The sequence below is a fragment of the Canis lupus genome, chromosome 4, assembly GCF_003254725.2.
Source record: "Canis lupus dingo isolate Sandy chromosome 4, ASM325472v2, whole genome shotgun sequence".
Lineage (NCBI taxonomy): Eukaryota > Metazoa > Chordata > Mammalia > Carnivora > Canidae > Canis > Canis lupus.
In genome coordinates, this window is record NC_064246.1 from 39,238,302 (window position 1) to 39,309,629 (window position 71,328).

The 71,328-nt window shown below is 46.8% G+C and overlaps 1 protein-coding gene and 2 long non-coding RNA genes across 5 annotated transcripts; 1 reads left to right on the top strand and 2 right to left on the bottom strand.

The window, feature by feature from the left end:
• Positions 1–10,610: 10,610 nt before the first annotated feature.
• On the bottom strand, positions 10,611–17,251 carry LOC118354464 (uncharacterized). Its single transcript, XR_004814984.2, has 3 exons — positions 16,935–17,251; positions 11,288–11,363; positions 10,611–10,784 (listed from the first exon to the last, which is right to left on the bottom strand). It is a non-coding gene; the product is annotated as an uncharacterized LOC118354464 (long non-coding RNA).
• A 22,744-nt stretch (positions 17,252–39,995) lies between these two features.
• On the bottom strand, positions 39,996–42,780 carry LOC112651916 (uncharacterized). Of its 2 annotated transcripts, XR_004814982.2 has the most exons (4): positions 42,766–42,780; positions 42,292–42,512; positions 41,352–41,496; positions 39,996–40,384 (listed from the first exon to the last, which is right to left on the bottom strand). It is a non-coding gene; the product is annotated as an uncharacterized LOC112651916 (long non-coding RNA). The 2 variants fall into 2 exon arrangements; XR_003131155.3 differs by lacking the exon at positions 42,766–42,780 and having other exon boundaries at positions 42,292–42,569.
• A 52-nt stretch (positions 42,781–42,832) lies between these two features.
• Positions 42,833–50,190, top strand: BOD1 (biorientation of chromosomes in cell division 1). 2 transcript variants are annotated; one of them, XR_003131154.3, is made up of 4 exons: positions 42,833–43,109; positions 46,990–47,114; positions 48,204–48,472; positions 49,447–50,190. XR_003131154.3 is itself a non-coding variant. In XM_025435265.3 (4 exons), exons 1-3 carry the CDS (start codon positions 42,873–42,875, stop codon positions 48,397–48,399), a joined length of 558 nt encoding a protein of 185 aa, XP_025291050.1. In that variant the 5' UTR covers positions 42,833–42,872; the 3' UTR covers position 48,400; positions 49,447–50,190. The 2 variants fall into 2 exon arrangements, 1 of the variants encoding a protein (XP_025291050.1); XM_025435265.3 differs by having other exon boundaries at positions 48,204–48,400.
• Positions 50,191–71,328: the final 21,138 nt, after the last annotated feature.

Sequence of the window (71,328 nt, forward strand, 5' to 3'; positions counted from 1 at the left end):
TCAAAGAGAAAGATCCATAAGTGCAGCTTCTGTCAGTAATGAGAAAATGGAAATCACAAGCAAGACCAGAAAACTCATTCTACCAGAATCTTAATGATTTCCAGAATAATTGTGCTGGTCTCTCAAATCAAGGAGTGGACAGTGACAGCTCCAGATTTTCAAATGAGGGTCAGATGGGTTCATGTTTTTTTAATTGGGCTCATTTCTAAACCATGTGCTTGTCATGATGCCTTAATCCCTTCCCTGTCCCACAGCAAAACTGCTCTCTCTCCCCTTGTCTCCCTCAAACAAATGCAGCTTCTCAAAGGGGGAAATGAGCTTCCCTCTCTCACAAACAGATTTCTTATCATATGACTGCTCTGCTGCGGGTGAACTTGCATTTCTCTTGCATAACAGAACAATTTCCTGAAGGAAAAAAAAGGCGGAAAAAATCAAACTGCTTGCTGCTCCTTGTTTTCCATATAAACATCTTTAGCCTCAGCTCCTGAAGAGAATGGGAAAGAAACAGCTTTATTTCAGAAGGATGAGTACCAATCTTTCAGAGGGCAGAGGGACATTTTCCTGCATTTGCTTTATTCAGTGGGACTCGGGAGAAGGAACAAATTTGTAGACAATTTTAAGGGCTCTCCAAGCAACAGGACACCTTCTGGTAACATCTCACAACAGGTGAAAGTTTAACAATGATTAACAAATTAGAAAATTCACCATATGGCTGAATATAAATCACGGTCTGCACTTAGGATGCTTAAAACAGGGAATGAGGGCAGCCCGGGTGGCTCAGGGGTTTGGCGCTGCCTTTGGTCCAGGGCAGGATTCTGGAGACCCAGCATCGAGTCCTGCGTCAGGCTCCCTGCATGGAGCCTGCTTCTCCCTCTGCCTGTATCTCTCCCTCTCTCTCTCTCTGTATCTCTAATAAATAAATAAAATAAAAAAAAACAGGGAATGAGATCTTTAAAAGTAATAAAAATAATAACAAGCCTTGGGATTAAAAAAAAAAGAAAGTATAATTTCTCAAGTGTGCTCAGAGGCATGAAAGGTGACAGCAGCCAGCAGTTAAATAAAGATGTGGGGATCCCTGGGTGGTGCAGCGGTTTGGCGCCTGCCTTTGGCCCAGGGCGCGATCCTGGAGACCCGGGATCGAATCCCACGTCGGGCTCCCGGTGCATGGAGCCTGCTTCTCCCTCTGCCTGTGTCTCTGCCTCTCTCTCTCTCTCTCTCTGTGACTATCATAAATAAATAAAAAATTAAAAAAAAAAAAAAAAAAAAGATGTGTCAGCTCTTGGATAGACATTCACCGCACCATGCAGTGTCAGATCTGTTTTGGCCATTTCACTTCCCTTCTAGGTTCTGGCTACCAGTTTCTTGCCACCCAGAGAGGGCCTGAGGCTCAGCTCTATCTGTAGGGGTGGGGGTGGGGCTCAAAGAAACAGGAAAGAGGAAGGGAAGAAGAGAGGGAAGAAGGAGACTACCATTCTACATTCATCCATTGATTTGATCAATGCTTGCTGCACTCCATGATGTTCTAGCTCACACTAGGTGCCAGGGAGACAATGGCAAGGAGGCAAGACACCACTCCCTATCTCTTGGAGCTCATAGAGAACCACATAAACACACAAATAAATGCAAGGCTGTCGCTTTGTTGAGTGTCACCAGGAGTGCATGAGTACATGCTCCTGTGTGCAGGAATACCAGGAGGTAAGACCTGTGTGGTAGGTCAAGGCATCGTCCCTGGGGCAAGGGGAAGGTTGGGGTGAACATTCATCATGTTTGAGTGCCTTTCATATTCCAGATCCCAGCTAAGTATTTTTACAGGCATCATCTTATTCATTCCTCAAACCAGCCCAGTGAGGCAGATACTGTTAGAATCCTAGTATAGATGAGTATTCTTAGGCTAAGAGTAGTGTTTGCCCAAGGCCACAGAGCTTATTATATGGAAGAGGCCAGACTCAAATCCAGCTGGATGTGGCTCCAGAGCCCAAGATGCCGAGCACCCGAGCACCACAGTACATTCAGTCTTCTCAGATGTGGGGGAGACAGGTGAGGCTGGCCTTCCCCTCCGCCTCCCTCAGGCCAGTGTGCACAGAGCACACAGTCTCTCGCCCATGCACACTCACATGCTGTCCATATGCACTCTCACACACACTCCCTCCTTTGTCTAGATATTCACACACACACATACACACACACACACACACACACACACACACACACACACACCCTGCCCTCCTATTCCCAGAAGCTGAGGTGGTCAGCTTCACCACCTCCCTCCTACCCAGCCAAAATGTTCCTTCAGGTCCTGTGTGTGAGGTGAGGTGTGAGTTCCCACAAGGGTGGCAGCTGAGTGGCACAGAGAAGGGGGCAGTTGACCCAGACCATTGAGCACAAACAGGTGTTTGGCCCAGAAAACAGAAAGAAATAACTTTCCAGGCAGAGAAAGCTGCATGTGGAAAAGCATGGTGCTGTGAGAAGCAGGGCACGTTTGGGAAAAGCCAGTGACATCTCTGGGCTGGCTCAGATGTCTTCTGCTCTTCACAGTGCCCCTCCCCACAGCCTGATCTCCTCTAGGGTTCCCCATCCCAGCCGAGGCACTGCCAGCCCCCCCAGGTGCACAAGCCACAAATACAGGCAGCACCCTGGCACCTGCCCACTCACTCGTCCAAACTGTCACCAAATCCTCCTAAATATAGCCCGGATCTGCCCACTTCTCCGCCCCATCTCTGCCGCCGCCACCCTCCTTCCAGCACCCACCATCTCCTCCTGGACTACTGTCACAGCCTCCTGACAGTATCCCCGCACCCACGAGGGTGCACCCACCACCCACCATCCTGTTCTCAAGGAGCAGCCTGAGTGACCTTCATTTCTGCACATTGGACTCCCTGCTTAAAACTGCTCTTTGGGACTCGGCTCAAACACTCTCCCCTGACAAAGATGCCCACCCCCAGCCTAAGTCAGATGCCCCATCTAATGCTTCATGACACACTGTTCTTTCCCTCCTTGACACTCAGCAAAGTCTGCGCTGCCACGTGGATGTCTAAGACTACGTGATCTGACACCTGGAGCTATAGGAGGGTAGGTACTGTCACCACCCCAGCGCCCGCATGAAGCAGGACTGCAGTAAATCTTTGCAGAATGGACGGGGAGATGCTAAAGTACTCGGAGGTGTGGCAGAGATGGGTTACATGAGGGGGTGGGAGGAACAGATCCTGGAAGGGTCCCAGTCACCATGCTGAGACATACAGGGGGTGGCAGTGGTCGTCTCCCTAGGATGGATGCAGGGTGCCATGGCTCGCTTCTTCCCTGATGTGGAAAATGCTCACTGCTGGGCCCCTCTCTCTACTACCACATTTGAGCTGCTGATGGAGTAAGCAGGCTGAGGGACAGTTGCTTTGTTTGGGGGTTGCTGACACCTGCCACCAAAAGCCTGCCACCCATCAGGTGGCACCTCCGTCTCTCACATGTCTTTGCTGCCCAAAGCTGCCCAGGGCTCAGTTAGGGTCCCAGAATATGGCATCGTGGGCCTGTACCTTCCTTGGGTTGCAGAAATCCCAGCAAGGCAACTAGGGGAAGACATGGGGGGAGGGTGCTCCTTCTTGATGGAGGAAGTCAGGGGAGAGTAAGCAGAGCTGTGCGATGCTCATAGCACTTCTGCCACTGCCTGAGAGGCAAAGGGATAGATGTTCTTACTCATGATGGCTCCAGGCCACTAGGCGAACCAGACACTCCTGGCAGTTTTGGCAGTGCAGCCAAGAAAGGAGGATCCTTTGGATCCTCACACACAGAAACATACCAAGAAAAACACTTGTCCACTCCTTCATTCGTTCAGCAAATACTCATACCATTCCTTCCATATCCAGGCCTAGTGTTGGTCCTGTCCTTACGGCACTCAGAGCTGGTGCAGGGCATACAGGCAGAGTGCTAGCAGCACCTGGTCCCTAGGTGTGTTTTATTTTATCTTAAAATAAAATGGCTTCCAACATTTATAGTCAGGCAATTTTATATCCAAGTGTAGGCTTCTCGCTTCTTCTTGAAAAAGAGAAGATTTCATTACTTGGCATCATTGCCTAGCACAGGCGCTGCTGCCCTCTTTGGATGGGAATGAACTCCACAGCCCATCACAGTGTCCATCATTCTGTATGGACTGATACTCATTTCATTAAGCTCCTGGTCCCTGAAGTTCCCCTGCAGCATCTGAGGGGGACAGAAAGTCATCAGATAATCCTCCAGCTGGATGATCACGCCTGTGATGGGGAGTGCAGAAGAAAAGCACAGAGAGCTCTGGAACCAGAAGAGGGTTCCAGACCTCCTGGCCTGATGGGATTGGGCTCCTTCCCTCTACAGAACGCAGGGGAGCCTCCTAATGGCTCTGGTTTATCTGGATCACCCAACCCTGTCCTCTGAGGCAGAGAACCTTTAGACTCTGTGATGTTCTGGAACCTGAGCCAGTCAGGGGAGAAATGAGTTCATGAGGGTTGCTTTCCCATGGTTCCAGGAAAAGTCCTTCAATGGCTGAGCTGGGCCACATTCTCAACCCAGAACCACTCACAGTGGCCAAGAGGGGTCAGCCCAGACCAGACCACATGTGATGAGACTAGAGAAGACATCTTTCCCCAAAGGAACAAGTTTCAAGTAGAACAAGACTTGAGTGCTGGCCATGCACATGTCAGTCTGTGTGGACGTGTTTATGTGCACATCTATAATCATTTAGCCCACTCGGCCAGCATCCATGCCCACCACCTTTGCAGGCCCTCCAGGCTATGGCATTCTGTCTTACACAAAAGCTTATAGAACTAAACAATAGTGATTGACATGACCTCTGCTAGGAAAGACCCTAACATGTCTGTTCATATTTTGTGTCTAAAAGCTCCCTGAGAGCAAGTTTGGCTTTTTGTGTGTGTGTGTGTCATCCATGGTCTACTATAGTACTAGGCACTTGGGTGCCCAGTAACTATTTCTCAGCATCTTAGAGGATGTCATGGAGAGAATTACAGACTTCCCAGATGGAGGTGGGTCTAAATTGAGGTTCCTTCCATCTCTTAGTAGCTGTGCCTTTGTCAAGCTATTAATCAAGGTTCAAGTGGGGAGAAGACTACTAAGGGGCATGGAATAAGAGCTTTATTATTGGAGTTTGGTCTTATACACCATGGGTGAAGGAAGGTCTGGATGGGGCAGTGGGAGGATTGGAGGGCTCACTGGCCACTTGATCTGGAAGCTGAGTGGGGCTGGCAATGGGATCTGTTGCCTCCGGGGGTCCGCTGCAAGGGTCTTGGGGAGGAATTGAACATGGAGCCCCAAAAAGTAAAGGCCCATGGGTACCACTGGCACCTCTGTATCTCATTCACTGCCACCACATCCAAAGAGGTCACACACCTCCACCTCTGGATTTGTATGCATGTGCCAGCTCATGGCCAGCTCACACCCAGAATCATGCAGGGAAGGGGATTCTGGACAACACAGTTCCAGCCTGACCACGTCAACACAGTACAAACCACCACAGTCAGGTACTGGACTCCTCTGAGCAATGGTTTCTTCATCAGTGAAATGGGGACCCAATAGGCACACAATTATTTATTATAATTCTCATTATATACAATTATTATTGTTATTTATTAACCTTTGCCAGAATCTTTGTAACTTATGGAAACTTTGGCCCTTCCCTCTTCCCATGGCAATGCCTTTAAGGATTTCCATCCCTAGTAAAGTCAAATAGAAGAAAGACACTGCATGATCTCACTTATATGTGGAATCTAAAAACATTGAACTCATAGAAACAGAGGGTAGACTGATGTTTATCAGGGTCTAGGAGGTAGGGGAAATGGGGAGATCCTGGTCTAAGGGCACAAACTGCCAGTTAGAAGTTGAATAAGTTTCAGGGAATCTAATGTACCGCATGGTAACTATAGTTAGTAATACTGTACCGTATACTTGAAAGTTGTTATGAGAGTAAATCTTCACTGTGCTCACCATAACAACAACATGCTAATTATGTGAAGTGAGGAATGTATTAATGTACTAACTAATGTTATTATAGTCAACATTTTGCAATATATATACATATCGAACCATCACATTGTACATTTTAAACTTACACAGTGCTACATGTCAATTATATCTCAGTGAAGCTGGGGGAAAAGAAAGAATTTTCATTTTCCAAGCAATGGCAGTGGGCTCTGTGGGCAACCATGACAAAATTTCAGTCTCACATTTTAAACATTAATTACTGTCCCACGAGTGGCTTAATGTCTGCAGTGCTCTGGCCTGTGGCTGAACCAGGTTCTTCCGTTCCATGAGCCTGACTGGAGATCACTCCCATTTCTGCCTCAGTGTGTTTCTGGGCTGTACCAGGATGAGAATCAGATGGGCAGCATGAGGTTCTCACCTTTCAGACCCAGTCACCACTTGCAGTCTGGGGAGAGCCTCCCCTTCCTTGGGGAGCCTTGACTCTACAGCTCCTAGCTACAATTTGCCTCCCCAAAGGATTGAATCAAATGAATATTCCCTGCCAGGAAGAACAATTTCCTGTGACTTCAGAAAGCATCTTTCTCTGGGGACTGCAGAGCTGGCCCTTTAAGGCCCTTGGGATGTCTGCTGGGGTGGGGTGGCGTGGGAGGGGCAGGGAAGAGGATGGGAGAGAGGAAAAGCAAGAGAGAGAGAGAGAGAGAACAGTTGTGATACCATGGCAATGCTGAATACTCCAAAATGGATTTAATTTGAAAATTAATATTCAGAGAAACAGAAGGACAACTTTCCTGGGCTGCTCACAAGCCGCTGAAGGCTGGTTCAGATGAGAAGTGGACAGGGTGGGTGGAGACCTGGAGGAAGGGACCCACCTCCTCACAGATGGGGAAACTGAGGCTAGGAGATAGGAAGGGACCAATCTAAAGTCACCTGGTTTGTCAGCAGCAGCTCTGGCAAACTGGTCAAGGGTTTGTTTGTTCATTTAGGCCACAAATGTCTATTAAATGCCTCTGATGTACCAGACGCCATTCCAGGTGCTGGGGGGTCCAGTGTGGAATGAGTGAAAGGTCTACAAGCAGTGCAGTAAATTGGTAAAACTTATTGACACCACACTTGGTGCAAGTACGTGCCTCTTTTTTTTTTTTTTTAAGATTTTATTTATTTATTTGTGAGAGACACAGAGAGAGGCAGAGACACAGGCAGAGGGAGAAGCAGGTTCCCTGCAGGGGAACCCAGGACCCTGGGATCACCCCTGAGCTGAAGGCAGATGCTCAACCCCTGAGCCACCCATGTGCCCTGAGTACATGCCTCTTTGTAGACAAAGCCCAAGCAGCTATGTTCCTGCAGCACAGGTGGGGAAACTGAGGCTTGATGGAACTCAGGCACTTGTCAGGGTCACACACCCAGTCTGCCTGAACTTAGGGACCATGAGATGCTTTTACCTCTTTGCCACATTTCTGCCCATGCATTTGGCTGGAGTGACTCTGAGCTCAAGGCTAAGAAAACCCAGCCGTCTGAGAGCTGAGAGAGCTGGCTCTAAGGCCCAGGACAAGCGTTGGATCCTCTGCAGCACCCTGGAATTGAGCCTTGTGTTGCCACAGCTGCCCCCTGAATGCACGCCAGGCTCTCACCAAGAGGTAATGATCAGCAGTCAAGCGGCCACAGAGCTTGGCTGATCCCAACCTATCCCTACTTAATATAATTTTATTACTTTCAATACCTACAAAAAGGTGATTAAGAGCAGCTGTCTGTGAAGACTGGGCATGTGAGAATCAGGGTAAGAAAGGGGACTTTTCAATTATTACCATAGGAATTATTTTTAAAATCTGCTGAGTGAAAAATGGGAAAAACCATAAAAGTATACATAACCACAGAACATCCAGGCCTACTATGTCCACCAGCCATGTGATCTTAAACAAGTCCCGGCTTCTCTAAGCCCTGGTCAGGCACTGTTACAAGACTGAGGGCTTGCGGTAATTGGTAAATGAGTTCATGGATGTGAAACCCTTGATGTAGCTGTGAAAAGCTACCCAAGCAGCATCACGAGTCATCCTGACACAGAGAGAGGCAGGGAAGGTTTTCACCATTCTGATAAAGGGCAAAAGAAAACGGAGACGCAAAGGCTGTGAGCTTGTAAGACAGAGTCAGGGATGAGGCAACATGCCTAGCTGGCCTCTCTCAGGGCCTTTGCGGCCACCGTAGGCCTGGCTCAGCCTCCCTGGGGAAAGCTCACCTTCAGGTCCTGGACCCAGGGAGTGAGGTCATTCAATGCAATGCTTTCTGCCTGATGGCGCCACGGGGCCACAGAGGCAGAGAGTGTGACATCTTGCCAGACCGCTGGGGACCCTGCACCTGCAAGGAGCCAAGCTCCAGGTGGCATATGAACCCACGGCTGATCATGACTAAGAAATCAGGAGCTGCCTTCCTTTCAGCATGGAATTTCCCTGACTGGCCTCCCCTAAGAAGCAGCAGCATTTCACAGGATGACAAGAGCTTGGAGAAGCAAAAGCCAGTTGGGAGGTAGAAGATGGGCCAGGAGTCCCCAGTGAATTCTTAACTATGGAAAAAAAAAAAAAAAAAAAAACCCTGCAACATTTTGAAACCCTTTATGGAACTTATAATGGAAAAGAAGCTGCTTTTTTTTTTTTTTTTTTTTTTTCCTGCTGGAACAGAGACAGTGGGTATCTTTCCCTTTCTAGAGCTTAAACTGGGATGGTTCTTTTGAAAAAAAAAAAGTCAAAATCTGGAGTTCTACAGGTCAGATCTGTCCGGCACTCAAATGTCTTCTCTATCCCCCTTCCTCCCAACTCAACAAAACTAAGGTATCTTAATATTTGGTGCTTTTGATGTACTGAAGGATCCAGTGGTCCTGGGCCAAGCTACACACCTAGCAGCAATAGGCGGGACTGTCTTTTTTGTTGCGCATGTGCCCTCCTGGCCACCACAGCCCACACCACTCCCTCCCTGTAAATCACAGCAGCCTACATCCCTGGCCCTGTAGCCATGTGTCCTCACACCTAGCTCCTATGCCAAAGCCCTCAAAGGGAGTCTAACCAAATCCACTGCCTGGCTCTGAAATGCATTTCTGTGATTTTGGCAAATAGTTTGCCTTCCTATTACTGGTTTCCATATTCTGTGCTGGCCTAATCAGTTTCCCTGAGCACATCCTGGCTGCAGGTCTGATGCTCTACTGTCTAAGGACCAGGTGATTTTAGGGAAGCTATTTATTTAAGGGCTCTGAGCCTTTAAGCCTCTATTTCCATGAGAATGATGTGAGGATTAAAATTTTATTTTTATTGTTGTTGTTGTTGTTATTACTGTTAATGTTTCCCGATTAGGTTGACAAGGTGGTTCTTTTGCTTAACATGGTACCACCCGAGGCCCAGAGATGGCTCGAAGGTCCAAAGTGGCCCCGCTTGCAATGACTGGCAATTAGCTCTGACCACCAGCTAGGAACTCTGTAGGGTTGTTGGGTGGGAATTCTGGTTCCCCCCTCCATGTGCCTCTCCCCAGGGCTGCCTATGCTTCCTCATAGCATGGCAGCGAGGGGTGTTCCAAAAGCCGAAGACAGAAGCTACAGCTCTCTAAAGGTCCAGAAGTTAACCAGTGTCACCTCCCTCTCATCCTAGTGACCATAACAGGTGCCAGCCCGAAGGATTGAAGGGGAAGGCAAAGACACTATCTCTTGATGTAGACATTGAAGGCCTCCTCACAAAAAAAGCATGGGAGGCAGGGAATATTTTTGAATGTCTAACAGATGGATTTCCACAGAGCCTAATACACTGAAGCCCTTTAACAATGTCAGTTTCATTCATTCACTCATTTATTCATCCTAAACACGTTCAGGAAGCACTTATTGTGAGCCAGGCCTTACACTAGGCACAGGAAAGGTGAAGTTGGTTCCACCTACCAAGGAATTCATAGTTCTGGACAGCAATCAAATAAAGCACTAATGACATCACAACACAGTAACCGCTTTGCTAGAAGAATGCCCTGGGATTGGCAAGTAGACCCACAGTGCACCAGTGGGAATTGGCCTAGGAGACTGGCTGGTTCTCCTGGGAAAAAAAGGCTGTTTGCCATGGGGCTGTTGAGTTGGCAGCAGGATGTCTGGAGCTGCCGGATGCAGGCTTGCCATCGCATAGAATCTGCCAGTGGACCTCCTGCCACATATGGAAAGGACTTGTGACAGGTGTGTCAACCAAATTTCCTTTTTTGCTAAAGTAATTTGGGTTCAGGTTTTACCTCACCTCCTATCAAAGGGAATCCCTACAAACACTGTCCTTGAGGTGCTCATGATCTAGTAGAAGGGACCCACACGCAGCAAACTATGTTTCAGTGGTATAAGGGATAAAACAGAGATGAGCACAGGTTATTAAGTAGGGAGGGACTGGGGTCATTTTCTTGGAGCCTGGAAAAGAGGTTCTGGAATGTTTTCTGGAGCAGGCCCCCACCCACATACCAACAACAGGGCTGGTCAAATTAGCAGATGCTCTGTATGGACCAGTGTGGAAGAAATGACAGGGTCTTAAGACAAAACTAAGAGAGATTGGTTATTCCGTTTAAAATCTGCCCCCTTCCTAACTTCCAAAACTCAGGGGTTTGTCAAATTGGCTACCTTGGCATCTGTGTGACAGAAACAGAATCTCCTTAGCGAAATCAGTCTTTTAATAGACCTCCAGAGGTTAATGGGCCTGACAGATTTTTGACATTTATTGGATTTTACGAGCTAGTGGATCTGACTCAGAAAGCTGATCAGATGTTCCAAAACGATGTCCCCTTTGGGGTGATGTCTTCACACAGGGCCATAATGAGGTGACCTTGGATGCCTGAGTCCAGGAAGAACAGAGAATGTCAGAATCGCAGGAATTCTCAACTGATCAAGACCTACACGGTGCCCCCAGGGTCCCTCTGGCCCCAGGATGCTTTGCCCACTGATTCTGTAATTGCACATTCCTTCTAGCTCACCCTGCCTGGAAAGCTACAAGCACCAGTCTCCTTTCACCAACTCCTTGCCTTATTGTACAAACATTTGTGGAAAAGCTTTGTTATAATGGCATTTAATAAATGAACATTCCGGGCCACTGCTCTGGACCAGGCACAGTTCTGGCAGAGGGGCCCCAGAGAAGATTGTGACATGTTCCTCCCCTTCTAAGAGCCTATTGTGACATGTTCCTCCCCTTCTAGCAGTCCTATGGTAAAGACTTCCAGAGACCCAAATCCTGTTTGTGCCTCGTGATGGGGCTGGCAGGGGGACTACAGAGAGAGAGAGACAGAGAGAGAGAGAGAGAGAGAGAGAGAGAGCAGGTGGTAGGGAGGAAGGCAAGCTTACTCTGGAGGATTAGGGAAACCTCCCAAGTACAGGACCTTGTGGCTGGGTTCTGAAAGCCAAGTAGGAGCTCACCAGGCTGGGAAGAAGAAAAAGGACATTCAGGTGGGGAAATGAGGTATATAACAAATACAAAAGTGCAGAGACACACAGATGCTGTCACTGGAATGAATATGCAGAATACAGCAAGCATACATCACTTTTCTCAGCTTGGCAAAAAGAAAATCTTAAGGGCTGGGAAGAACAGGAAAAAGACACTCTCATGCATTACTGGAAGGGATGAGAAGCTATGAAGCTTTCTGGAAATATTGGCAATGTCTGTTCAAATTTAAAATACACATGATCTCTGACCCAGAAATTCCATTTTGGGGACTTACTTAGGTTTCTATATATTAAAATTAAGTGTAAATTAATTAGATAAAATCCTCTGCAATTTCCCAGCTGTGGTGAACATGAGTTTTTTTTCCCGCCTAGAATCCCCTTTTTTGGAAGAAGTGTCCTGATTGCCTTTGGGGAATAGCTCTTCCTACTTGGGTCCATGTGGGTTTATGGTCATCTTGGAGCAGGCTTCTTTATTCTGTGGCTCATCTTAGTTATAGAAATGCCAGGCAAGCAGACACCCATTGTCTTGGGGGAATGGGGAAGAAGGATTCATTTGGGGGCCAATGGCTGTCCCTCTCTAAATCCCATGGTACAGAGGTACAGGGCAGAGATGGGAAAATTTGCCTAGAATCCACTGGTAAATGGTTATTTGTTTGGGTTGCTCATTTTGGGGAGAATTCTCCACTTCATGAGTCTACCTGGTGGGCAGAGCCCACCTCCCACTATAGAAGTCAAAATTCACTTTCCAGCCTCCTTTGTAGTTAGAGAGACAGCATGTAAGCTTCTCCTACCACCATACCCTTTCAGGATGGGAACGGGGCCACTATTGGGAAGCAGGGATTGTGTGGAATCCATTCCAGCAAGGATGGTGGCCATGAGCTGAATCAGGTTTCCAGATGTAGCATCAGCTCCCATTTCCAGGGTCCAGCCTCACTAGTGTGGGTGGTGCTGGAGGCAGTGTCTATGCCCAGCAGAACAGTTGTATAGTTTGGGAAATTGTTCTAGCTGACTGATATCTAAGCCTGAGTGTCTGGCCCGCCAAACAACTCTCAAAGCTACCCAACAAACAACCTTTAAGAAATATATTTCTGCCGGGTGCCTGGATGGCTCAGTTGGTCAAGTGTCTGCCTTTGGCTCAGGTCATGATCCCGGGGTCCTGAGGTAGGGACCCTGCTCAGCAGGGAGCTTGCTTCTCCCTCTCGCTCTGCCTGCTGCTTTCCCCTGCTTGTGCACATGTTCTCTCTCTGTCAAATAAATAAATAAAATCTTAAAAAAAATAAGAAGGAAATATTCTTCTGCTTCAACTGGCCAAGTTTGGTTCCTATTTCCGAGTGTGGACAGATGCATGAGCAAGAGAATGCAAGAACTGATGAGGTTCTCCAGAGCTCACTTCACCTATCTAGGGCTGTGGCCTGACCTCCAGAGACTGATGAAAAATGGGAGTTCTGAGGGAGGAATGGGGCCAGGAGAGAGATTCTGAACACTCTGCTAAACTGGGAGACTGAGGCTTTGATGGGGGTGGTGAAAAGACAAGTGACCTCTTTTGTGTACCAGGCTGGGGTAAAAGTTATACCCATTCCCCTTCAGTACTTTCATAACTACATCTGCAGAGGTGAAATTCAGGCACTCGTGGTTAGCTAAAGGGCTGGTGTGAGAAGGATGTGAAAATGTGGGATAATGGAACCCTTCCCACTGGGAAAAGGATAAACGGATCATCTACTCTACTCACTGGTTCTGGGGCTAAGTGAACTGGATATATAGGCTAAACTGAACACTACGGGCTCCTCAGGAAGGACAGGGCAGAGAGCGGTCCCAGGGTTCAGAGTCCCCAGTTCCCCCTGGCTGAAGCCCCTTCTGTGCCAGCACATGCCACAAAGTCAGGCTTCCAGAAAGTCTCAGGCTTTAAAAACTCAGGGCCTGGTGAATTCCAGACATTCTGAGTGGCTGCATGGACCACATGCCCCGTGTTTCAGCTAGGAAAGCCCTCTGGAGGCCCTTCTGGAATTTGACTTATTTGTCTGTAGGTTGTTTTGAGATTTCCAGTGGAGAATAGGGGTCTTAATTCAGAGAGGCAGAGCGTATACATTGAAAATGCCAATAAGCCAAAGCTCATTATTGATATGCCAAGAGAAAGGCAGCTAGCCCACACAGAACTCCTCAGCTCGAAATTTATAACGGCGGCCAACTTCTGAACTTCTACGAGGCTGAGGTTCCGGGCCTTGCCTGGAGGAGTTCAGTTGTGTTCTGGGCTAATGTTCTAACCTCAGCTGTTCTGATGTTTGCACAAGTCTGTGAATAAACTAAAAACCATTAACTGGTATGCTTTCAAAAGGCAGATTGTGTGGCATGTGAATTATAGCTCCGTAAAGTTTACCATGTTGCACAAAAGGAGCATGCGGGGGCAGACCAGCTTTGAATCTCAGCCCTACTATGCCCTAGCTGGTGGCCGTGAAGCTGATTACTAAACCTGGCTGAGCTCGGTTCCTGAATCTCTACAGTGATTAAATGTGATCAAATCGCACTCATGTCATGGAATCAATATAAAGGGGACGTGAGACCTATCTGTGACATTGCCCAACCCATGGTCACATACTCCATACTCAGTAACTGTGTGTGCCTTATCAAGTCCCTGCTATGTACCAGACACTGGGGACACAGAGACAAACGAGACTTTGCTCCTGCCTTCAAGGAAAAGGCACTTTTGGAAGTGGGAGACAGGCAGGGACACTGTATCAGTGCTGTGATTCAGGGGCCAGATTAGGCAGGTGAGGAGAACCAGAGGGCTCAGGGAGGACAAATACTAATCCCTATTCATCTTCCCTGGCCTCCAATCCCCATAAACCAGTACCATCCGACTGCCTCATCACCCTTCCTTGCTCTCTCCCTAGCACCATCTGAACATCACCAAATGAACATCTTGTTCATTTACTTGCATGCTTCCTGCATGCCTGTGTCTCTCTACATACATGTATCTCTCCAGGCAGCAGGGCCCTTGCCTGCCTCACTCCTCAGTGGCCAGAACAGTGTCCTGTACTTAGCAGACACTCAATAAATATTTGTAGAACAAAAGAAAGCATCAAGATGAGGCCTGGAGGGTAAGTAGGAATTTGCCAAGTGAGAAAGCCAGAATGGGTGTTCCAGGTGGAGAAAACAGCAGCCTGAGCCACCGCAACTATAGACTTCATGGCAGAAGGAGAGGAGATGAGAGAGAAGTGGCAGGAGAGGAAGATGGAGACACAGGTGAGGCAGCCCCAAGACAAGACTTGGCCCTTGCTCTGCAGTGTGTGTAGGGAGGTCTCTAACCACCTCCCAGATGCCCCTCTCCGCTGGCGTCAGTCTATGAAAACCCTGCACAGATCCCTGTAGTCCTGCTGAGTGTAGCCTTTGTGTTTCTATAGTAACTGTTACTATGGCACCAGAGGCCTGGATCCAACTTCCGGCACCAGTGAGGCCCTGAGCTTCTGTCCCCCTTCCTCAGCAGCCTCCATCCCACTACACAGAAAGGAGACGTGGCTGGGTACCACACTGGGGACGTGCAAGGAGGCCTGTGGCCAGATGCAGAGCACAGGGTGACAGGATTAAACACCAGGTATGTCACAACAGGCATGCCTGCCAAGGGCAGACACAGATGGAACATTTACTCGCAATTTCAGTTTCATTGCTTTGCTCAGACAGGGGATGGGGAGTTGGATTTCAACACACAGCAACTGCTAGAGCAGCCGGGCCTCTGTGTGGGTTGGCGGGGTGCCGCCTGGGAAACCCCAGCTCCGTGGGGCTCCCAGACCCGTGGTCTCTGCGAGCCTCTCTCTCCCATCTGCAAAATGGGAAAGCTAAACAGTGATCCTATCGGCTCACTGCAGGTATCAGAGAAACAAGCACAGTGCCCTGCACCTGGTAGGTACTTGACAGATAACTGAAGAATGAGTCTGCATGTAATATAAAAAATGAAGGTCACCTCTGTCAGTCAACAAAACTATGACTACCAGTTCCCTTTTTCTCTCCCCTTCCTGATCCATATTCTGTTCAGACCCAATTCTGTCGCATGAGCTTCAGATCATCTGTTCTCTGCCATCCCCCAGGCTCTCAGAGGGGTAATCACAGGTTTCTGAGTCACAGATCTGTGTTCTAATCCAGATGCTCACTGGCTGGCTGGCCTTGTGACCCTGGGCAAGTTGAGTCACTTCTCAACTGACTGTTCTCATTGAGGTTCCTTTAGTTGCAACACTCAGAAATCCAACCAGGCTGGCTTAAGGCCAAAGGATGGCTGAGGTTAGGGTTGCAGGTTTAGTCAATAAAAATAAAGGATGCCTGGTTAAATGTAAGTTTTAGATAAACAACCACTAATTTTCTGTACAGGTAGTTCTCAAATACTGCATGGGACATACTTAGCTAAAAATAAAAAATAAAAAATAAATAAAAAAAACAAAATATTCAGTGCATCAGAAACTCAAATGTGTCCTCTCTGGCAGCCCTAGGTGGGGTGGGTATTTACTAACTCATGAAACAAGCTGGATCTGGGAGCTCAAGTAACACCATAAGGATTCTCTCTGTGTCCTCCTGCTCCATCTCTGGGCTTGCTTTCTGCGGCCTCAAGGAGGATTGGTTATGCTCCCCTTTCTTCCTTCCTCTCTCCTTCCCTCCCATCCTATGCTCATGCTGACCCCGTACTTCTCATCTACCACACTGTAGTTAGCTCTTCCCTGACCTAGACTGTGCCACCCATCAGGGCTCAGCAGCTTCATATCTGCTCCCCATGTCTCACGGCCCCCCTCAGCCTCTCGGGGCCCCACCGACAGGCTGGGCCCTCGGTCCTGGGGGTCTTCACACATGCCTTTCCCCTCCCAGGAGCACCCTACCTTGACTTTACTCTCTTTTATGTGCTGCTTCTGTTTACCCACTCTGATCACAGTGGACACAGCTCTTCCTAGGTCACCTCTGACCTGGGCATCCAAAGCTGGCTCTCCTCATTTAAGCCATTTTGGCTCTGGGCTTCAGTTTCCCAATCAGTTGGGTGAGGGGACTGGCCCAGCCAGTGGCCACAAACTCCAATGAGAGTTTGAGCCAGGATTTAAATAAAGGCTATTGCCCTGTTTGAAGGCAGCAAGAGCAACTGAGCTCTACCTTGTCAGGCAGAAAAGCAGACCCAGTATTGACAATGCTTCTTTGAAGAAGAAATTGTGATATGAATGGAAAACTCTCAATTTGAATAGTGGGCCCTCTTTGTGACCTCCCAACTAGACTGCCCAGGCCTGCAATCGAGGAACCACCCAGATTCTGGGCACCACATCCATGAGATACCCGAGGTTATTTAAAATGCATTTTCTGGCCACATCCAGAATCTCTGGAGCCAGCACCCAGGAATCTGCATCTCTTAGCAAAATCCTTAGGTGCTTATTATGCTTACTAAAATTTGGGAACTACAAATCCTGGGTTTTTCATTTTAATGGGAAATTAAATTTCATTAATTTCATCTACATCCATTACAATAGAGGCAGGGCGGGAGCACCTTCCCGTTCACATTTTCTCTCCAGACATGTCAACCCCTTACCCAAGGCAACCCTGGAACAGAGCAGGTGGCGGTGCCAGAGCTTTACAGAGCAGGAGCTCCTGCCACCTGCCCATCACTGTGCCAGCTCCACTGGAGGCAGGGATCACAATGAGAAACCTGAGGCTCTCAGAGGGGTGGTCACTTGCCCGAGGTCACAAAGCCATCAGTGAAGGACCTAGGGGTTCAAATCGCAGTCTGTACATCAAAGCACCCTGGAGAGCCTTCCACCAGGCCAAACTCTCTCCCCTGCCAGGTGGAAATGGACATAAGGTCATCTTCTTGTTGAAAGGAGACTGTTGGTTCAGAGTCCCTCTTTCTTCCTGATCAGCGGCTAACTCAACAAGCATAAAGGGCTGATCACCTTATGATGGGGAGAAGGATACGACAGGGTCACAAGGAGGGGAGGAGGAGAGTGTGTGGCTTTGATGCAAGTGGATGGCTCCTGGGGACAAAACAAGAGCCACCACAGATATCAGCTGTGATGGACTCCTCACAGAAACGGGGATGGTGGCTGCCCGCTTCTCCACTTCACCGCCCAGCCCTCACGCCCTCCTTGCGTCAGGTTGAGCTTGAGCTAAGTATGATCAGAGCAAAGTCCTAAATCACAGGCCCATGCAACTGGCAGCTGAGGGGCCCTTGGCTGCAGTTTCCTTCTCTGGGTACACGGGTCTGGATCAGCGTATGTGCTTCTCATTTGGCCCCTGCTTCGGGGACGTGCAGGCTCACGGTGAGCATTTGAGTCCCCGCCACGTGCTTGCTCTGTGCTGTGCTAGGCACACACACCTGCAATTTGGTCTGTACTGCTCTAACGGAACAGAAACGTCTTATTGTCCCCTGAAGTGCTCTGGGAACAGGGCAGAGAGAGAGGTGACTATCTGGGGGGGATAGTGGAAGTGGAAGGAAGGAAGTGGCCCTGAAATGAGGCTGAAGGGGTGTCAGATCAGAGCCATACAGAGAGAAGGCAAGGGCATTCTCTGTGTGCAGAGGAATGCAGGTGGGTTCCAATCCAGCCCTGCCGATTCTGCCTCCCGAACATTTCCTGCCTGTTTCCTAAAATCCAGTGCACCTCGAACTAGTCATTCATATAGCCCCTTCTATAAATAAAATAAATTAAAAAATATTTATTTCACATTTTTCTTTAAGTCAGCATAACTCATTTTTACAAAACTTACATTAGGAACAATCTTTCACAACAGTAATTAAAAAATAGATTTCACTTGTAAATAGATGGTTGCTAGAAAAATAACACTGAAAGCAAGATAATACTACTGAAATCCAGCCAAGGTTCTGCTGCCAGGGAAGGTGCAGAGTCTGCAGCCTGCGCTTTTGTCATTAAAAACAGAAAACAGGCAAGTGTGAGAGATGCATTGGGGACACCCCAGCACCAGCCTGAGACTTTCCCCTGGAGATAATCAGGATTGAGACAGGACAGACACAAGAAAGATACTTGCTTTAATGCTTTATATGCTTCCCGTTAAAGAAACCCTAGATACCGGGGTCCCCACGCTTTGAGAAACTCTGTCTGGGCCAAATCCTGAGCCAGCCCCAAGCCACAGTTGTGCCTCCATGGTTTCCTGCACACTGCTAAGTTTGCAACTGTGCTCTTGGGAGATGGTGGACTCCTAGGGCGGTACGTAGGGGCTATCCCAGTGGGAGAGCACCCTGCATGACAGTAACCACCACAACCCCCACAAGAGCAATGATCACCTTCATAGCAAACATTTACATAGTTCTTATTGTATACAAGGTCCTTTTCTAAGAATTTAAATATTAAATGACTTCATCCTCCCAAAGACATCAAGGATGATGGGACCATTATTATTCCCATTTTAAGGATGAGAAAACTGAGACACAGAAAGCTTAAACACCTGCCCAAGAGCAGATTTATCCTCTTTATATATTAGATTCCCATACACAATCTCATTAGTTTCATCGGGTCATTCAGCAGACATGCACTGAGTATCTTTTATGTTTCTTTCCTTTTCACTTGAAGCAGTACTTTATTTGTATTGAAGCACTATGTTTCCGGCTCTGCCCACCCTTTGACTTATATCCTTTGCTCCCAGCATCCTCAAATGGCTTTCTGTTGCCTCTGAGGGCTGTGCCACGATGCACAGCCCAGAACACCCATGAGGACCCAGGCACCTGTTCTTCTGGCTTCCAGGCTGGTGGTCGCTCTCACTGAGCCCTTCTCTGGGAACCACATAGCCTGAAGGGAACCATGTGGCCTTAAGGTCCATTCCCTTCACTCTGGTTGGGGCGAGGCACAGCTGGCAACTAGGGACAGACCATGGTGGGGGAATGAAATGAAGATCTCTTGCATCGCTTCAGGACCACTGTTGGGGTTGCCCCCACTCTGAGTTCTGCACAGGATGGCTGAGGCCTCTGTTGTGGCTGCACCACAGACCATCTTCCCCTGCCAGGCCTGCTTCTCACGCTCTCTCACAGGTGAGGTTCCTGAGCCTTATCCCCAAAATGCCACCCTTCTGAGTCTATCGCCTGAGAAACTCCACCTAAGATACTGTACAGAGGCATCTGCCCCCATCCAAAGCTGCAAACAGCCCGTCTTCCCAGCAGTCCCTCCTCAACTGAGACCCAAGCAAAAGGAACCCCAGTGCATCAGATCTTTCTGAAGGCTCTTGGTGGCACTAAGTCCCCAGGGTCACCTCCACCTCCACAAGCCTGAAAGCCTTGGAGGTGGTTGAGTTTCATTACTTATGTTTTCGTACATTAGATAATTATCTTTGTTCCCAGGCTCCATTACAGTTTTCTCAAGTGTATCGTGGCCTCGGCTCTAATGACAGGCAGCCATACAAGGCTGGCCTAGGAAGATGCTCTTTCAGGCCCACAGGGATCATCTGAGGCAGGAGAGAGGAAGGCGAAGGGGGTATTGGATTATGGGGTATCAGGGAAGGGTCGCTGCTCCCTTACCTGTGTCTGCCTTTGAGCAAGGGGAGAGCAATCAGCATTTCCCCTCCTTATGGAGGCACCTTTCAGAGCCAGGCAGAGGAGGGTCTGAGTGGTTAAATGACCCCTTTGTTCTATTCTTAAATGGCCTGTCTTTAAAAATAGCCTATATATCTGCCCTAGGTTTGATCCCTAACATTTCTTAAATTTAATTCCAAATTACTGTCTCAGCAATTCCGTAGGCTCCCTACTGTAGCCTAAACCCAGCAATAAAGGCAGAAAAGACATGGAATTAGAACCTGTCTTCTACAGAAGTGCTTTTAGAATGTGTATGTGAGGGCTTACAAGTAATCCTACTTAGCATAAACCAGGCAGGGGGACTCAGTCTGAAGGGGCTCCAAGGTCAACACATCCAGCCCTGCTTTGAGTCACAGGAATAAGGGCCAGGTAGTCCAGATACTGTCCTTCGAAGAAAAGAGCAGAGAAATATCAGAACCAGGTAGCCTGCCCTCTCATCACCTCCAAAGGCCTGGATGTCACACCTACTCAGTGAGTACCTACTAAGTGCCAGGCCATAATTCAGTGGCTCTCAACGTTTATGGTCTTCAGATGCCTCTACATGCTTAAAAATTTTTGAGGAAAGGCCCTAAAGTGCTTTGGCTGCTATTTATCATATAAGAAGCTAAAACTGAAGAACTGTATGAATATTCAGTCATTTATTCATTTAAAAACAATAACAAACCCATTACATGTTAATGTCATATACTTTCATATTTTACAAAAACTATTTTACAGAACAAAGATGTTTAGTGAGAAGAGTGACACTGTTTTACACATCTTCAAATCTCTTTAAGGTCCAGCTTAATGAAAGACAGCTGGATTCTCAGATCTACTTCTGTACTCAGTCTGGTACCATAGCTTGTTCTGGTTAAAATGCAGAGAGAAAACCTAGCATCACAGAGATACATAGTTGGAAAAGGGAGCAGTATTTTAATAGCCTTTTCAGATCATGATGGATATTCTTTGGTACTACAGCCACACTTGACAAGTTTTGTTGTTGTTTTTCAAAGACCCTATTTATTCATTCATGAGAGACAGAGAGAAAGGCAGAGACACAGGCAGAGGGAGAAGCAGGCTCCATGCAGGGAGCGCGATGTGGGACTTGATCCCAAAACCCCGGGGTCACAACCTGAGTCAAAGGCAGATGCTCAACCACTGAGCCATCCTGGTGCCCTTACACTTGACAAGTTTTGGTTAAGGGTTGTTGTGAGGTAAAATCTGAAACCGTGTAGCTGAACTTTTCTACTCTGCAACATTAAAATCCACTGGTCTGTCTTGTACTTTTTTTTTTAAAGATTTATTTATTTGAGAGAGAGAAAGAGTGCACACATGCATGCATGGGGGGCAGGGAGCAGAAGGAGAGGGAGAGAGAGTCTTAAGCAGATTCTGTGCTGAGCATGGAGCCTGACCCGGGGCCTGATCTCATGACCCAGAGACCACAACCTGAGCCAACATCAAGAGTTGGACATTCAAATGACTGTGCCACCCAGGTGCCCATCTTGCACTCTCGATAGGTCTTTTACCCATGTGTGATTTTAAAACATCTTGATTGTTTATTTGAAACAACTGCTTCACTGACTCATACAGATCTTCCAAATATGTGCACATTTCATTATATAGTATCAAAAATTCCAATTCTCCAGTTATCACTGCAATTCTCTTCCAGGATATTCAATGAGGAGATGTCAAGTTCAGAATGGCAGATAAAGCTTTCCAAACTTCTGGTTTTCACTTAGCTTGAACCTTCTCATTGGTAACAGATACCGCCAGTTGCTTTCCTTAAAGTGACAGACTCACTTAACTCATTTTTGAGAGAATATCTGCCAAATACCCAAATCAGAATAACCAGTGTTTGTCATTTGTTCTTTCAAGTAAAAAGCACCTGTCATGAAAAAGCAATGACTAATTCTGCTCACAATTCAATCACACACATGGTTTTTCTCGACATTACCTTGAACCATGGTGCTTTTGTACGCAGCTGATGTGCTTTAAATGTACTTCCCACTTTTCTTTATACAGATTATTAAAAAGACAAGGGTCGACATTTCATAAAGTTAATCATTTTACTGCCTCATTAAGGACAGTCTTAAGTGAAGAAATTGGCATGTGTTTTAATGCAACTGTGTGATGGTGATGAATACAACGATTCCTTATACATTTTGATGCCATATCCTTGATTCAAAGCAGTGCCAGCAGTTTTACCCACCACTGCTACAAATGTCAATAGAATGAAAAATGCAAATAATATCTGAGAGTTATGAAAACAGTTTTGACCTCAAGGACCCCCTGAAAGTGTTTTGCAGATGCCCAGGAGTCTGTATACTACACCTGGAGAACTGCTAAACTAGGAGAGTGCAGTAGATATTGCATCTCTGGAAAGTTCCAAGCTGTCCAAGAAGATAGACTATAAACAGGCCCAATTACCATATGATGTAAGGAGGGCCAGGATGGAGGTGTGGCAGAGAGAGCAATTTGTTTTGCACTGTGGAAACTGGTTTTGCAAAGGTTTACCAGTGTAGAAAACTTTTGAAATGGGTCTTGAGGGTTAAATAGGAGTTCGTCCAGAAAGAGAAGGTGGATCTCTATATTCCCAGTTTCAGAAGAACAGGTCGTAGAAAGGCAAGACCTTTGGAAACAGGTATAAAAAAGAAAATAAGCAGGAGAGTTCACATTATTAATAAAAATAATATTAGTCACCATCACGGAGCAACTTACTATATACCTCACACTTCATATTTAATTCTCTCCCCAAACCTATGTAATTATCTCTCTGTTTGGAGAAGGTGGGTAACTTCCTCAAGGACACAGAGGAAAAAATTTCATAAGGAAAGTCCAGATTAAAACCAGAACAAAAAAAAATTCATAAGGAAAGTCCAGATTAAAACCAGAACTGCCTGCATTCACATATGTCAAGTGCTCTGAAAACTGCCTGGCACTCAATAGTAAGTGATAGTAAGCACTCAATCTGTGTGAGCTGCTTTTGTCTTCACTATCATCATCATAATTACTATTGTTAAATATCGTGTAGGGTAAAGGAGTAAGCAAGCATATTCCTGCCTGGTATCAGTTGCACGGCCCACTTTCCAATAGTAAGGGCAGGCTCCGTTAGCAGCATCCATTTTAAGCAGGTCTAGAAGCACAGAAATAGGTTCAGATATTACTTTGGTTTTTCCGCAAGCAGTTCTATTCCTGAGGGTTTATTCAGTTGGGTCCCTCTGTTCTGTGCCTCCTGCCTGCCAAACCTGCGTGGACCTGAGCAGTCTGAAGATAATGGAAGCAGGCCTGACAGCCAAGTCCTGGGGAGGGCCCCGGGCACTCAGAGCCCTGATTAAAAATGTGGTAGGGTTGGCCATGTCTCAGCTGAGTCTCCTTCCTTTTTTGGTTCTGCCCAGCCACCCTCCACGGGCTCCTTGGATGAGGCAGCCCGTTCAATCCTGCTGGGCACCTGAAAACAGAAAGATAACAGTGCATTACACTTTGATCTCTGTTGCTGTCACTCTAATAAGCAGGCAAGGAGAGCTTCCTGTCCCTGGGCTCTGTGCTGCCTGCAGCAGGCCGGCGGGTTGTTGTCTGTGCGTGGTTTGTTTGTCAGATCAGCAAACAGAGTGCCACAGAATGCCGGCTGCCCTGGGTTTGGTTACTCTGTTATTGATACGTGATGAGCTCTCGGCATCGTTGTGAGTTCTGAGGATGGAATGTTGTGTGGGAGCTCCAGAGGGCAACTCAAGAAAATCAGTCACATTGGGGCTCCCAGGTCCAATTTCCAAATGGTTCTGGCATGTGGGGACCTCTACTAGAGATGGGGAACAGCTCTGTGTGAAGACTTCATGGAGATGATCCATCCTTTCCAACATGCTTCATCATCTTTCTAAGATTGGTATAAATGTTCTGATACTGCCAAGGGGTTCAGTTTCTGTGGCCTGGGCTCAGCCACGATGGTGATGCTAGTACTTTCTACACTGTCAGCCCCTGGGTGCAACACTTCACATACATTATCCAGTTTCATGCTGAGCACAGCAATTGGGAAGACTCCAGATAAGTCACGTGCCCAAAAGCCACCTCTCCTAGAATCGGGAACCAGGACCAAGGCCAGAGTGAATAGCTGCCCCAGAGTGAGTGCTTTCACTCTTCTGTCTCCCCTACCAGTCCTCTTTGCCATCAAGCTTGGCTGAAATAAACTGGGGCAAAGCTGGAACCAGTATTTTGAGGGTGTCTCTACTTGCATCAGAACTTTTACCCATGCATTATCCCACTTCATCCAGAAAATAACCCTGACATAGGGATCATCACCCCCACGTACAAGAGAGGATGCAGAGGCCCAACCTGTGGATCATTTTGCCCAGGTCCACAAGTCTCAAACAGAAGAGGATCCAGACTCAGATCACTATGAACTCTAAGTCCATGCCCGATCTGTCACCCACACTGCTTCCACTGGGAGCACCAAGGGAAACATCTATGCTATGAGCATGAGTGACAGGGCTGGTTGCTTCAAGAGGGAAGTGGGAAGGAAAGGTCCAATTCAAGAAAGGTCCCATGGTAGGGGGCTGCTATGAGGAGGAAAAGGTTAAAATACTGGTCAAGAAGGCAGGTCTAGGGATCCCTGGGTGGCGCAGCGGTTTGGCCCCTGCCTTTGGCCCGGGGCGCGATCCTGGAGACCCGGGATCGAATCCCACGTCAGGCTCTCTGCATGGAGCCTGCTTCTCCCTCTACCTGTGTCTCTGCCTCTCTGTCTCTCTCTGTGTGACTATCATGAATAAATAAATTAAATCTTTAAAAAAAATAAAAATAAAAGAAGGCAGGTCTACACAGTACAGGAATTGGAATCTGGGGAGGGACAGGTGCCCACCTCTCCAATTTCAGATCATTCCTAACTCCAAAGCTCAGTTTAAGCACCACACTATTTACAGAGCCTTCCTCCAGCCCACTCTGACCCTGATGTCTACTAGCATTTGCAGCCTGAGCCATTCTCTCTGCCTGAGAACTGCATGCAGACAATTGCATCCTGGGTCTGTCTCCAGTGTCTCTAGATAAAAAGTTCCCATCACACAGGAGGTTCCCACTGAGATAGGAAGTTGCTAAAGGGGAGGATGCTGTCCTCTTTATTCCTCTTTTCTTCTTCACAGAACCCAGAAGACTAGCAAAAACAAACATATGCTCAAATCAATACATGGGGTGTTGAACTGTTCCTATGTTATAAAGAAAACAGAGGAACTTCTATAAATTAGGTCAGCAGTGCCAGGGTTATCTGATTTCTCTCTAACAGTAAGTCTCCTCATCACTACTGTTCCTCAAATCAAAGGCAAATAAATGTGGACTGAAATACAAAGGAAAGGAAGGAGAAGTGGGGAGAAAGGAAGAAAGGGGCAAGAAAGAGGAGGCGGGAAGAAGAGGAGAAGATGAGGGGGAGGAGAGAGAGGAGAGATGAGGAGGGGAGGAGGGGAGGAAGGGAGAAGAGGAGCAGGGGATAGAGGAAAGAGGAAAAGATAATGAGAGGGAGGAGAGGGAGGATGGGCAAGAGTTGAGGAGAGGGAGGAGGGGAAAGGAAATGAGGAGGTGGAGGAAGAGGAAGGAAGAAGGGGAGAAGGAGGATGGGGAAGATCGGAATCAGGGAAGGAGGAGGTGGGGGGAGGAGGGGAAGTAAGGGGGAGGAGGATTTTGCTCTGGAATGGGACATAGAGCTTAAAACTGAAATGGGTACAAAATCAGATCGGTGACAGAAATAGCACTCTTTTCTCAAGCATGAATTCTATTTTGCCTAATCTAAAAAGAGCTTTTTCTGCGATACAAACCTCCCCTTCTGTGCCTGCTTCACCAAGATGTAGGTATAATTGACTTCATCGAGTATGAAAACCTAACCCACCATGGAAGGAACTATACTTGGGGCTTTGTCAGGTTAATCTCCACAGAAATCTGGTGACAAAGCCAAATGTTGAAGGAAAACAGAACAGACAACCAGAATTTGCAGCCCAGCCTTCTCTGGAGTGGCCCAGCCCAGGCCTGGGAGGGTGCTCCAAACAGTTGGGTGGGCAGGCTCCCAGTAGACAGTTAACACCTTGGGGATTTCCGGTGCCCACTGCAATGTTCAACTTGGGAGATGCTACACATATGTGTCACCTGTTCACATCTCTTGAGTTTACAAATGCAGTCGATGACCATCAAACTTAACCACTTTCATTAACATCAGGATTCACCAGCTGATCTCAAAACTGGAAAGATTTCAGACTTTCCCTATAACATAGTTTTCATTTTCATTTTTTCTGGCATGTATTATGAATAATGTTGAAACTCACAGATGCTTCGAGCATTCTGGATATTTTTGTGAGGCTTGAACCTTATCTGAGCATTCATACCTGTACTGTGAGGTCAGGTTCGAGCACATATGAGTCTGTGACATATGTGGCAGGTCTTGTTCTTGTCTTTTTTTCTCACTTATCATGGCTCAGAATTACATATCTTTGGCTTGCCTATATTGTGTCTGTTCATCCTCCTAAAAATGCTGATATCCATAAAGACCAGAACCATTTCTATTTTGTTCACCACATAGTTCCCCATGTATAGCATATGACCTGACATTTATATAATGCACAGCACATGGCAGGTGCTGCACAAATATTTTCTAAGAATGAATGAATGAATGAATGAGTGAATGGGACTGGATTAAATGTCTCTTAGCTTCTTAGCTCCTTGAAACACAAAGAGTCTCAGGCTCCATATCACCAAAGGGCCCTTGGCTGCTTGAGCTCAAGTGGGCAGCCCTTTGTGTGTTGGCTAGTCATGTCAGTACAGTGTTGGGACCCCGGATCTGACCTCCAGGGTGGCTGCAGGTCCTTGTTTGGCACAGATCAGACCAGGGGAGGCTTGGTCATAAGGGTGAGCTCAGGCTGGGGCCCTGGAGGACAGGCCCACCATGGAGTTTACTTGACCACTGTCCCAATCAGGACGCATCTTGGGAAGAGCATCTCTGACTTTAGCAGCCTAGATCCTTGGCAGCCAGCACCAGTATGTGCTCCACACAGGATGGGTAGCAGGAGAGCCTGGTGGCAGACAGGAAAGTACATCCTCCAGAGCCAGGCATGACCTCAAGGTCAGGGAGACATGTGCTTTTGAGAAGGTGGGCCATACATAATAATGTGGTGTCTGGTGGTGCCACATCTCTATTTTGTAAGACCTGTCACAGCAGGTGTAGGACACATAGGGGTCTGGAACAAGCCTCAGGGAAGACCCCAGTGACAGTATTCCACCCGCAGCACATGTCCTGGACTGCAGGCCCAGCACCAACCCTCCAGGTAGGCCTCCTGTGAAATGATCTCTCCCATGAACCCATCCGCTACCCCTGTCCCACCACCCCACCACTCCATCAACCATGGACACACTACGCCTCTGGGCAAGCTTGTTCTCACTTCTAAGTCTTGATTTGCTCCTTCCCTGGCTTCTTTCCTCAGGTCTGAACACGGCCAGCTCCTTATTATTGGGTCTCAGTTCAAACAACGCCTCTCAAAAAGAAGCCTTCCCTGACCCCCTCCCGACCTAAACCCAAAATGGTTTTGATTTTGATTTGGCTTGTTTATTTCTTGCTTGCTTGTCAGCTCCAAGCCCATGCCACCTTTCACTTACTCCCTTAGCCCAAACCCCAGCACAGGGCAGTACACAGAAGGCACCTGATAAACATGGTACAGATAAATGAAGCAGCAACTGAGTGACTGAGTGAATGCGTGTGGTCAGTTCAACAGTGAGGACCAACACAGCTTCCCAGGGGCCATTCGATGCCAGGCCTGTCCAGTAACGACACTAATAATCTCAAGTCCCCCAGGGATAGTGAAAACAAAGCTCTCAAGAAGAATCTCCTGGTCAGGATGGGCTCTGGTTCCAGGTCCTGGGAAGTTTTTATTATGATTCAATAATGACTATACAGCCAGCTCTTGGACCTGTAAGCCTTTAATTCACAGCTTCCCTCTGAGTGGCCACCATGGTGACTCCCATTTCACAGACAAGGAGCCATATTTGGGGAGATTGAGCAACTTGTTCAAGGTCTCTCGGCTATGAAGTCAAAGACCTTATTTAGCCTCTCTGGTGACCCAGAGCTCAAACACCTCTTTCCCCCTTCCCTGTATATCCATGTGTCAGGCTGTAAGCCCGGGGCCTAGAGGGGGCAATACAGGCAAGAGAGCTGTTCTGACTCCTTTGCCCACCGAGTATCTACCAGGCCCTTGTTCTGTGTAGGCACCAAGGCCAAGAGACTGAGCCCCACCCACCTGCAGCTCAGTGACACCCATGCTGCAGTGAGCCACTCCACAGTGGTCTTCTAGAAATATTTTTCTTAATTAGAGGTAATTAAAATTCTTCAGGTTTTGATAGTTCTTAAAATTCCTTGGGAGTGGGAGTTGGTGGTGACAGTATGTGGAGTAAGCACTAGTGTCTACATTCAGGGGAAAGACTTGAGGTGGTGATGGGTGGGGCCTTGGCCACAGGCAGGCTGGCTAGATGGGGCTGGCCTCCCAGGGTTCATCCCAGTTTGGAGCCATTTCCTCCCCAAATTCTGACTCCCCAGCTCTCTAGCTATGAGCTCTGGGCCCTGGCGGAGGACCAGAGGGCACTGGTGTGGGGAAATGTGCCTTGTTCAGCATCTTGTAGCAGGTCCTAGAGTAAAGGCCCATCAAGACCTCTGCTGGGACACTGGAATCTTTCAATCGGAAGCCCAAAGTTCCTCTTTCTTTCATGCATTCATTCCTGGCAAACTGTGCATTTTCTCCCCCTCCCCTGGTGAAGCCCATTGTCATTCCAGTGGCATTTCAGCCTACTGCAGGCATAGTGGAGGCTCCCTCTTCCAGATTTCTCTGTGGAATCACTGGCAAGGACAAAGCTGTTAGGAGCAAGATTCGGTAACTAGCTTTTTAATTTCATGGCCCGAGGTTGTCAGGACAGTGCAGAGAAAATTGCCAACGATTCGGAGAGCTGCCCATGAATCTGGGACAGAGCAGGCAAGAACAAGGGACACTTCGGCTGGGGGGGTGGGGGTGGGGCTGGGTGCTGGCAGCCACTTGGATGAGAAAGTTCTCTTCTTCCAAATTTCTTTCATTTGGATCCCATGTTAATTTAAAAAGATCAATTCAGCAATTTTTCGCCCTTCCGCAATAAAGTGTTTTAGATGGCTGAGAAAGCAAAAAAGATGTGGATCCTTCTCCAGGGGGCATAATGATCGGGTGATCATAGGTTGCTATGAAATGAGGCTTGTAAATTTGAGGAAGAGTTGCTATATTTCCAAATCATTTTTGCAAATGTGTATGACAGCACAAGTATACCTCTGGATTACGATGCACTGTCAGAGTGAAATGATCTGCAACCCAACCCCCAGCTCAGCCACAAGAGTTGCCGTGTGGTTGCGGGTCAGGTCTTCCTCTCTGAGCTCTGGAAATTGCAAGGATTGAAGAAAATAATCCCTAATATCCTTTCCCACCTTTACATTTCTCTGCTTTTTTGCCAAGTTCATTAGGAATCTTCTCATTACCTTAGATATGAGGTCTCTGGGCTCTTGGGCAGAACCTCAGACGGGTCAGAATTAAGAGGACTGAGCTGTGACCACCCAGGAGGTGAGTGACAGAACTGCATCATGAGGGGCAGTCCCCATTTTACAGTCATACCACCTAAGAGTCCCCAGCTGGATATACTCAGGCAAGTTAATGCTTAAAAGGATAAAGTGGTAAACTTGCAGCAGGGTTGTGACTTAGGTTTCCCAGAACTCTCCCAAATGTATTCTCTTTCAAATACATTCCTCGCAAACACCCCCTACTATTTACCCCATTTTACAGATAAGGAATGTATGATTCACATGCCTAAAGGTGCCCCAAGTCTGACCAGAACCCCCTAGGGGTACCTCTTGCCTGGCTCTAGGCTAAGATAGACAAGGATTGCTCCTGGGGAAGCAGCTCATGAAGGGTAAGAGAAGCTAGCAGTATCCTGCCAATTCCTTCCCTCCTGCCTCCCTGCAGCCTCATAACTGCCCCCTAATTGGCTGTATTGGTCCAAGGCTCCTGGTCTCCAACAGCATGAATGCACACTGGGTGATTTAAGCTGAAAGGCAATTTATAGAAAGGATACTGGGTGCTCACAGAACAGATGGGAAGGCTGGAAAACGAGGCTAGGAAGCAGGCAAGAAAAAAGGGAGGTCACACAGCCAGAAGCATAACCCAAACTCTAGCTACAGAACCAGCCCAGGACTGTCATCACTGCAGCTGCTACAAACACACAGTCCCTGGCACCTCAGCTTAGCACAATCTCTGCTGGCGTTGGCCACATGCCTCCACCTGAGCTGCAAGGGAGGCTGGGAAGGTGGGTGGGTAGCTGGCATTTTCACCTTCCACAGGAAGGCTCTGCCTCTCAATATTACTCAGCCATCACAAAGGGCAAATACCCACCATTTGCTTCGATGTGGATGGAACTGGAGGGTATTATGCTGAGTGAAGTAAGTCAATCAGAGAAGGACAAACATTATATGGTCTCATTCATTTGGGGAATATAAAAAATAGTGAAAAGGAATAAAGGGCAAAGGAGAGAAAATGAGTGGGAAAAATCAGAGAGGGTGACAGAAACTGAGAGACTCCTAACTCTGGGAAACGAAAAAGGGGTGGTGGAAAGGGAGGTGGGCGAGGGGTTGGGGTGACTGGGTGACGGGCACTGAGGGGGGCACTGGATGGGATGAGCACTGGGTGTTATACTATATGTTGGCAAATAGAACTCCAATAAAAAATATACTAAAATAAAAATAAAAATAAAAATCCTTCACATGGAAAAAAAAAAAAAATAAGTCTCAGAGGATAGAGCAAAGTTCCAAACAGGAAAGGCACTGGGATGCCAGACAACCATATAAATGGTAAATGGGCACCATTGGTCAGGTAGGCTAGGTAATCCTGTGATAACAAAAAAGTCCTAAATCTGAATGACTTCAAACACTAAAGATTTATTTATTACTCATCCTATATAGCCATCAGGGGCCAGTTGGGGGCTCTGCTCCAGGTCATCCTTAACCTAGATCTCAGGCTGACAGAGCATCCATCATTTCAAACACTGCCCACTGTCACCCTGACAGAATGGAAGATTTGAAGCAGCAATTTTTAAAGGCTCAAGTCGAGAAGTGATACATGTCTTTTCTACTCATGGCTCGTTGGCTGGACTACTCACATGGCCCTGCTTTGGGGCCAGCAGGCACAATCCTGTCTTGGGTGGAGGAGCAGATAGCTTTGAATATCTGGTGAATAGCATTAATGATGCCCACAGTTCCACTACAAAAAGCCTGCCAACCACAACCCACTGAGGGCAAGAACAGAAGAAAAGGCACTGAAATGGACCAGAGTTTCATTCCAAGTGGAGCTACCAAGATCTGTGTATTCCTCTAGCATCCTCAGAGGCTCGAGGAATCCCCCACTTTCAGGTGTGGTCACAGCAGGCAATCCACTCAAACTGCAAGGGCAGCAGCAAACGTACAGGGCACAGTCTACCATGAAGCACCAGTCGGGCCAGGAGTAATCAGAGCAAAAAGCCAAGAGCAGACTCCTGGAGCTCACTCAGGTGGGCAAGCAGCCTCATCCTTGCTCAGAGGCCCCTTAGCCATGGCACCATCTCCCTACAAAGATGGGCACTTCTCCATAGCTCTATGTTCTCACTGGAAACAAACGCTCTGCTTGCAACTGGCTGACAGGCAGCAGGGGCTGGGACAACTATAGGCTGCTGGGTCCTAACCCACTTCAGCCACAGAGAGACAACAGGCAAGCAGAGCCTCAGAGAAATGCAGAGAAGCCAGGCACCTGGAGCAATGAGTCCGCCTGCACCTCTGAAGGGCCTCATACACCCAGGTCCGACCGGACCTACAGCCCTTCCTAAAGGAAGATATAATGTTATATCTTATAATATATAAGTGTTATAGCTTATAATGTTGACACTTCTAAAAAAGGAGTGAGAACAATTATTGGTACCATCTTGGCCAATGATCAATAGACTAAACACCAAAGCTCCCGTCAATACCCAGTCCAGGGAAGAGTGTAGTTGTAGCTTCTGAGGTAAGTGGGGGATACACAGATACAGCACAGACCACTGGTTTCCTCCCAATGTACATGTGCCACTTCTTCCTTAATAATATGGACCCCAATTTTTAACTGGAGGCCATACGAGAAAGCTCCAAGCCTATGGCTAGAAGACTGGGGCAGCCATTTTGTATCATGAGGGAGCACTTTCAAGATGGTGGAGCTTAGGAGTCGGAAGGTCATGGAGCCTCCCTATCTGCCAGGACTGCCTTCCTCCAGACTCGTACATGAGACACACAAGCTCTTGTCTTGCATAAGTCACTGTTACTTTGTGGTTTACAGTTATTAACAGCAAAACACAACTGTGAACAGCTACAGCAGAAACAGAAAAGTCATGTTAACTGCTCTTGTCTTCAAAGGAGTGTGGAGCTTGTTAAAAGGATCACCATCCTGTTTGGATGACCTCCGTGATGGGCCAGGAGATGCAAAAGTGGGCCTGGGGCTCAGTTTGGAAAGAGGAGCTGAAGAGAGCTGACTTGTAGTGCATCCCATCATGAGAAGTTGGCATTCCACTGGCAACCCATGAGGGTGGGAGTGAAGAGGAGATGGGGCACGGGGAGAGGAGCCAGGAAATAATAAGTTGGCCAGAGGCTAGTGCACTCATTAGAAAAAAAGCTGACCACGAATCCCTCAGGATATGGAAAGTCCTCTAAGAACAAGAAGGTTGAAAGCACAATTTGCAGCTTGTTTTTAATGTTGCTGAAATGTCAGTGCCTCCTCGGATATCTCTGGAATTTCAGTCAGTACTAAAGGATCAAGATGCTGAGTTTCACACAAAAATCCACAAGCTACAATGAATATGGTAGAGGCAAGAGCTCCAAAGCAGAGGTGACTGGAGAATCTAGAAGGGGTCAAGCTTGGCTTTCTGCAGGGCCAGGATGGCCATGGCAGGGGCAGCAGGGATGAGCAAAGCTGAGCTAGATCTCAAGGGGCAGGGGCCCTAGGTGACATCTTCCATGTGAGAGGAGTCTTGCAGCCTCCTCACTGGTCTCCCTGCCTCCAGCTTCACCCAGTCCAATCACATTCTGTGCTGTCCTAGAGAAATCTTTGCAAATTGCACATCTGATGCTGGTCCTGCCCTATTTAAAACTCACTGTCCCCAACCCAAGGTCAAATTCAACCTCTAAAATGGCAGCATTTGAGGCTCCACCCAACTTCACCGACCTCATCTCTCACTGGTCCCCACCAGAGCCCACATGGAATACACTCTCTGCAGTCCCACAGAACTTTCGGGCTTCCAACTCCTTTCAGAATATATCCATGCTCTTCTGAGCAAAAGCCCAGAAAGCCTCTGGGCCTTTGCTCAAGCTGTACCCTCTGCCTGGGACTCCAAGCCTCTCCCTTCTCTAAGTACTTATCTGGGAAATATTCTTAATTGCAACAAAAATGAATTCTGGCTGATTAATGGAGTAAAGGTATATAGTAAATGACACAGTGTGGCTCCCAGAATCTCTGAGAGGGCCAGAGATCCAGACTGGAAGATGACATGGACAGGAGCCACACGTGAAGTCACACTACTGGATGTTCCATGGTGACATTATTACCCCAGTGCTGGGATAGACAAGGGAGCAGGTGCCTCTGATGCAGCCTGTACTGGTACTGGATCCATGCGGGAACTCCACCATGGCCCCCCCAAAAGGGACACCACTTCCCTGTTGCCTCCTCACATGCTCCCCTGCTGCATCAGAGTGCCACGGTGGCCTCTGACAGCTGGAGTTGAGGCCACATGTTTGGGAAGCTAAGAAATCAAGTATCTGGGCTCTACATTTCCTGCCAAGATTTACAAACTGGAGGTCTTCAAGAGAACTTCTTCTAAAAGGAAGGGCAAAAGCCCACTGCAGTCAGTAGGAACTTGCTCGAATAGCGCCTACTCTGTGATGTCCCCCCAAGGCTACCTCAAGCCATTATCTGCACCCTCTGTTCCCGCTGTACCCACTTCCCTCTTCAGGCACTCTATTAATCATCTCCCTCCAGGTTTTGAACTCCTCTGGGATGAGGACCAAGGCCAAGTTCACGTGTGTATCTCCCCTCTCTCCCCTCCACCTCTCTGTACCTGGAACAGAATGCAGATACCATGACTTCTGAGTGAACAAAGAAGTGGTTTAGCTCCACTATCAAGGATATGTACTGCAAGGACAAGGGGTTAAGAAGAACCATGAGGTATTGAGCACCTGCTGTACACCAATTTCCATGCTACATACTTCATGTACCATATTTTATTAATTCACAAAAATGATGGCAAGTAGGGATGATTTTCACCCTGTTTTGCAGGTAGAGAAAGTGAGGCCTGTTAGGGAAGGTAAGTAACTTGCCAAAGACACTCAGCCTGCTGCCAACCTGGGCCCGAAACCAGATGGCTACCTCATAGGATTGGCCAGAGAAGGCAATGGAAGGAAGTCAGGGGGCTCAGAGCACTCACTTCCTCTGTAAGCCCACAGGCACCTTCTAGAGCCTTCTTGGCTATGTTGCCTTGGGAGGAAGGTAAGGACATAGGGTGTTGGAGCTCCCAGGGGCTCCCGATGCACTTCTGTCCTTGAGCTCAGAAGGATATGAATGTCCCAGTGTAGCCCGGAATGCCCAGCAGAGCGGCCACCAGGGCAGGGGTCAGGGGGGAACAGCAGACAGCGAGTAGAGGCATGGGGAGGGGTGAATGCAGCATGTTTGTCATCACCAGGGCAGCTCAACCACTCAAAGGCCACATTAAACAACAGCCCCCCTGCCCTGAGAAAGCTTCCTGAGTTCAGGAACAATAAAATCTATATGCATATACCTCTTCACCTGTGCGCAGGCCCTTCCCTATTCAACAAATTGCCACCGGTCTTCTCTCTGGAACGATCACAGGTAGCATGGATCTAGAGCTTAGCACCTGTCAGGAGCTCTCGCATAATTCTCATAACATCCCTATGAAGTAGTTCTGTCACTACCATCATGTCACACGTGAGAAAACTGAGCTCCAACAAGAGACATGACCCATAATCTACAGCTACAATGTGGTGGGCCAGAATTCCTTCTCAGGCTTGCCTCCAGAAGTCACAGTCCCCCTAAAAGGGGGACCATTATAGAAGGTGGAACCCTACCTTTAGAATTAGGCAGACTTTGTCTGAACTTTGATTCCGACTTCTCCTCTCTGTATCTCAATGTCCTCATCTGTAAAACGAGAAGAATGTCTGTCTGCCTTGTGAGGCCATTGGCGCAACTACAGGGAGTAGGGGTAAGGGGCTTCCACCAGGGCCAGGTGTAGAGTAGGCGCTCAACAAATATTGCTTCCCTTCCTCTGGCTGGGGCAACCTGCTATACGGCCTCTCCCCGTCATGTATCTTTAGGATTTCAGTTTCCATGAAGATCCAGCACACTCTAAAGCCAGCTCTGCTCTCAGAAATGGAAGGGACTCCTCTCAGTTCAGAGACCTCTGCTGGCCTGACAGAGCCTGGCTGCAGAAAGTGGCTCAGGACACCCAACACCAGGCCTCTTCTGCCTCTCCTAGACCTGTCATGGTATTGTGGGATGAGGGGATGTCAGAAGGGCCATTACCCTGGGCCTTGGGATCCAATCTTCAAATTTATATATTCTCTTCAAATAAGGCTAAATATATAGTCACAGAGAAACACCAAAGGAATAAAGAAGACAACTGTCACACAGCTTTAAACTTTGTCTGATGGCTACACCACAGGGCATACGGCTCACTTAGGAATTTATACCTATAACATATGTGTTAAGCCTGCATTATCTTAGAAGCAGCACAATCACGTGACGCTATGTGATGTGTGTGTGTGTGTGTGTGTGTGTGTGTGTGAAAGATGTGAGACTGTTAAGTGCTGACACCTCTCACAGAAGGCTCTTCTGGCCACCCAGGTTCAACTCCCTCCTTCTGACAGATTAGAGACACAAGGGTCAGGGAGGAGATGTCACTGACATATTCAAGGGAACCTGCACCAAAGGTAACTGCTTTTAGGTCAAAGTGGCCACCTGGGAACAGGGATGGGGGGTTGGGAGCAGGAGCTGGGGAGGGAATGACTGCGAGAAGCTGAAAACTCACATGCCGAAGATAATCACCCTTTCTGGCCTGTTGGTAGAGTTGGAAATTTCTACCCAGAGAGATGATAGTCCCCAGCCCTGCCTGGCCCACTGTCAGAACCTCCCAAGAAACTTGTTTAAAAATGCAGTTGGCCTTGACTCACCTCTAGGGACTGCTTCTGTAGGTTTGGGTGGATCTATTATAATTTTTTAAATTTTTTATTTTAATAATTTTAATAAGCATCTATATTTTTAATAAGGTCCTCAGGGAATTTGAATGGCCATCAAAGTTGAAGAAGGACTTGACTAAAGCTGTCTCAAAGAAGGTACATATCAAACCAGGCCGATGTACAATCATTTCTAGACATGAGCAGAAGGGATGGGGCCTGGCATTCAGTCAGCCGTTCACTCAGGTGTTTTTAGCATTCAGTTACTTCACAGATGATGGATTTAGTGGAGGAATGTGATCAGGGTTGTATCACTCAGAATAGACTAGGGTATGCCACATTAACAAACAACTCCAAAAGCTCAGTGGTTTAAAACAACCAAAGCTATTTCTCACTCTTGCAACATGTTCGTCAGGGGCCAGTGGGGCCTCTGCTCCACATCTGACTTTGGGGCCCAGGATGACAGATCAGCCACTGTCTGAAATCATGCTGCTGATCACACTAGATGGAAAGAGGGTTCTTGGAAGGTCTCATGTTGGTATGTAAATGGTCTGGCCCAGAAATGACACAAGTCACTGCTGCTCAAAATCACTGACTGGAACTAATTACATGGCCCCAACTGACCCTCAGGGCATTTATTGGTTCATGACTGCTGTGCCTTCTTGCTATATAGCAGGAGGGGGTGGTGCTTCTATCAGCAAGGCAAAGGTTTTCCAGGAACCTCAGCTGATATCTCTTTGGTCAGAAGCAGGACCTATGGTCACCCCTAGCAACAAAGGAACCTAGGGTAGTACATTTTAAAGGGGCATCTGCAGCTTCAAACAAAATTGGGTTCTGTTGATAAAGAAAGAGAATGGATACCTCATAAGCAACTAGAAATAAATAGGTAGATAGAAGTGTCACTGGAGAATGAGGTATGGTGTTAGAAGTAATATGACAAACATAGATGATGGGTCCAGACTCCGGTGCAATAGCAGAGGGCTGGACTATGAACTTGGTTTTACTGAGCTCACTAATTTAAAGGATGGCTGAGTGGTTCCCTATGTTATCAAATGATTAAAACTCCTAAAGTAACGTACATGGTAATTCTGGATACATATTAATCAAGATTTCTGTCCCACTAATAGAATACAACCGAGTATCAAGACCATATTATTAGCTATTAAGGGCCTACTATGTACCAGGTTCTGCATATACATAACTGCTAATTTTCAGGGCAACAAAAGGTAGGTATTAATATCATCTCCATTTTACAGATGACCAAACCAAGGCTCTTACTGGTTAATGGATGACTCTAAGTCACACAGCCAATAAGCAGAGGTGCTGTGTCCAAACCCAACCCAGATCCCAAACTTCTCACTCTCTTCTCATTATTATCTCAGGTTGCCTCTTTCACTAGAAATCCTTTAGTAATAATTCCAAATGACAATGCATTAAAAACAGCAAAGCCTAAATGTTACCTAAGATGCATATTTGGTTGGTAGGAAAGGCAGTGATAGTACTGATTGGTGCTGAGAACTCCTGCTTATTAAAGCCCTGTTTTTTAGTGTGTATTTGGATCCATTTTGTCATTAGATATACTGGAAAACATCAGAAAGAAACAAAATGAAGCAGCCGAGATCACATGGCATAGATGTAGCCAACACACTACAGACAGGCAATCTTGAGAAACTCTGGATGCTGTTAATTAGGAAATGAACAGCTGTCCAGCCTAAAAATTGGCAGAGCTCTCTGGATGACGACACAGAAACAAGAAGAAAAAGGGCCACACCATCGAAGTGAATAAGAATCAACAACGTGTCTACCCCAAGTGGCTGTGGTGTCTAAATGCAGCCTGGATCCAGTTCTTAGGGCTCCGGAATACTCTTGCTTAGGGACCAGGATCTTGGATGATATGGAAGGTTACCAAGGCAACCCAGAGATTGACTCCTAACCTTGGGGCTGGCTCCCTGATCCAGTCTCCTAGTCCATGTAGTCATATATTATAGACCATTTAGACCTGTATTATGGACAGCTTTCTAGGTTGTACCTAACTCCTCTGAATATTGGCTGTATTCTAACATTTGATTGAAGGCAGTATCAAAAATCTTTTAAGATTTTTTGATTTATTAATTCATGAGAGACACATAGAGAGGCAGAGACATCGGCAGAGGGAGAGCAGGCCCCCTGCAAGGAGCCTGATGTGGGATTCGATCCCAGGACCCCGGGATCACAGCCTGAGCCAAAGGCAGACACTCAACCACTGAGCCACCCAGGCATTCCCAGTATCAAAAATCTTAAACAGCCTTATTCTATATGTAGAAGAGCAAATTTCCCACTCATTCGTTATTTTTTTCATGTATACATAACATATTTTCCAAGAGCCTGTCTAGGTGAAACAGACAATCCATTCATGGACTTTAGAGGTCAGTGGGGGAGACAGAATTAAATTAAATAACCCACCAACCCAAAGGTAAATCTGCAACTGAAATAGGTTATTAAACATTTGCTAAGGAAAAAAAAAAAAAACATTTGCTAAGGACCAGGAATTATACTAAATGGATTGCCAAAATGGCACTTAATCTCCAAGGTCTGGAGGAGTGGAGGCTTGAAGAGGTGATTCACCTTTCCCAAAGTCACACTGCCCCAAAGTGACAGCTGGAATTCCAATCCTGCGCTACCTGATGCAAAAAACCCATGCATGCACTTGGCTGCTTTCTCATATCTCTCCTGGCAACCTATAAATCTCAATTCTTTCCAGCTCCTGCCCTTTCTCCTTTGAGACCTGGGTTTGGGCTTAATGGAGTTTCCACTCTTTTATGCAGTCTTTGATATAAAATATTCCAGAAGCTGGTATGTGCAATTCACTGGGATTGGGAATCTTGTTAAAGAAAGATTTTAAAACTTATTTTCAACACTTAATAACATTCCACACAGAGCCCCCATATAATGACACAATACAGTAGTAGGGAAACATTCAGGTGTTCAAGCTCGATTCTCCAGATCCAAGTGTGATAAGAGAGACTCTGATGAGAGTATGGTCATCATTGCTGTAGAGCATTATACAAGCACATGTCACACATGGCTCCTGTTCCACAGGGACATGGGACAATTTACACGCTCCACCCCTGCCCTGGTCTTATTCACCTCTCTCCTGTCACTGCTTGGGATCAGCACCCGCTCAGAATATGGCTTCTAATGTTACATATCCACTAAAACCAGAGGGCTTCTGTCTCTGACCTGCTTAAGTTTTCAAGGTCAATGGAAACATCTTCCTTTGGAGTACTGGTCTCCCAAGGCAAAAATAGTCACTTTGTTTCCAGAAACAAAATTACCCTCACATGTACTGGGTTGGAATGACAAGAAGGGCAATAGTGCAGGATGCATCACAAGGCAGAACCAGGTGGCCCTCTGCCTAGCCCTCTACATGTGCCCAGGTGCCATTCTGGGCTTTATTGAGAAATCCCTGACCTCTGAAATCTTAGCAATATGTACCTTTTCTTCTTCTCCTGAGATCAGAGCTTTGCTCAACTCCTGAATATCCAGAGTCTGGGAGGTGAACAGATGTGAACAATCACTTACCAAGGATGGTATATTAGGTCATTGTGATAGAAATTAAAACAATGACGGACCACCAGATTTCTATTAACGTGCATAAAATTTGATATGATGACAGCATCAGATGCTGCTATGCATGTGGGTCAGCAGGACACTCCATTACTGGTGGTAACGCCAAATGTCTCTGCCAATTTGGAAGATGCCTTGGCAGTTTCTTACAAAGATAAGATGGTGCATGATACAATAAAGAAAACACATCCCCATGTATTTCCTGAAATGAGTTACTTTCATCCACACAAGAATATACACATATGTTTATTGCTCATTTATTTGATGGTCAAGACTTGAAAGCAACCATCAGGTCCTTCCATAGGGGAATGGATCAACAAGCTCTAGTACAAAAAAAAAAAAAAAAAAAGCTCTAGTATATCCATACTCTGAATATGATTCAGTGATGAAAAGTCTTGTGTTAAAAAAAAAAAAAAAGAAAAGAAAAGTCTTGTGTTATCAGAAAAAAAAAAAAAAAAAAGGTTTGTGTTATCGGGATGCCTGGATGGTTCAGCGGTTGAGGGTCTGCCTTTGGCCCAGGCCATGATCCCGGAGTCTTGGGATTGCGTCCTGCATAATGCTTCCTGCATGGAGCCTGCTTCTCCCTCTGCCTGTGTGTCTGCCTTTCTCTCTCTGTGTGTCTCTGGAATAAATAAATAAAATCTTTTAAAAAATATATTCAACACTTATTTTTTCCTAAAGAATATCTGAAAATGAGACTACCTGGGTCAAAGTTAAAGCAATAATCTGCATAGAATGTCTAAAGGTCTTGGATTATTAACATAGCAATGGTGCCCTCTAGTGTATCACGTATTACACATTCCTTGGTTGGGGATGAGAGCAGTCTGGATTTAAGTAGGTGGCTTCCTACTGAAAATCTGGATGAACAATAAGCCTCCCCTAGGCTTAATCACCTTAGCTCCTCAAACCCCCACCCACTGATACCAATTCCAGAGGCAAGGTCACAGATACATGGTGCAGCAACTTATCACAGTTCGGAGTGCCACTGACCAAGACACAAGGTCCCAATAACCTACAGTGAGATTGCCAAGATTGAACCACCTACTGCCAATCTCCAGGATCACTTTCTTATTAGATCAATAGGCGAATCCATCATTTCCTGTTATAACGCCTCTCTCTTTTCTGGAGGTTGTGGCTTAAACGATACCCACCCTTTCCACACATGCACATGCACTGGGTCATCTCAAGGATGGTAAGGTATTAAGAAAATGTCATTAACATTAATGTTTGCCATTAATTGAGAAAGACTGAGCTGATGTTCAAGGATAAGTATAAACTAACACCTGAATATTTATTTTGAGGATTAATTCAAACTCTCTTGGGTAGGAAACGTCAACCAAGAGAGCATCCCAGATCGGTCCATTCTGCCTCTTCCCAGTAACCAAGGATATGGCAGAGATTATTATTTACATCCACGCCCACCCCCACTGCTTGTGTAAGATGAGGAAATAACAGCCGACCTAATTGCCCCAGGTGGACAGGAGTTGAGCTAATAAAAGTCAAGGGCTAAAAGGAGAGGACAGTGGTGGCAGCCCTGAAGTTCCCATGGTGAATTGCGGCTAAAAACAAATCAGGATAAAACGCCTTACCTGATGTGTGATGCCCACAAGATCTCAGGAGTAACATAGCTTGGGTTAAACGCTGCAAAATTTGGATTCAGAAAACCTGGGTTCAAAGCCTCCTCTTCAGCCTCTAGCTATGTGATCAGGCGATATATGGTCTCCATTTCTGCATCTGTAAAACAGCAGTGACATTACCTGCTTTTCAGTTTCTTGCCAAGTGTAAAGTGTTTAGCATGGTGCCTGACATATCCCATTTACTTGATATTAATTTATTATTATCACCACTATTATTGGCAGTGTCTATCATCTGGGAGGAAACCCACACACGCAGGAAAAGAATTCACGGAAACTTTTGTCTTCTTGTCACAATGTTGTCATTTTCCAATTTCCTAAAAGAAGTGTGCACTGCTATAAAAACCTGAAGGGAGGGGACCCCGGGGTGGCGCAGCGGTTTAGCGCCGCCGTCTGCCCAGGGCGTGATCCTGGAGACCCCAGATTAAGTCCCACGTCGGGCTCCCTGCATGGAGCCTGCTTCTTCCTCTGCCTGTGTCTCTCATGAATAAATCTTTAAAAAAATTTTTTTAAAAAAATATGAAAGGAGAGGGACGCCTGGGTGCCTCAGCGGTTGAGCGTCTGCCTCCGGCCCAGGGCGTGATCCTAGGGTCTCGGGATCGAGTCCCTCCTCGGGCTCCCGGCATGGAGCCTGCTTCTCCCTTTGCCTGTGTCTCTGCCTCTCTCTGTGTGTCTTTCATGATTAATAAATAAAATCTTAAAAAAAAAGAATAAAATCTGAAGGGAGAGAAAGTACCTTTCTCTTTTTGGCATAATACAAATTTGACTAGTCTACTGTTGCCCAAATTGCCCGGGCTCCTCCTATTGCTCAGGAGGGCGTTGGGGGTCGTGTTAAAAGCACAGATTCCTAGGGCCCGACCGAAAAATACTGAATCGGAACATGTCACGAACAAACCTGTTTATACCGTTAACGAGTCCCACAGATGATTCTTATCATTGGGCAGTTGGGTGGGACCTGCTGGTTTAAAACCAGCGGGGCAGGGACTGCGCGAGAAACGCCAACGCAGGTTGCGGCAATCACGAGGGCCCGGGCCTCCAATTCGCGTTCTGTCCCGCACACTGGCGCCGAGCGAGCAGGAGCCTGGGGGTTGTAGTTTCCAGGAGCCAGACCTCTGCCTATAAGAAAGGCGAGGATGACTGCCAAAAACTTCCCGCCCCACAATGCAAAGGCCAGCGGTGACGTCATCCGCGGAGCGCCGGAGATGGAGCGGGCAGTTGCTACCGCTCCTACCTCTACCCCCGTTGCCTCGGAGCCGGCTTCCCCTGCCGCCGCCGCCGCCGCCGCCGCCGCCGCCGCCGCCCCCCCCGCCCCCGCCCCCTCCCTGCCCTCCCCGCTCTCCCCTCCCCCCTCCGCCTCCCCTTTCTCCACCTCCCCCGCCGCCTCCTTCTTGGGCGCTTCTGCCCTCTCTACACGACTCAGGCTCTCTGCCCCTGAGCAGCCGTGTTCGGTCTCCTTTGTGGTCCCGGGGCGCAGCCATGGCGGACGGCGGCGGCGGCGGGGGCCCCGGCTCGGTGGGCGGCGGCGGAGCGGGCCAGGCCTCGGCGGGGTCGGCGACGGGCGCGGCGGGGGCCGGCGGGAGCGGCGGCCCCATCAACCCGGCCTCGCTGCCTCCCGGCGACCCGCAGCTCATCGCTCTCATCGTGGAGCAGCTCAAGAGCAGGGGCCTGTTTGACAGCTTCCGCCGGGACTGCCTGGCCGACGTGGACACCAAGGTAGCCGGGGCCGGGCGTGAGGACGGCAGGGTCGCAGCTTGGCTTTTCTAAAGCAGAGAGAAAACCGAAAGATACTTTAAACCGCTTGAGGCAGTGCAGAAAGCTTCCGGAGTCGTGTACACGTGGTTGGGCTCCCAGCCCCATGACTGCGAGCGGGGCGGCGGTCCAGTCGTTGTGTGAACGTAGGGGGGAGAGCCTGCATCCTGTCTTTCCCAAGCTGAGACGTCTTTGAGCCCCTCAGTAACAAACCTCTGTGTGTTAAGAACGTTGGAGAAGACCAGTAAGGAAGCGAGAAGGCGTGAATGCGCCGTCGTCACCTGTGGTAGCTGCTAGCTATTGCTTCTTCCCGCTAGCTTAGTGATTTGCACTTTGGGTATCCAGTCGAATTAAGGTACGCCCTTAATTACCCTTTTACTCCAGAACCGACACCCTTTTACTCCACCGTGGCTCAAAGGGGATTTGGTGCCAATTTTAGATCCGAATGCCTCCTAGTAAAATGCTATTTCATGTTACTTGCCACAGCCCTGGGAATTCCATGAAGCCACGTGTTACCAGACATAACAGTAGTTGCTGGAATGTTCCATTCTCTCCCTTTTCAGAAGCTTTTCTAAGAAGATTAGGTTTGTCGGTGTAGGAGGCACCGTTAACTCCTCTAGGGAAGTGATTTCTCCTCTCTGAGAAAATCTGCCTAACAGGAGGATTGTGAACCTAAAATTACAACTCAAAGATAGGAAAAGACGTCCTCCATTTAGTCATTGACATTTACTGGCCTATAGCATGGGGGCTGTGTGGATACAGGAACAAGTAAGTCATTACCTGTCCTCAAAGCTTGTACTGTAGGGTAGAAAACTGACATGTGGACCTGAGAGTATAAACAGTAAGTGGTGCTAGAAGTGGTTAATGCTTAATTTTCCTTATGTGAGGTGTCTCAGATACATACCAACTGAGCTTCCACCATTCCCAGGACTCTGGGTATTCTTAACTTCCCATCACAAGTTCTCCACTCATATCTCTTATGTTCAGTTTTATGCAGCTAAATCCATGTAGTATGCATGTTATTTTAAAAAGAAACAGGGATGCCTGGGTGGCTCAGTGGTTGAGCCTTTGGCTCAGGACCTGATCCTGGGGTCCTGGGATCAAGTCCCACGTCGGGCTCCCTGCATGGAGCCTGCTTCTCCCTCTGCCTGTGTCTCTGCCTCTCTGTGTATGTGTCTCATGAATAGATAAATAACATCTTTAAAAAAAGGAAATCAGTATTGTAAAGCTGTCGGGGAAAGGAGAGTTGGAGCCTCCCCCCACATAACACCTTATATGTTCCTTCCATTAGCTACTGGGTGGTTTTAATTCTGGAAGACAGTGTGTTTTCAGACACTGTTGCTTTAGCTCCATGGTCTCAGTGTGACTCTTGGATCAGCAACACCAACCTCACCTGAGAATTTGTTAGAAATATATATTCTTAGGCTTAGGCCCTTTCCCAGACTGCTGAAATATTTGGGGGAAAATGTACTGATGATGTTTGTAATTTACTTTGCAATGCACCCAAAATACAAATAGAACAAACTGATAAGTGAATCAAGTGAGGGATAGATAGTGCAATAAAATGTTAATGGCAGGTACATTCTGTCCTTTCACTTCAAGAACTGAAGGGATTGTTCTATATTGTCAAGATCTTTTCGGGTTTGGGGATGATATTTGCTGTCCTTTGTCCTTTTTCAGTAAGCAGTAACTTATTTCAAACAGGGTAACGTATTTTCTTTTTTTTTTTTTTTTTTAAAGATTTTATTTATTTATTCATGATAGTCACACAGAGAGAGACAGAGAGGCAGAGACACAGGCAGAGGGAGAAGCAGGCTCCATGCACCGGGAGCCCGACGTGGGATTCGATCCCGGGTCTCGAGGATCGCGCCCCGGGCCAAAGGCAGGCGCCAAACCGCTGCGCCACCCAGGGATCCCGGGTAACGTATTTTCAATAGCAGAAAGTATAATATCAGGACGCATAGTTCCCAGTTACAAATTAATTCTAGTTCCTTTAAGCAAAGGAGTGAATCTGTTGACTTGAGGAATGCAAGAAAGGACTAAATGAGCAAACTGGGGGAATCCCTGGGTGGCTCAGCGGTTTAGTGCCTGCCTTTGGCCCAGGGTGTGATCCTGGAGTCCCGGGATCAAGTCCCACGTCAGGCTCCCTGCATGAAGCCTGCTTCTCCCTCTGCCTGCGTCTCTGCCTCTCTCTGTGTGTGTCTCTCATGAATAAATAAATTAAATCTTAAAAAAAAAAAAAAAAAACGAGCAAACTGCCAGAAGAGGGATGCGTTTGGAACCAAGGATGCTCCACAGGGGCTGTCTTTCATCTCTGCTCTATAACTCTTTTATTGTCACTGCAGAGTCATCCATTTGGTTACTAGTATTTTGATTACATCTTACATCTTCTTCCTATAGAAAAGGGCTCTCAACTCCTATTCAAAAAATCTCAGGGAACATCAGCATTGTCTTAGCATGGGTCAGGCACCAGCCTTGCCGTCAGGAGAACATGGCACCCTCTGCCGGACCTTTGTGAGGGAAGGAGGACGAGTTGCTAGGTAGATAGTACATGGGTGTTTGTGTGTCAATTCACTTGGCCGTTGGCAGAATCTGCATATAGAGTTGAAGCGTGCTGATTTGTCTATTTCATTTACCTGTTAGCAAACTTTTGCCTCGGTGACACTGCATAATAAACCAAATCACAATGGCTTAGGATAAGCGTTCATTCTCATGCTGCTAGGGTTACAGGTCAGCTGGAGTTCAGCTAACCTAAGTAGGCTTCAGCTAGGTGACTCAGGTGGCCTGGGTTTGGGTTTAGCTCGGCTATGTATAAACTCATCTTAGGTCCCAGGACATGCCCTCATAGACGGTCACTAGAGCACAAGAACCAAGCTAGACAGAGCACAACCACATCGAAGGTCTTCGGTCACTAGCACTCCATTGACAAGACCATATCGTGTTGCTAAAACTCCCAACTTCATTGGGGTTAGGGAAGCAGTCCCTGCGCAGCAGGAGAACAGGGGTGATGCTTAACAGCAATGCTTACTGTTATTCTTGATTTGAAGAAGAGCAGCTGATTGTACCAGAAAGTCTTGGAGGCTGAGAACATATATTCCATGTGTTTATCAAGTTCCTTCTAATTTTGTTCTGATCATAGTTGGATATAAAACATTTGAGGCCGATAAATAGCTCAAGCTCCATTTTTGGACTTAAGCTGTGCTTCGCCTCAGCCTTTCCCAGTGTTCCATAGGCTTTGACTTTAGTCTCCTATTTTCATAGCGCCCTGAGGTTTGGGTGGCCCTACATTTTATACAGTATACTTTCCTGAGTCCTTATTTGTTGCTGAGATACCCTGTGAGGTAAGTGGGGCGTAGCATTTCAGGTTTACAAATGGAAATAACTGAGACTGAAAGGTTGGTGACTTGTTGAAAGTCAGACGGCCAGTTAGTGGTGGCTCTGGGCTAGAACCCAGTTCCTCTGATTTAGAAACAGACTAGGTCTGACCTTGGATTTGCCACATTTTGGCCATGTGGGCAAGTTGTTTCTTTTTTCTAAGTGTAAATTTCTTATCTCTAATATGGGGGCAGGAGAGAGTTCTGGAACCTCCCTGTACCATTACTTGGAAAGTAAGTAGGATGATAAAGCATCTGGCCTTGTGCCTGCCCACCATAAAGTAAGCTCTTGCATTGCTTGTTAATGTATGCTCTGCTGTGCTATGTGGGGTGATCTTCATAGGCATGGTGGAAGTGTCTCTAAGGTCTTAAAATCTACATTTCTCTGAAAAGCAGTATTCTTGAATGACTGATTTCTAAACTTTGGTGCATATAACTTCTTTCCTTGCCTCCTCTTCTTAATGTTTTAGCCAGCTTACCAAAACCTGAGGCAGAAGGTGGATAATTTTGTGTCAACACATCTGGACAAGCAGGAATGGAATCCTACAATGAACAAAAACCAGTTGCGAAATGGTCTGAGGCAGAGTGTGGTTCAGTAAGTAGAATTAAGAGTCAAAAGGCGATAATCATGTAGGATGCACAAGAAAGCTGATAGGCATCATTATTTGGTCAGGGTGAATGGCATTTTACAGCAAATCCCACACACAAGTCCTAGCAGTCCACCCTTTATTAAAGTTAAGGTTCAAGTAAGCAAAGGACTCAGCTGACATTCTTGCTAGTTTATCCAACCTCCTTAGACTCCTGTGTAAACTCTACCGGGTGCATTGAAAGATACTTCAAGTTGTGAAACACAGTTCTCTCTTGCTTGAAGTTTTCAGCATAGTCGGCACATACATAGGAGTTTTAGACCCAGATAGCAGTGTTTGGATCTTGGGCAAGAGGAGTTGGATCTTTAGTATCATAAGGAAATGGGAGTTCTACAAAATCTTTGAGTCCATATGGCCCTCTCACATGTAATGGCAGCTTTTAGGAAGGCATGGAGTCTTATTAAAGCATGGCCTTCACAGTAACAAACGGAACCTTAGTTAATAAGGTGCTGCTGATAGCTCATCCAAGTGACTTCTTAATGTTGCTGGGCATAAAAGTGGAGGCAGTCATGGAATATGGTGTCCTAAGATAAGTTTTTCTAATCTACTTGAGATCTTTTTTGCTCTTATTACTGGCACTCATGTTCAAGTCTTGATCCACTGAACTCTACTGGAATATCTAAAAGCTTGTGAAGCCTACCTCCTTAGGTATAGAAATATGAGGGAATTATGCTTAGTGAAAAAAACCAATATCAAAAAGAAGTATGGTGACTCCATATATGTAACATTGGTGAACAAAGTTATAGCAATGGAGACAAAAATAGTGGTTGCCTAGGGCTTTAGGGATAGGAGGAGGAGGGGAGTGAGTGTGACTTGAAAGGGGTAGCACAAGGGGATACTCTGGTGGTATGGGTAAGATCTTCATTACCTGCAGTTACGTGGTGAAATGGCACAGAGCTACGCATACAACAGAGTGTGGTTACATGTGTGAAAACTAAGGTTGGGTTGTACTGGTTATCATTTTTCCAGTTTGATATTGCACTGTCAGTATGCAGGGTGCACAGACCTTCAAAGAATGATCTTTTTGTTTCCACAAGGTCAGGGATGTTGGAAGCTGGAGTGGACAGAATCATTTCTCAAGTGGTGGATCCCAAACTAAACCACATCTTTAGACCACAGATAGAAAGAGCAATTCATGAGTTCCTGGCGGCCAAGAAAAAAGAAGCTGTGCCAGCGCCCCCTCCAGAGCCTGAGAGCCAGGACCCCCCAGCTCCATCCCAGGATGCTTCCTAAGGTCCGGTATCCCATCTTTTGTCCAGGAGCATTCATCTCTGACTTATAGATAAATAAAATGGATAGAAAAGGGGTAAGCCACTATTGGGGATCATATTCTTTATGTATTCAGAAAAGCATTTACTGCAGATAGACTTCACCTACTATTTAAAAGTCATTTTTTACTGAGAACTAATGAATAGCATTCTCCTGTCTTGGTATGAGTTTCTGTGCCACCAGAGCTAAACATTTAAGCTGTGAATAGATGCTTCATTAGAAATAGTTAGCATCTATTAGATGCTATTAGATGCATTAGAAACTATTAGAAATAGATTAGCATCTATTAGAAATAGATGCTTCATTAGAAAGCCTGGGATGATTGTTGTGCACAAGAGAAATTCAAAGGAAAGTTCTGTTTTTCTGAAATTGATAAAACAAGTCTCACGCCTGGACATGAATTAAACTTGGGCTTGCAATTTGAATATAAAGTCGAACAATGTATTAAAAAACGCCATCCTAAATAAGACTCCGTTTGCTTTAAGCCCTGCTGTATTTCCCTGTATTTAGGGATTATAGTTTACCAGTGACAGTTACCATGGGATTCTTGTGTTATATGCATACCCCTTCTAATTACATTTGGGATTTAATTTAATCTTAAAAGCCAGCTATAGATGCACAAAGCAATACTTTTTGCAGGCTTTGAGACATTAGTAAATATGAGCAGTGATCAGCAAGTAAGCAGTGGATTCTTACCTAGCCATTGTTAGTAATCTGTCCTCTCAGTCCATTTTGGTGTTCTGTTTGTAAGATTCATTAAGATGTTTATAATTTTTTATAAGAAAGCATCAATGAGTGAACAGAACAAGAGCATAAAGCTCGTGTGGGGCACTGCCTTAAGGGGAGGGGGGTTGTCTTTTTGTGCCTGTATTGGGGGAAAACCTCAGTTCCATTATGGAGTGTAAAACATTACCAGTCTTTAAGTTTAATTGTAAATTCCTTTAGAAGCATTAAAATCAAATGTAGTCTCTTATCAAAAAGCATTTTAATCTGATTCTCTTATCTTTTCAGAGTATGTCTGACACCTTTTGGAAGCTCCATTGAATTAACCGCGAAGAAATGGATTCGGTTACTTAAGAGTACAACTTCGGAATGAAGACAGGCCGAGGTCATCACTGATTTCAGCATGCAGCCCTGACTGTGGGCAGTGTCCAGATTGAACAGGCAGTAGCAGAGTTGACCATGTGTGCTCCCTCATTGTGCTGTCATCTGGTCAGCCTGTCAAAGGGGATGACACCCAGTAGACACTACAGAGGTATAAAGAAACACTACATCAGTCTGGGTTGTCCTGAATCAAACCTTTATACTTGAACTTGAAGACTGTGTGGATTTTAGGGTTTTTGTGTTTGGGTATCCCTAGAGGGGCTGTAGCTATAGTGAAGGAACATAATCAGTTCCAAAGATGCAATTTCAAAGAATGACAGTGAAGGATAGCATGGAGTAGGTATTAGTGCTTATTTGTCAACTAGAATGTTTAAGCCATTAGCACCAAATAGCTCTAAAGTTGACGTGACCCTCTTGTACATGAATCTTGTAGCTTCGGCTTCTTTTCCTCTGTAAGAGGTGACGACACATGGGACCCTAGAATGTGAGGAAGTGCAGACACCAGGTATAAGGAAAAACATGTGCAGGCTCTCTGTCCAGGGCTGCTTCCTATCCTGCAAGGGCTTATGAATCTTGGGTGTGTTTATTTTATTCTCATGTTTATGTTTTTTAGAAAAGTTGAATGATCAATAAATGGCTTAAGTTTTGTAATCATTTGATACTCTTACTCTGAAGCCTCAGCCGAATGGTAGCCTCCAGGCCTGTGAGCCTGTGAAAACTAACCTTTGTCCTCTGCCTGCTATTCCTCTGGCTGCACAGGATTAGTGGGCCTCGGCAGGGTTGGGGGCGGGGGCAGGGGGGTGGATTGCTGCACGTAACCTGGAGCTGCCCACCCCCTGAAGCTAGTAGGTAGCACTGGAGTAGTAGTCCCTCTCCTTCCCTGGCCCACTACTGATGCCCATCACTAGTTGAGGGCAGAATGATCTATCCCTGTTTCTCAAACTTGAGTGTATGGCAGCATCACCCCGGTATCTTGGAAGGATGCACGTTCTGCCCCAGAGGTTCAGTAGTGGGGATCTGAGCGTGTTGCTTATGCTCCAGGTGGTGTTCATGCTGCTGGCCCTTAGCAAACATTCTGTACTGCAAGCCTTGAATAATGGCAAAGCTTACTTCAAAGAGTTTTGGTTCTTAGTTGAATCTGTCACGGGATGTTGTTCATCTAACAAATTGTAACCTAGTGAGCTGGTTCCCGGTTAAAACGAACCACCTCCACCTTTACCTTTTCTTGGCTTATATCAGATGTTCAGGCATTAGGTTACCCTATTTCTGCCATTTACTCATGGAGGGGAAATAGGTTCCCAAGCATTCTGGGAAGCCTCACTGGCACTGGGAACTAAAGTAAGTTCTAACAGAACCATTAAACAGCAGTGCTGCCGAGAGCAGAATCCCCCAGCAGGAGTGGCATCGCCCTGGAACTTAGAAATGCACCCCCCCCCCCCCCCCCCCGCCACCCCAGACCTGATTCACAGACTACTGGAGGAGGAGGTCCAACAAGCCCCTCTGGTGATCTGATGCACACCAAAAATCATTTTCTCTTGAAGAAATGTTTTTGGGAAAGCTGGTGATGTTGACAGGCAATGACAGTTTGATTCTAATTAGTGTGTAAATGCATCTCTTCTAATAGCTCTTGAGGGGTGTTTTGTTTTTTAATTCCTGGCAGTTCCTTGCCTGCATGTAACCTGCCTGCATGTAACAAAGCTTTCAAACTAAGTGTCTTCTGAAGATGAGTTTGCTTTGCAGAACATTGGTGAGAACTCTGCAGAGACTCACTGGCTATTAAACATAGAGATATCTGTGGGGGGCCCAGCAAAGGTCAAGGCCTGGCATGGGCCTGAGGCTAGCCCTGAGGCCCAGGTTTGAAAACTGCATCTGGGTCAGCACTGGCCAGGCCCTGCCTCTCTTGGCTGCCCTAAGGATGCTGAGGACAGGGTGGGAAGCAGACAGGACAGCTGGCACAGCCAAGCTTTTATTGGCACTGTATTGCACCCTGTCGGTCACCTTACTCGTGAGGAGCCAGGAGGTCAACTTTTATGGTCTTGTCACTGGGAATGGGCCTGGCTCCAAGGCCACATGGTAGTAATTACTCGTCTTCTCAAATTGGTCACACTGCCTGTAACCTAGCCAGTCTTTCTGTCTCCAGTGTCCAAACTGCCATTTAGCCATCCGTCCAGAAACACTGCTTTTATCAGATCTCTCCCTCACTCTTGAACCTTTGAAAGAAAGTAGACGAACAAGGTACCGACCAGGTGGCAGATGTTTTCTTACGCATAAATTTCATTCTCATGACCCTGTTAGGATTTATTCTCCATTCTGTGGATGAGGCAACCTAGACTGAGGTGAAGCAACCTCAGTTGTATAATATACTCTTTATATACTATTACGTAGGGGAGCAGGGTTTGAACCCAAGCCTCTGAATTCAAAGCTCATGTTACCTTCCCTATCCCACCGCCTTGCTACTCTGCCTCCTTATTATTTAACAGAACAAGTCAAACTTGTCAGTCCTTTGGGGTCCACCTTTCATTCCAAATGTAGGCCAAGATTAAGTCAGCTTGACCTCTTGCTCCATCTCAGTGCCTGCCCTTAGCTCTAGCCAGTCTGCTTCCCTCAAATGTCAATCACAGGGCAGAGTTTGCAAACCAGCTCTGCCCTCTAGGCATGTTCTGTAGACAATGGACCTGTGACTATTGTCTGTTGTTTTGTTTTTAATTAATTACCAATATTTCAAAATGGGGAGAATTCCATATAGAGCTCTATTTCTGGCACCTAACGAAAAATGTCAAGGTTGGCAACATACTTGTGTTCCCGATGGATAACAATCCGCCAGAACTCTATAGCAGCTCTCTACTTTAGACAACATGTGGGACATGCAGATGCCACTGGCTGGCTTCTTTCATTTCCATCTGGCCCCTGAGGATGTTGGAGATACTTGCCCTCCAACAAGTGTCATCGTCCTGTGATTAAGATTATTCAAAACATCTCCAGCTAGAGGGCCAGATCTTCTAGACTGATTTTCACGGAGACTAGATTTTCAGCTACCTGATTTGGGCTCCAGAATTTTCAAGCTTGGAATGGAATCTGAAGTTCCCTCTCTGACATCTCCTTTGGGTGTCCAGATCAAGCCTATCCATGGATGAGTGAAGGTCACAGAACGTTGAACATAGAAGTGGGCTCAGGGTACAACCAGGATGCAGACAAAACCAGTACACAGTATTCTTGGAAGCCCCTTAGACTCTCCCTGAGCAGCAGTCTCACCAGGACTGAAGCCAGAAGAGGGTATGTCTGTGTAGCCCAATCAATGTATAAAGCTTCAAGTTTTAAATGAAAGAGCGAAGGGTAGTAGAGTATGCCACCTCAAAATATGACCGCAGGAATTCAAGATAGGCTACCCCCAAGTTTGCCTTTTTGATATATGGATTACTTAGAGCTGCAGGCACTTGAGAAACAGCAAATAAAGAGAGGCTTTCACTGAATTCCTTTTACTTGCTTAAAGGCAGATACCCTAAAAGGAACACAGTCGTCACAGATCCCCTCCCAGGAGGTTCATCAACCAGGGAGGACTGACTCTCACCACAAGAGAAGAGACTAGAAGTCAACTCCACACCCTGACAAACTTCATCACAAACTATTTCACCTCCCATCTGTTCTTCTATAAAGGCCCGCTCATCTTTCCTAAAAATCACTGACTCTCCCTTAAAGGACCTACCTACCTACCCCTCCTCTTTCCCTATTGAGCCGGTATTTAATCTTGAATTCTAAGCCACCTCAGGGAGTTACTTATTTTTCCCTGGGTGTCTCCATGGCTAATGAGGTATACATGTTAAGACACTTCCGGTTTTCTCTTGTTAATCTGTCTTTTATTACAGAGGTCTCAGCTGGGTACTCAAAGGGTAAAGAGAAAATCATTTTGATCCCCCTACAAGAACATTAGATTGGCTATGGTAGGGGTTAAACAATGGTCAGGGTGGGCATTTGAATGTGACAAAGCTTATGGAGCTCTCTATTGGGAGCAGCATTAGGTCTCCATAGAGGGGATTTTGTAGGCAGGCGGGAGAAGTTTGTCAGACTCAGCCTGACCCGGAGTCGTAATGATGGCCAACCTCACAACAATCCTATGAGCTCACACAGTGTGCTGGTTCAAGGCTCAAAGTTCGAATCCCAACTCTGCCACTTGGGCTCTGGAGCAGCATTAGTGATGGATTGTTTCTGCTACAGTACGTGAACAAAGAAACACCAAAACCTTATCAGCCTCACACAGGTTTCTCGCTGACAGAAAATGGCTGTGATCCAGGCAACACTCCAGGGCAAGTCTTCAAGGCGACATTGAGCATTCTGGCCGCTTTAATCTTTTAGTCCTTCATCTGAACCCACGACCTCTTCCATAAGAGCACAGCAGAGGAAGAGAACCACGGAAGGTCTCACGGGAGGTAGGAATGACATGGCCTGCAGGCCTGTGGCTTTCACTCGAAGCCCATTGGCCACAAGTAGGCACGGGGCCTACCTAACTGCAAGGGCACAGAGAGGTACACACACTCATATGCCCAGAAGGAGAAGAGAACCAAATGTGGGTGAGGTCCAGAAGGCTACGTCAGCGTGCCCTCCCAACCACTGAATATATGGTGTCTTTCTGTAGAGATCCTAATCCTGCTCCATGGAAAGTGATCTCAAAGTACCATCTAGTGGCCTCCTCTAGCTCAAGGCCTAGGAGGTCTCTGCATTAGCAGTTAGGCACCTCCTCCTCTATTAGACCTCAGAGCTAAAGAGAGAAAAGTCATCCGCCTAATATCCCACCTAATCCCTAACAGGGGAGTAACTAGAAAGGGGAAGAACCCTGCAGCTCTGCTGTGAAGCCACTTAACCTAGGAATGGCAGGTGTCCCCTGTAGGCCGGCTCAGCCTGATTCGTTCTCTGTGGCCTCTAGCACCACCCTCTATTGACGTTCTTCCACTGCCACTGTGTTTCTTTTCCCAACACACTGGCTATACCACACTCTTGGAGAATCTGAATTGAGAGGCTGTTCAGCTTTCTCAATCCTCATCCTGCTGTAGGAAACTAGAGCCTCTAGGGTCATTTTAAGTTTGGAGCTAAGACTTTAGGAGCCTGAGGATCATGGGGGTTTGGATCAGAATGACTATCTTCTAAATGTAGTAGGAGTTTTACCTGACAGATTCCAGCCAGCAACATGGGCTAGAAGCCACGCTCACAATTTTTTTTGAGACCCAACTCATAAATCTGCTGTATTCTTTTGCTCCCTTGCTCGCATACCTCTCTCTTGACTGAAACTTTGAGTCTGGGGCGTCTGGGTGGCTCAGTCAGTCAAGCATCTGCCTTCAGCTCAGGTCATGATCTCGGGGTCCTGGGATCAAGCCCCACATCAGGCTCCTTGCTTAGCAGGGGGTCTGCTTCTCTCTCTCCCTCTGCCCCTCCCCAACCCCTCTCTTTCTCAAATAAAAGTCTTAAAAAAATGAAAGAAACTTTGAGTCTATGGGGCTTCTGTATAAAAGCTAAGCCTTACACTTTTTTTCCCTGAGCCATTTGTCCAGCCGAAGTTTTTGTGAGCACCACATGTTTAATCTGATCATTGCATGGAGGCCTTTGTCATATAAGGGTTCTCTGATCTCTTCTTGTAAGACTTTGCCAAATGCAGGCAACATCAACCATATTATGCTATTAAAAATCTATTTTCCTGCCTCTTATAGCTACAAGTTCATTAGGTACATGATGCACCCCTGAGCTACAGCTGCCCAGTACATACTACTTTTATGTATATTGATTTATTTGCATATTTGCAGCATGGAACTAAAAAATGCCCTGACCAATCTTCTAATGACATCTGATTGACTTGTCCATTAATGATCCCCCAGTTAATAGATTTGTCTTCATCTGACAGATTGGGTTTGTACTTCCCAAGTTACCTAAATTAAGCTCTTTATTTTGGAATAATTTTATCCACATATAGTTGTAAGAAATAATACTGAGAGCACCTGTGTAAACTTTCATATTTACCTGGTTTCTCCACTGGTAACATTTTACAACACAATAATATAATCCCCCATCCAGGACTGCTTTATTTAAAAACTGATGGCTGGGCAGCCCAGGTGGCTCAGTGGTTTAGCGCCACCTACAGCCCAGGGCATGATCCTGAAGTCTCAGGATTGAGTCCCGCATCAGGCTCCCTGCATGGAGCTTGCTTCTGCCTCTGCCTGTGTCTCTGTCTCTCATGAATAAATTTAAAAAATATTTTTAAAAAATAAAAAAATAATAAAAATAAAAACTGATGGCCTTTGCCTTTATTATTTTTTGTATCAAGGCTAGTCATTATATACTTATTTATTTTGTTTGTTTAATGATTTGTTAATTCAAAAAAATAGTTTTGAAAACTTACAAGGATGCCAGGCAGTGCACTTCACCGTAGGATTATAACAGTGGCCATGAAAGACAAGTTCCCCAGATCACGAATATATTTCCCTGGTTTCTCTGAAGCAGGATGGGGGCGGGCAGTCGTGTTTCAAAATGCCACAGAGCTGACAGGAAGAGGGAGAAAAACGGAGAAATCCATTGAAATCAACAAGGGCCACAGCAGTTTTGGCTGGAAAGCCAGGGACTAAGGCCAGATGACAGTACATTAAGGAGAGAGGGGCCCCTCTTTGGTAATGACTGAGCTGTTTGTGTATTTGTTTTTTTACATAGACAATACTTGTATGTGGAAAGATAGTCCAAGCGTATGAATGGGTTTCACAGGGAGAACGCCCCACTGGTGTCCCTCCAAGCTCCCAGATGCCCTCTCAGCAGCAACTGCCAGTACCAGGTTCATACTCGGCCCTCCAGAGATGGCGTGAGTACACAGGCATGTAAGGTCCTACATTTATCTTCAGCTGGGATGCACTCCACCTCTCTAACAGTCCTCAGAAGTTCCTGGAGCAAAGATGAGAACGGGCTTAGGAGCTCTGAATGGCCAGCAGGTCAAGGGGGGCGGGGGGTGGAGGCAGTGGGCAAAATGACAGCCATCTTGCAGTTACAGAAAGATGCGCAGTGATCAGATAAGAGGAGGTAGCCTGTTCTGAGTGCTTGCCACATGCAGGCCACTACAGCCACTCCACTAAAGGGCTTCCCTGCGGGAAGACAGTGTCATTGTCTCCACTCACAATGAAAGAAATGAGCACTCACCTGAGGTCGTCCAGTGACATGTGCCTTGCTGAGAGTTCAACCCTGCTCTGTTCATCTCCAAAACTAAGCTATTTTTCCCCTGATTTTTATTGCAATAAAATATAAATAATTATATATAACTACATACAATATATAAAATATTAAATATATATAAATACATAAATATATAAAATTTACTATCTTAATCATTTTTAGGTGTCCAGTAGCATTAATTACATTCACCTTGTTATTCAACTATCACCACCACCCATCTCCAGAACTTTCACATCTTCCCCAGCTGAAACTCTGTCCGCATTACCACCAACTGGTCCTTCCCCGGTCCCTCAACCCTGTAATCACCATTCCACTTCCTGTCTCTGTGAGGTTGAGTACTCCGGAACCGCAGATAAGTGCAGCCATTCCGTGCCGGTCCTCTGCCTCTGGCTTATTGTGCACCTAGCACTACCACCCCATCTTCAGACCTCATTTAAGTTTGGCCTGTTGGTGCCAAAGGCAATTCTGTGTAGTGAAAGTGAAAGAATCACAGGGCGCACTGAGTTGCTGCATCTCTTTTGTCTCCTTTAATCTGGAACAGCCCCTCTCTAAGATTCCAGGCCAGAACTTCTGTAGAACAGCTCTTACCCTGGGTTTGTCTGATGATTTCTTCATGATGAGATTCTAATCCTGCAGCTTTGTAGGAACATCCCAGAAGGGAAGATGCATTCTTGTCATAGCCTCCTGTTAGATGCTTGACTTAGATGGGTCCCTTTGTGGCTGACATTAACTTCGATCACCTGGTTAAAGTGGTGTCGCCAGATTGCCAGATCACTCTTTTGTTCATCTGTGATAAATTAGTACTTTTGTGGGGAGGCATTTTGAGATTTTCCAAGTATTCTGCTCTTCATCAGACATTCATGCCCATTGACATAGCTCTGTTGAATCACAGGTCACTCTTGACCTTGGCCAAGTAGGGGTTTTGCAATTCCATCACTCCTTCTCCACTCATTAGTTGGCATCCTACTATAATCAAAAGTTTTCTCTTGTCCCTGTTTATTGATTCAACTTGTTTACTTCTGTCTGTAGGGACCCGTGGATTCCTATTTCACTCAATGTGTTATACAGTCTCGTTCTATCATTACCTCTTTCGACATCAGATTGTCCCAAGTTTGGCTGGCTTTTGTATCCTGTGACATTCCTCCGTCTGGCCTTGAGCACCTCCTTACTTCCTGACACAAGGAGGTGGACTAGGCTTATCTAGGACTTTTCCTGCTCCTGCCCTGGAATCTGTCATTTCTCCAAGAAGTTTTGATTCCTTTATCTGGTATTTAAAAGTCAAACTGAGTTCCGGATGTGCCACTGCTCCCAGACCCACCTGCGGTGCGTCCGAGTTTCTTTCCTTCCTTTAACTGCCATTCTTTCTCTAGCCCCTCCCACTAACCTCAATACATTTACACTGCATCGGTCACCTCAACACAAACCAACCTCCTGTCACTGCCAGCACCCTGACCCCTGACAGATGGCTCCTCGCTAGTTCTGGTTCTGACAAACCATGCTGGTCTACTGCCCCCTGCTCCCATCTCCATGATGCTTACCGCATGGCTCAGTAACTGTCTGCAAACTTCTGACCTGAGCTCTACTTAAGGATCAGATGGTATGAACAGACAAGTTCTTCCTGAGAGGGAACTGGCCAGGGGTGGTGACAGTGAAGAGACACAATGGCTGACACAGTGGATCATCACCATGTGACAGCCCCTGCCAGGCAGGGCAGGTGGCTCAGCTGTCCTTGGGCTTGATTACAAGAGGAAACAGGATGGTTACCTCCCAGACAGTGTGGCATAGCAGAGAGACAGCAAGTTTTGGAGGCAAGCTAGTCCTTCATATTCTCTTTGTTCACATTATCTAATTGTCTCCACCCTACCCCCACCCCCAACCTGCCTCCTGTGTCTCTTGCTGTGGCTCCATGTCAACTACTCTGGTAGCAGGCCACCTGTCTTTCTCATGCCTTTCCAGAATTTATTCTTCATACACCCAGCAAGACCCCTTCAAACATACCCACCAGGTTGGATGAAAGGCCATGCTGCCATTTGCATGAGCTGTGGAAACTGACAAAAACTTATTTATAGTCTGTATGTTATTAATAGGCTGGGATATTATTAGTCCCATCCCAAGCACAAACCTCCCCATAAATGCTTGGGCAGGGGTGGATGGAAACACAGTGAATATTATTGGATGAAACCCTCATAAAAGGAGTATCATAATACATCATTCTATTTCCCCTCATTAAGTCTGTGCTGAGAACATCCTGTGGTTTACAGTTGTAACCATCTGACCTGGGGACTCAGGACCATTTCTATCCTTCCTTGGCCCAGCCTCCCGCCTCCCTGAAAGAACATGTTTGCACAGTTGGCATCAGTAAAATGGTCCTTTACTATCAGCAAAGCCTGTAGCCACAACTCACACAGAACTCCAGGGAGACAAGCCAGACTACAGAGGGGGCTGTTTGCCCAAGCCAGTTCTGGGATGACATGGTTCTGAACGAAAATCAAATTTAAGAAGGCCAGCTCTGCCTGTTTCCCTACCTAGACCTTACTCCTGAAAGGCACTCCCTCTCCTACCTGCAGCAGAAAGGAGAGAGGATGGACACCAAGGGAGACATATGGGCCCCCAGTCCCAGAGTGCAGCCTATCTGAACCCAGGACATGTCAGGCCAGAGAACAGTCCCATGCCGGGTAGTCACATGGAGGGAGGGACAACATGAGAAATGGAGAGGACTCTTCCAGGGCCAGTAGAACCAGGCCTTGCTCTCCTTGCTAGGCTCCTAAGCAGAAAAGAAAGAGGAAGAAGATGCTCTCTGAGGGAGCAGAGCCAGCTCTGTACCACTCGAATCTCATAAGATGGGCAGAGAAAGGTGATGACTGGGCCTGTGAGTGGATACTTAGTGACTTCACACTAGCCCCGTGGCCCAACTAGGGCCCTGGAATTTGACCAGTTCCTACAGTACTTTTTCCCCTGGTGAGTGCGGGTGTCCTTCGTGGGATCAGCCCCAGGGTAGAGTGAAGGGAGGTGCAGGGGCCCAGGGAGGCAGGAGCAGACCTTCTGCAAATGTGTCTGGGGTTGTTGTAAGAATCAGAAACAGGAGGTGTGTGGGGCACCTGGGTGGCTCAGTCAGTTAAGTGTCTGACTCTTGATTTCAGCTAATGTCATGATCTTGGGATTATGAGATCAAGCCCTGTGATGGGCTCTGTGCTGGAATGAAGCCTGCTTAAGATTCTCTCTCTCTCTCTTTCCCTCTGCCTCTTCCCTATGCTCGCTAACTCTCTCTCTCTCTCTCAAAAGAAAAAAAAAAAAGAGGAAGAAATAGGAATTGGCTTGGAGATGGTTTTCAAGTGCCCTGATGTGGCACTGGCCATGGACTTGTGGCCCATCCATTTGTGAGGAGTGATAACAACCATTATACTCAAGGAACAGGGTCGCCTCAACCTCTCCCTCTGTTATCTGGCAGCTTTTCTTGTTCCAGGGGCTCTGAGGTATGACACTCCTCTCAAGGCCATGCCAGGCCCTGTGGGAACAGAAGAGGGACAGGAGAGGAAAAGCAAGTAGAAGAAGGAGAGGAAAGACCAGACAACAGGAAGCTCAGAAACACCCATGCCACTCAGCCTGCCTCTTTCCATCTTTCATGGAATAAGATTGTGCCTGAGAGCACTGGCCGCGTGGGGCACATAGTAAGTGCTCATCAAATATTGTTATTGCCTCTGGAAATGGCTGCAGGAGTACCAGAAGTTGTGGATGATTCATTCAACCATAAAACACCCCTGGATGCAGAGCAGCCATTATTCCCTCCATTTCTAGATGGAGATACTGAGGCCTAGGCTGTGAAGCCACCTGGTCGGAGTCAACACCCCACTGGCCTGAGGGCAGCAGAGCCGGAGCAAGGGCTTGTCTCCTGCAGGAGGTGCCAGGAGCCCAGCTCAAGGCACAGACTTTATCTTACAAGGAGGCTCCAAAAGACCTGGGAACATGACAGAGAGAGATGGGAAAGGTGGGGCACGGACACGGCAGGGTGTGCAAGAGAGGAGGCAGGAGATCTGAGGGGAAAGGGGTCAGAAGCCGGATAACCTGCTGGAGAGGGTACGATGGGTGTAGGGAAGGAAATGGAGAGGCCCTTGGAATTTGAGAGTGTTCAAGAGGCAAGGGGTAGCAGCCACTGTCTGAGCTCAGGAGTGAAAGCCACCTGGGTTAGTCCACCACGTGGGCTCCTCAGTAGCTGGGTGACTCCTCCTTAGTAGCTGGGCAAATCCTCTTAGCCCTCTGAGCCTCCCTGTCCTCCTCAGTAAAATGAGAGAGATGGCTGTCCCTCCTCCAGAGAGATGGCTGAGCCGAGGGCAGAAAGGAAGTCCAGACCTCTGTCCTCCTCAGACGTGCCTCATGCAGCATGCCGAAGAGGAGGCCAGGGAGGCCACCTGCAAGACAGGTCGGGAGGGGGACACCATGGTTCTCCAAGAGGAAACGTGTCTGTCCTGGTGGGAAAGCCAGGCTCCTTCCCTCACAATTTGGAGGAGCTGGGTGATGTGCCCCAGCTCTGTCCCTTCCTTCTTGTGTGACCATGGGCAAAAGTCACTGGTCCCCTCTGAATCTTAGTCTCCTTATCTATAATAACACTGCTTTGAGGACTATAGATAGTCTTTAAAAAGGAACTGCCGGAAAAAAAAAAAAAAAAAAAGGAACTGCCGGTCTTAATGTTACCGGGGAGGCAGAGTAACAAAGGGGAAGAGAGCACAGCCCTGCAGAGAGACCAGGGGTCCAATCCTGGCTCTCCAGAAAAGTAGCTAAGCAGCCAGAGGCAGGTTTCTCAGCCTCTCTGGGGAGTAAATAGCGGGATAATGCACGGGAAGGCCTCAGTACAGCCTAGCACGCAGCAAGGACTTAAGACATTGCAACAGCTGCCTGCCTCACCCAGCTTTTGTCCCCAGATTCCCAGCCGGGTGGGGCCTGAAAGCTGTCTTGGTGGGGACAGCCCCCGCAGCCCAACCACAGGCTAGTCTCATCAGCGCCTCTGCTCTAAACAGACAGAGGCTGCGTAAGTAAACACCGGCTCCCTGGCGGCCCTGGAGGCCGTGGGCCTCGCAAGACATCAGCTGGGGGATGGCAGCCTGGTTTGATGCAAATAACAACCAAAGCCAAGGGCAGGGCAGGGCAGGTCGTGAAAGACCCTGGCCAGGTGGAGCAGCTAGGGAGGTGCAGAAAGCCGGGGGGCATCCGGGCGCGTCCCTGACCGCTGCCCCGGCCCTGGGGTCTTTCTTGGACTGAGCCGTACGCCCTCCCCACAGTGAGCCCCTGCCCCCCAGCGCGCCCGCTCGCCGCAGCCCCGGGCGTCACCACACAGCCGTGCGGCCCGCACTGAGCACCAGGCACCTCAGCCACGCCGTCTCACGTAAGCCCCCCACCATCCCGGGGTGGTCAGTGCCATCACCCCAGTAAAACAGCTCGCCCCGCATCAGAGCGCTGGTGAGCGGCCACCGGCATCGGGATTCCGACCCGGCTTTCCCGCCTGCCGCACCCTGGAAAGTGGCCGCGGCCTGCCCTGGAGTCACCCCTCGAAGCTGTCAGGCTCACCCTCCCCTTCTCTCCAGCGCCGAGCAAGCGCTCCAACGCCCCGCAAGACACAAGGCACGTTTGCTGAACGACTCTACGGATGGACACGGAGACAAGAACCCGAATGGGCAGTGCTTCTCGGAAGGAGGAGGGCCGGGTTGAGCACCCGTTGGTCCTCTGCGAGCCTTCGCAAGCACCCACTCATCCCCCCTCAAAACCTCCTGCAGGGCGGAGGTCTGATGCTCGCCTTACAGCTGAAGAAAGAGACAGAGCTGAAGGGGCGGCCGGAGGCTCTGGGGCCCTGATGCCGCACTCAGCCCCTCTGCCTGGTGAGAGCAACAGGTGGTGGTCCCTTGAGGGTGACCCCAGATGCTGTCCCTTCCGTGTGGCCAGCGCCCCGTGTCGACCTGGCACAGCACTGGTGACCGTCACGAGTCTGCTCAATGAATGGACGCGCAGGTGAACGAGTAGATGACTTCCTAGGCCCCTTGAAGTTCCTGAAGCATAGTGTAGGTGCTAAAGGCACAGACCCTGAAGCACACTGCCTGGATGTCTGGCCGCCCCTTGCCAGCTATGCATTTTGAGTGAGTTATTTCATTCTTCTATACCTCAGTATTCTCATCTGTAAAATGGGGATTCTAATAGTGCCTCCCTCACAAGGTTGACAGGAGCCCATAAGTCAGCATTTGTAGCCTCCTGGGAACATTTCCTGGCACAGAATGGGTTCCAAATAAGTGTTCTTTGTTGTTTGTTTGTTTGTTTTGTTTTAAGGGGGGTGGGGAGAGGCAGAAGGAGAGGAGAGAGGGAATCTCAAGCCGAATCCCCAGTGAACACAGAGCGCAGCACAGGGCTGGATCTCATGACCCTGAGCCATACGGGTGCCCCCGATACATGTTTGTTAAGATATACATTTATATATATGAATTTATAACTCTACTTTACAGCTGTCTCAATTTATTTTTGGAACAAGTCACAGTTGCGTGTACCTTTAAGGTATGCATTTCCTAACTAGTATCTGACCAAGCTGATACAAGCATTACCCCTTGGTTGCTTGTGCGTGGATACATGTACATAAACTCTTAACTTCTATTTGGTTTTATATAAGAGATTGACGTCAGGCCTTGGTCCGTAACATGGGTGGTGGGGGAGGGGGTCCCCCCTTAGTCTCAGCACTTGAGTTTCTTTGCTTTCTTTCTGTTTAAGGTAAAACACCCTGAAGAGGGTAATTTTAAAAGCCAAAGCTGCGCATGTTCTGTGCTGCTAGGGAAAAAGCTCAGAGCAAGCTTCTCAGAAGCCCTAAGGTAAAGATAAAAGTGGAAATGACTAGTGGGTTCTAGAAAAGCACCATTCCCAGGAGGGAGCTTGGAGCTCAGAGCATGTCAGGGTGTGCAGAACCTTCCCCTCATGAGAGCAGAGGAAGGGCCTTGCCCAGGGACGGGGCAGAGACCACAGGCAGCACTCCCTCACCCCAACCACACATCACCTGTGCCACTGGGGCCAGGCCCTGGTGTCACTAATAGAACATCACCCCTGTCATTGAGAAACTCATTTTTCAACTAGGGCTACAGATGCAGAAATGAAATAACACAACAGGACCCCAAATGCATGCCACGGCCCTGCTTTCAGTTCCACACAAGGAAGGACCCACCAGGCAGGATATCTTATCTCTTTGAAAGAAATATTTTGATGGGGGCACCTGGGTGGCTCAATGGTTGAGCATCTACCTTTGGCTCAAGTCATGATCCTGGGGTCCTGGGATCGAGTCCTACATCGGGCTCCCTGAGTAGAGCCTGCTTCTCTCTCTGCCTGTGTCTCTGCCTCTCTCTGTGTGTCTTTCATGAATAAATAAATAAAATCTTTAAAAAAAGAAATATTTGGATAGAATGATTAGGATGGAAGGTGAGACCCTTAGCTTATGTACAAATGAGAAAGGATATGTCTCATTAGCACAGGGACAAGGACACAGGGAGAGGAATGCATCTTCTCCCAAAGGGAAGGGGAATCAAGACTAAAGAGACCTGGGAAGGCTGGGGACTACCAGGGCAAAAGGCCAGAGAGAGACAGCCCGGTGGCAGGATGACCACAAAGAACATGAGAGAAGGAGATCTTTATAGTTTTGTTGTTGTTGTGGAGAGTACGATGTAACCCCAGGCCTCTGGCCCATGTGCCAAATCTTGAATAAAATCTGCAGTGATCACTGCTTCTTGTGTGTGAGTGGATGATTCCGAGAACTCTCGGAGGAGTGGCTACCAAATACCAGGCAGTATTCCACGCACTTCACACAACTTACATATTTAATCTTCATGACAATTTTGTGAGGTTAGTCCTATTCTCATCCCCGTTTTCTAAGTGAGGAAAATGAGGCACAAAGAGAATAAGGAACCCATCCCCAGGCTCACACTTAGTGGGTGGCAGACAGAGGATCCAGCCCAGGCAACCTAGCTTTAGACCCAGGGAGAAAGGACCTCTGCCCCCAGGCCACACATTCTAGACATTTCTGTTCTGCTCCTTCTCTGACCATGCCTGTCCCCAGGGCAAGAGCCAAGGACATACCCCTCTGGGCCCCCTGCTCTTCCCTCCCCACTCCTGCTAGACCTTGCCTGGGAGTTTCCTTCCTAAATGGCTCCGGCAGGCAAGACAGGGGTGACCCCAAAGGATGCTGAAAGGAATGGACTGAGGGGATCCCTGGGTGGCTCAGCGGTTTAGCGCCTGCCTTTGGCCCAGGGTGTAGTCCTGGAGTCCCAGGATCAGGTCCTGCGTTGGGCTTCCGGCATGGAGCCTGCTTCTCCCTCCGCCTGTGTCTCTGCCTCTCTCTTTATATGTCTATCATGAATCAATCAATCAATCAATCAATCAAATCTTAAAAAAAAAAGCAGGACTGAGTAAGGCCTTGGGATTTTTGGAGAAAATCAAAAGCAAGTATTAAACTTTATAACAACAAAGTTTGGGGGATGGGGAAATATTCAAGTGATTAATTAGAAAAAACAAAATGTGACCAAATTCATACCCTAAGCTGTTGGTATAGGTCCTATCAGCTGCACAGGAAATGAATGCATCTGCATAGCTGTTAAGTAACTTCATATTAAAGTGTCTTTTAGTCCTTCAGACTGGCTGCTCTTTCAGTATAGCCCTAGCACATAAGGGCATAGGCACACCTAAATAGCCACAGAACATAGGGTGAGACTTTAGTGGTTCTCTCATAAAACGCTTTTTAAAAGTGAAAACCCAAGGCAGAGCCATTGTTTAGGGTCTAACTGGTGTAAACTGCCACGTTTAGATATGTGGGAAGATTGGGATCTTTAAAAATCATATCAATATCTATTGAAATGTATGATTTAAAAAAAGTAATGTCTAAAATAAAAAATAAATAAAAAAAAGTAATGTCTGGGGCACCTGGGTGGCTCAATGATTAAGCATCTGCCTTCGGCTCAGGGTGTGATCCTGGGGTCCTGGGATCAAGTCCCATATCCGGCTCCCCGCAGAGAGCCTGCCTTTCCCTCTGCTTATATCTCTGCCTCTCTGTCTCTGTGTCTCTAATGAATAAATAAATGAAATCTATTAAAAAATACAAATAAATAAACAACATTTAAAAAGTAATGGCTTATAACAAAAAGATACCACTACACACCTATTAGAATGACCCAAATCCAAAACACTGACACCAAATCCTGGCAAGAATGTAGAGTGGCAGGAGCTCTTATTCGTTGCTGGCGGGAATGCAAAATGATACCGATGCTCTGGAAGGCGGTTTGGCTGCTTCTTACAAAACTAAATATAATCTTACCATACAATCCAGCAACAGCACTCCTTAGGTATTCACCCAAAGGAGTTGAAAACTTATGTCCACACAAAAACCTACATGCAGATGCTTTTTTTTAAAATTTTTATTTATTTATTATAGTCACAGAGAGAGAGAGAGAGAGAGAGAGGCAGAGACATAGGCAGAGGGAGAAGCAGGCTCCATGCACTGGGAGCCCGAAGTGGGATTCGATCTCGGGTCTCCAGGATCACGCCCTGGGCCGAAGGCAGGCGCTAAACCGCTGCGCCACCCAGGGATCCCCCATGCAGATGTTTATAGCAGCTTTATTCATAATTGCCAAAAGTTGGATGCAACTGAGATGTCCTTCAATGGGTGCATGGGTGAAAAAACAAAGCATGTGCATCTGGACACTGGAATATTATTTAGGGCTAAAAGAAGTGAGCTATCAAGCCAGGAAAAGGCATGGAGGGAACTTAAATGCAGATTGCTTACATGAAAGAAGCCACATGCTCTATGATTCTGACTCTATGACATTCTGGGAAAGGCAAAACTATGCAGACAGTAGAAAGATCAGTGGTCACCAGGTTTGGGGGCAGGGAGATGAACAGCAGAGCACAGAGGATTTTTAGGGCAGGGAAAAGACTGTGTGACATGACAGTGGTGGATATGTGTCATTATACTTTTGTTGAAACCCATAGAATGCACAACACCAAGGGAGAACCCTGAGGTAAACCATAGACTTGGGGTGATGATGATGTGTAGGTCCATCCTTGGTCATAAATGTCCCACTCTGATGAGTGACATTGATAGTGGGGAGACTGTGTGTGTGTGGGGACAGGGGACATGTGGGCAACCTCTGTATATACCTCTCAATTTTGTTGTGGACCTAAAACCGCTGTAAAAAAAAAAAAAAAGTAAGGTCTTTTTTTTTTTTTTTTTTTAAAGTGGTTGAAAGGTGAAATCATTGAGTTTTTAAAGAATCAAGAGCTGGGGCTGTATCAGAAGAGGAAATGTACTCTTTACCATTCACTTGCTTTATTTTTTGCAATTCGCTGGTTTTCAGACATGGTACAGACCTCGTGTCCTGTCATCCCCTCTCACAATTATAGAAACTGAGGAGCAGAGAGATGCTAGTGAATCACCCAAGGTCAAATAGTAAGTAAGAATAGATGTAGGATTCCAACCCAGTTTTGCCACCACTCTGCTGGTCTCTCTGTAAAAGGATGTGAAGTGTGCAGCAAGCATTGGGGGAAGTCTGAACGTGGATTTCAAATACCTGCTAGGAAGGCAATGGCTTATCTGACATCTCAAGTCAGGATTCAGGAATGCAGACACTGTGCTTACCCCTAAAACCTGTCTACAGACAACCATCAGAGATTATTTTCTGTCCAGTTGCAAAGGATTTGTGCCCAAGACGCATGAACTCCGCACGAAACTGCATCTCACATCTCAGAGTCCGCAGGCAGCCCCAGAACAGAACAACCAAGAATTTGTACAATGTCTCCTGCAGCCGCCCCCTCCTCAAGCTGACATGTGGGCGGAGCTCACGGCCTGACTAGGACAGCACTAAGGAAGCATTATGTGACTATAACAAATGGAAGCCTCAATATTTCCTTCTGGAAATAAACCTCAGCCCTTAGGTGACACCAAATCCACTGGCAGGGACTCCATGACCTTGGCCAGGCTCTCACTGAACTCCTTGAGACGTTCACAGCATAATCAAAAGGACAGACATTTAAATACCCATAAAGTTTTCTGGAGTGGGGGAAAGACAAACTTTGGCAATGGTGGCATTTTATTAGATGGCTGGCCCTCTACAGTGAAAATAACCTTTGTATTTAGTAGCCAGATGTTGTTTTTTCCAAATTACTTTTGCCTTTCGTTAAACAGTCCAATCCAGAAGAGTCTTTCCTTTCATCACACAGTGGAAAAATTCTTGGTGGCATGCTCCCAGACCCAGGACCCACCCACTCACAAGTCCCAAGAGCCCCATATGCCCTGATCAGGTGATTCTGGAGCCTTCGCTGGAGAGCATGTCATTTCAGGAGGTCTAGGCACACAGCTCAGTGCTGGCCATTCACTCAAAGAGGGGAGGAAGGAGGAGAAACACTCATGGGACAGATTAGTTTGTTGTGGTTTTATAACTGACCTTTTTTCCTTTTTAAACAATCTGCTCAGAGCAAAAGAAAGAAAACTTTTCCATTATGCTTGGGAAACTAATGAATGTATTATGTCAAGATTCCCAGGCATGCCATCAGCAGAAGTGGTACACTTGAGACAGCCTGGGGTACCAGAGTCAGGAACATACCACCCCTCTTTCACTGTGTGTGTGAGGAAGGGAGAGGCCAGGCAAGCTCTCCTTCCTCTCTCCCCTTCTCCCTGAGTGGCACCAGCTCCTCTTTTTCCCTAAAGGACAGAAGACCAACTCCAGACCTGGAGACATGTCTTCCCTACCCCATCTCCCCCTTTGGTTGAGAACAGATTTTAAATGAATGATTCCAGTCTCCTGTTCAGAATTCCAAATAATTGATGTAGACACCCAACCCTCAAGGAGAGAAGCCTTAACTCCCTGCTCTTTTAAGTGTGGGTTGCACCCGGTGACTTCCTCCAAAAGGGGAGATATGGAGACAGGGGGAAGGGTAACCAACAGAGGAGAAACCTGACAAAGCCTACCCTGGCCACGTGGTCAAGGTCAAAAAGAACAGTGAAAAGTCATGCTGACAGTATGTTCCCCTGACAGGATGTGATGTGAGTGGCACTTTACCTCTGTGGTCTTCCTCCCAAAACCATCACCTCATTTTACTCATGAGAAAAGTAACAGACAAATTTCAGGGTGGGAAGGGACATCCTACAAAGTCCTTGACCACTACTCTTTCAAATGTCAAGGTCATCAAAAGCTCGATGGAAAAGGATAATGTTGAGAAACTGTCACGGCCAAGAGGAGCCTAAAAAGACACGGTCACTGATTGCTAAGCAGAGTCCTGGATGGGATTCTGGAACAGGAAAAGGGCATTAGATAAAAACGAAAGAAATCTGAGTTAGTATTAATTAATAATATTGTATTGATATTTGTTCATTAGTTGTGACAACTGTACCATGCTAACAGAAGATGTTCATAACAGAGGTAACCAGGTGCAGAAATACATGAAAACTCCCTGTATTGCCCTTACAATTTTTCTGTCAATCTAAAACCGAAAGTTTAAAGCTTATTTTAAAAAATGAATAGCTTTAGTTTTACTTTTTGTTTTCCTTGTTTGCCTTCTGCCATCACCTTCTTCTTCTTTTTTTTTTTTTTTTTAGATTTTATTTATTTATTCATGAGAGACACAGAGAGAGAGAGGCAGAGACAGAAACAGGCTCCATGCAGGGAGCCTGATGTGGGACTTGATGTGGGACTTGATCCTGGGACTCCAGGACCACGCCCTAAACCAAAGGCAGGCACTAAACCACTGAGCCATCAAGGGATCCCCCTGCCATCACCTTCTTATACCTTCTTACAGTCTTAATTGGCCTTACAGTCTATTCTATATACTTATATGCTTATCTGTTTGGCTTTCCCCCTTTGGAGATACCGATACAAGTTTACTCTATCAAGCCAGTCATTGATCCAAAGGTGGACACACAAGTATGGCTCAGTCTTCCTCAGGCATTCTTTTTCTTTTCTTTTCTCTTCTTTTTACAGATTTATTTATTTATTTATTTATTTGTTTATTTATCTATTTATTTATTTATTTATTGAGAGAGAGAGAGAAAGAGTGTGCACACTCCACTGAGCACAGAGCCCATTGTGGGGCTCCATCTTACAACCCTAAGATCATGACCTGAGCTGAAATCAGTTGAGTCAAGTACCCCTTCATCAGGCATTCTTAAGGGAGCTCCCAAGGTTTTGGAGCCAACAGCCTGTTCAATGCTTACTGCAGAGCTACTACTGGGTTAAGGCAGATACTTCACAGGGAGCTGAGATTCTCCTCCACTGGTTCCTCTTGGCATCTGTGAGTGGTAAATTAATAATGACATAACAATAATGTCATAACAATAATAATGACATAACAATAATGTTTATGACTTTTATATGTGTACTGCTATGGACTGTTTTGAAAGGAGGATGATACAGCAGCCCCCAGCCCTACCTACTATAAATTTGCCTAATTTTCATATTAACATATAAATAGAATCACACCATATGTGGCCCTTTGGAACTAGCATGTTTTCAAAGTTCATCCATGTAGTGTAACATCTATCAGTATTTTCTTTCTATTGCCAAATAGTATTCCATTGGATGGATACACCACATGTTACTTATCCATTCATCAGTGGATGGACTCTTGGGTTATTCTCACTCTTTCCTATTATGAATAATGCTTCCTTTAACATTTGTGTACTGTCCTAGTTTTTGTGGGGATATATGTTCCTATTTCTCTAGGAGTAAAATTGCTGGATCATACAGAAACTCTCGGTTTAACCATTTCAGAAACTGCCAGGCTGATTTCCAAAGTGCTGCACCATTTCTATTCCCACCATTCCTATCAGGGCTCTGATTTCTCCACCTTCTTCCCAAGACTTGTTCTGACTGATCTTTGACTATAGCCATCCTAGTGGGTGTAGAGTCACTGGGGCTTTGATTTGCATTTTTCTGATGACTGATAACATTGAACATCTTTTCATGCACTTATTGGCCACTTGTACATCTTCTCTGGAGAACTGTCTATTCAAAACACTTTGCCCATTTTTTAATTAGTTTGTCATTTTATTATTGAGCTGTAATAGTTCATGAGGTGCATATTTATGTAAGCCATCCCAAATCATTCTGCAATAATATGGGATCTAAATTAACACATTTAGAAATAAAACTCATACTTTATTTATTTTTTTTTATTTTTATTTTTATTTTTTTAATAATAAATTTATTTTTTATTGGTGTTCAATTTACCAACATACAGAATAACACCCAGTGCTCATCCCGTCAAGTGCCCGTCACCCATTCACCCCCACCCCCCGCCCTCCTTCCCTTCCATCACCCCTAGTTTGTTTCCCAGAGTTAGGAGTCTTTATGTTCTGTCTCCCTTTCTGATATTTCCCTCACATTTCTTCTCCCTTCCCTTATATTCCCTTTCACTACTATTTATATTCCCCAAATGAAAAACTCATACTTTATTACTATGGTCTTTTTTCCAATTCACTTAGAAGCCCTGAATTTTGACAATGAATCTCCCTATGTAGAAATTTTAGAAGACAAAATATATATATATATCCCAGATTTCTGAGGATCTAGCAATTTAATTATCTATCAAATT

Bases quoted from the DNA above. Each gene is read 5' to 3' on its own strand.
- BOD1 (XM_025435265.3), top strand. From the start codon at position 42,873: ATGGCGGACGGCGGCGGCGGCGGGGGCCCCGGCTCGGTGGGCGGCGGC. The intron at 43,110-46,989 runs GTAGCCGGGGCC...TTAATGTTTTAG, and splicing joins TGGCCGACGTGGACACCAAG to CCAGCTTACCAAAACCTGAG. The intron at 47,115-48,203 runs GTAAGTAGAATT...TGTTTCCACAAG, and splicing joins CTGAGGCAGAGTGTGGTTCA to GTCAGGGATGTTGGAAGCTG.